Source organism: Lactuca sativa, chromosome 5 (genome assembly GCF_002870075.4).
Source record: "Lactuca sativa cultivar Salinas chromosome 5, Lsat_Salinas_v11, whole genome shotgun sequence".
Lineage (NCBI taxonomy): Eukaryota > Viridiplantae > Streptophyta > Magnoliopsida > Asterales > Asteraceae > Lactuca > Lactuca sativa.
Genome location: NC_056627.2, coordinates 180,403,862 through 180,475,950, shown reverse-complemented (window position 1 = coordinate 180,475,950; position 72,089 = coordinate 180,403,862). Strand labels below are relative to the sequence as shown.

The window sequence follows — 72,089 nt, the reverse complement described above, 5'->3', positions numbered from 1 at the left end:
CAAATGACATATGACTTACATATACCGATCGCTCATAGAATGATCGGTCGGAGATCATGATATAAAGAATCATCACTAGCTATCAGAACACCCTTACTAGGGATGTTATTCGGGTCAGAACCGAACAGAATCGACCCGAACCCGAATAAACCAAAAACCGAGTAAGTGTAATTGTATGAACCGAAAACCGAACCAAATAAGCAATACAGGTTCGATTCGATTCGGGTATTATTCGGTTCGGTTCGGTTCTGACCCGAATAACCCAAATAACATGTAGAAGATGATTAAGGAGCCAAATAACCCGAATAAACCGAATAACATTTACAATGTGATTATAAATATTGTATTTTGTATGACTTGAATGGAGTTTGATCATAGTAGAAACTAGAAAACAACGATGATGAGACGATTATTTTTTCCAGACGCAAGGGCCGACTTTTTTTCTTATCATGAATGGACTTTGAAGTTTGAACTTTGAACCGGTGATGATCGATCAATGAGTCCAGGTTATCGTAAGTCGCAAGGGCAGTAGCCGCAATTGTCGATCAAAGAGTAATGTCGCAAGGATGAGAAAAACCTCAATCGATCAAAGAGTGATGTCGTCGACTCGTCGATTTGGTGTAATATGGATGATCGAATTCGATTGTGTTGATTTTTTGGTGTATTACGTGGGTTTTTTTGGGTAACAATTGATAGAAAAGAAGATCAAATAAGTAACCATGTTAGGAAAAAAATGTGACTTTTCACATTCAGTTCGGTCCTTTTGGACCGAATAAGCCCTTATTCGGGTAACCCGAATCGAATAACCCGAAAACCGAATCAAATTGCTTATTCGGGTCTAATTCGGTTCGGTTTTCGTTTCGGTTTGGGTTTTCAGGCCAAATTCTCATCCCTAACCCTTACTACCAGTACTGGCTGCTGTGGTATGAATCATTTGCAATAACAATAACATCAATCAAAACGGAACACACTGACAAGAAAGCGCAGGATGCACTATCACTCTAACGAATACCTCTTACGAATAAGACTTAATACATGTGTCATCGAAAAAAAACCCGATGTCGTCATTTGATATGGATTGGGTTGGGTCATCACCCTATCAATTACATATGTTACGAGAAGACCCTCCACCTAACCAGTTGCATATCGAAACCCTCGTCCCTCATAACCCTAAATCTGACTCTGACCCTCGGGCCATCCTTCATTGTGAAACCCCGAAGCACTCTCTGAAGGTGTGTTATACCTTCTGTAAGCTTTTCAAAGTATTCCTAGTAAACCCTTCGAGAATATCACTCATATAGCAGATCAAGATCAAGCCTAGAGACGTAGGACGAATGCGGTTAACCTATCACTACCATGTGTATATGCAAAGTGTGGTGTATAATTAAGATTCTACGGACATTGGATGTGTGTTTCCGCCCTATTTCCTGTTCCTCGTCTGGTTGTGGACTTAGGGCAGAGTCACCCATCCAACTGTTTTACCAACCCAAATTACATACGAAGTATACGCGCGAGTTAAGGATAGATGGACCAGGTACGAGTCCTACCAGGAGCTTCGGGACAAGGTTGCCCAGAAGTGCGAGTGGATGTTCTACCATTCGAATTAATCTAGTCACTTAAATTGAACCCATATGCTCCTACCGATCTAATCGACAAACGAGAAACACTATAGCAGGCCCTATGCAGTGATCCGAGGAGAAGTTATTACTTGTGACTTAAGACAGCTAAAGATGTACAGGGTCAGCTAGGTCACGCATGTCCTCGAACTAGGAGCAGTAGTATTCGCCATAGAGACCTGGAGGCACTATCTCCACGACACGAAATGTACAATCTTCACCGATCATAAGAACCTAGAAGGCAAGAGCGGCAGGGCATGTTATCCCATGAATCGGATTTGGACACCGAAGTTGTTGGAATCAGAAACTTGCTGCTCCATTCATCCATGCTTAGACAAGAGGTATCTGGACCTCAAAAAGTAACATCGGTGGCCGAATAGGAAAGCTGACATCGCTACACATGTGGGAAAGTATCAGACTTGTGCCATGGTCAAGGTAGAACAACAGCAGCCTTTGAGTTTCCTACAACAACCAATGATAACCGAAAGGAAGTAGAAGCGGATAGCCATGAACTTCACAACCAAGTTACCCAAGTCAAAGGGTGGTCTCGATACCATTTGGGTAATTGCTGATAGGTTGACCAAATCCACGCACTTCCTACCAATGAAAGAAACCGGCAGGATAGATAAATTGACTAGAACGTACATCAAAGAGATTATACAACCGTAGGGTATGTCAATATCCATCATTTCTGACAGAGATAGTAGACTCATTTGACGATTCTGGCAACCCTTTCAGGGACTAGGTGAGACGGAGTGCGAACTACCACCTACAACCGACGAGCAAAGCAAAAAGGAACTATTCAAACCTTGGAAGACTTGCCAAGAGCTTGTGCGATTGGTTTCGGTAAAATAGTGGGATACCTACTTACCGCTCCTTGAATTTTCACACAACAAAAACTATCACCCTAACATCAAGGTCGCTCCATTCGAAGATCTTTATAGTCGCGAAGGGCAGATCACCACTATGCTGGGCTGAAGTGAGAGATACATAGCTAGCGAAGGGGAAAGTATCTAACAACACCCTCGTTGGCCCTGAAATCATAAGGGAGACAATGGAAAAGATCATACTAATACGAGAAAGACTGAGAGCGTCTCGAGATCGACACAAGAGCTACGTAGATAAGCGATGCAGACCCTTGGAATTTCCAGGTTGATGACCGAGTACTACCGAAGGTCTCACTGTGGAAAAGAATGATATATTTTGGTAAACATGGGAAAACTACATCCAAGGTACATCGGGCCATTCGCAATCCTTGTCAGGATTGGCCCAATGGCATACAAGCTTCGACTACCACAAGAACTTAATAACATACACCCGACCTTCCACGTATCAAACTTAAAGAAGTGTCTGTCTAACGAGACTCTTGTAATACCCCCCCCCTCAATGAAATTGAAATAAACAAGAGTCTCCACTTCATGGAAAAATCGATAGAAACCATGGATCGAAAGATCAAAAGGACGAAATCAAGTCGCATCCCTGTTGTGAAGGTCCGTTGGATCGTTAAACGACCCGAATTCACCTAGGAACGTGAGGATCAAGTGAAACAAAAATACCCGCGTCTTTACCCAACTCTCGAAATCCCGGTTCAAGTGCAAATTTCAGGACGAAATTTTTTCTAAGGGGGGGATGATGTGACAACCGTCAATTTTCGGTCAAGTCAAAGTCAAATAAAGTCAACAAGTCAAACTGGTCAACTCAATTAACCCTTGTGTATTAGGGTTTACATCATGTTTACTATTGTACAACACACTATCTTTATGCAAAGTATCACTTCGAGTCTTCACGTGTTCAGGAAAACTAAACCCTAATCAGTGTAACTGATGGAACAACTCAATAAAACATTAATACGTACACTTCGGGGGCGTATGCCGCTCATAACAAGGCATAAAAGGGTTTACGAACCTCGCATTGCGAAGCTAAACACTCAAAAAGGTCACAAACAAAGTCTCTTTCAATCTCTCTTTATCAATGTCAATCTCTCTCAAATCTCTCTCAAAATCTCTTCTAACTTTTTTATAATCATTTGGGGCATCCCAACACTTAACTTGGTGAAAAACTGCTCAAAACGGGAAGTTTATATGAAAAATAGCCTTAAAGGACCGAAGCCTTCCCTATTAGAACCGAACCCTGTTGAACCGAAACCTGCTGGACCGAAATGCTGAAGGACCGAAGTTGTATTGGAATGAACCCGAACCTCCCCCTTCGGACCGAACCTCCTTTCAGCCCATTTCGCTTTCGGGTCATTTCACCTTTGGCCTATTTCACCTTCGGTCCATTTCGCTTCAATTGCCTTCGGTCCAGGACTGCTGGGGACCAAACTTCGGCCCAATCCGAGGAACTTCGCAAATTTCCATTTTCACCCGGTTTTCGACCTCGACTCCGTTTTAAGCCCGTTTTTGATTATTTTTGTTGTATTAGTGTCTAAGTCCATAACTATTTTGGTATGTACTTGACCCGATGGTGCATGGTCCTTTTGGGTTGCCTTCACCAAAGCAACTTGATAGGATGAATTATGGAGAGAAAGGATTAAATATGATTTATTAATATATTATGAGAATAATATATTAAAGGAGAAATCATGTTGTTTAATTAATATTAGTCAAGAATTAACAAGAATTAAGTTTGTGACTAAAAGAGATTAATTAAACTTAAGGGACTGGAATTGTAATTATAAGATAATTGCAATTGGGCCATGGATTGCCTTATATTATAAGGTTGGACGAATTCTATGGGGAAACCCATTAGAAATCATCCAAGGCCTTTAAGGAAAGGAGTCCATGGGCTGCTTAGGGCTTAAGCATCCAAATTAGGGTTTCCTTGTTAGATAACCCTAATAGCCTCACTATATATAGAACCCTTATGCTCCAAAAACGTGGTGAAATAATGGTCTAGGGTTTCCACATGTTTTTGAGAGCCTCCTTCTCTTCTCCTCTTCATCCTCTTGCTCTTGGTGTTTGTGAACCATTAGAGGAGTGACATTTGTGACTCTAAGCTTTCTAAAGTCATTACAAGGAGGATTTGAGATTGTTATTGCTACATAACAATCAAGGTATGATCTAAACCCTAATTTATATGTCATATTGATTATCACATGCTAGATCTAGGGTTTTGTAATCTTGGATGAATTGCATGTACAATAGAGAAACCTAGATCCAAGCATTAGGGTTTGTATGAGCACATAGGATGTTCTTATAGCCAAAACCCATCAATTTTAACGTGGTATTTTCACCTAAACTTATATGTTGACATATAAGACCCTATATATTTCTTAATTAAGCACGTTTTGAGAGAAGTCATTGTTCAAGAATAAAATCTAGTGGGTAAGATATTAGGGTGGAGTGTTGACTTTCCCATAGAGCTATGACACCACCAACCCACTATTCATGCTTTATGTCACTATTCACATCAGCCCTCACCTATTCATTGTACCTTTCCACTCTTCTTCAACAAGTTTCCCACCTTCTATCATTAATCATAGACTAGGAAACTTTTCCTTCTCCACTAAGACTTCACTTCTCACCAAAAAGTAAACCCATTTCTCTCTCTCACTTCCTCTCTCCAAAACTCGAGATTCAAGGGCAGTTCTTGAGTTCTTTCTCCACTATTGGTAAGTATCTTCATCCTACACTTGATTATCTTACACTTCTTCACTCAAATCAAGAGTTCCTTACACAAATATCATCAAATTTGTTGTTAGATCTTCAAATCTTCAAACATCTTCTAAGTGTTCTTGAGTTAAACACTTCTTTTCTTCATCATCCATCTACTGAAATCACTCAAGGTGAGTTCATAACCCCACAATTTCATGTTTTCTTCAAGTTTTAGGGGGTGGGGGGAATACAAGTAAAAACACCAACAACATAACTAAACTCAAACATCAGCTTTCAACAGAAAAGTTAATGTTCATTCACAGACTGTTTTGAACATCTTAAACTTTTTTATTTTTCAAAAACTGTATTAGATGCAAATAGATCAGGTTTATACCTTTAAAATGAATACTTGCACATATTCACACGATTTTTTTACAATTTATGGTGAGTTTTACAAAACTGCATATCACTGTAGCTACGAATTCGGACCAGTCCGTGAATATGAACGTTTTTACACCAATTAGAGGCTTCTAAAAATCATAATAAAATCTATGAACAGACTAGACACATTTTCTAAACTCTCAGAGGTTACGGATTAAGTTTTCGACTTTGTATGATTTCTCTGTGATTTTTCCAAAACAGTGTAGAAATGTCAGAAACAAGTCAACAGCTTATAACTTTCATCACACTTTGTAACATGTTGAGAAAAGTGTTAATCTTTGAGGATTTCATATTTTTCATGTGTTTCTTGTTGTGGTATAATTATATAACATAAAATACTCACCGATTTGTAAGAATCCTCCATCATTATCAATAGTACAAGACAAAGCATGATAAACATAGTTATATTTTTGCTATACATTCGACTTGCATAGAAAAGGGTTCTTTTACATTACAAACACTTATGATAAGCTATAGTAAGTATAGTTTATGTTTCATATACATCACAAACACTTATGATAAACTATGGTAAGTATAGTTTATGTTTCATATACATTATAAACAATTATGTTAAACTATAATAGGTATAGTTTATGTTTCATTTACATTTCAAACTCATTCTAAAGGTTTTCAGATCATATAAACGGGGTGCGAATACAAAGTACCGGGTTTATACAAAAAAGGGTTTTCAGTTCAGTTCACGTAAACCTGTTATTGAATAAATTTTTGAGACATTCGCTTCACGTTACTTCCAAAGTAATGAAATCAAAAGTCCTGTAAATTGTAACCAGAGTCTTTTGTAAGGAGAGCGTGATAGTTGTGTATAGATCTATATTGGGTCTGAAAAACCCACTCTTGAGCTGCATGCAAAAGCTAGACCGGCAGGTATGGGGTGACAAGTGTCATTTAACTTAGCGATGCCTGAAGAACGTCGTATTATGAGGCCGTCTGAGTCATAGTATGGTTATAATAACTCACATGGGGTATTAACAAAACATAATATTTACGGGTTTTACTTCCAATTAAACGAGTTTATGTCGATTTAAACTTGCATAAATTATTTAAGTATGGTAAAATACTTGTACATTTCGGTCTTGACTTTTAAGACTACAATGCATTTTATAAGGAAAATATTGGATTTTTCTGGAACAACCATTACTTTTACAAGGAAAGAAATTCAAACACCGCGATCAAAAGCTTATGAACTCACGAACTTAATTGTTGACACTTTTTCGAAAATACTTGTATTTTCAGGAAATCAGTGAACCAAATAAACAACAGCTTTTGAGGATGGGACGCTCATACGTCAAACATTTCATTTTGTAATCATAATGTAATTGATTTTGAAATATGTGAACACATGCTACATTGTAACTTTTTCAATTATATTTATGATGGTTGTATTTACTTTGAGCACTATTATACTCATTGTTATGATACTACACATGAAGTCTGCCACCTCGGACGTTTCCACCATCCTTGGTTTGGGGGTGCGACAAAGTTTCAGGAATGAGCACTATTGATCCCACAATATGCTACAGACGAGATTATGAGGAGGACGAGGTATCATTCCATGCTGAGGGATGATATCCGAGAGTTTGTGAGCATTACAGGGTGCAAAACCTTGAATGAGATGGTGGAGAAGGCCCATGAGCGGGATATGGAGTTGGACTTCCACACGAAGCGGAATCCTGAGCAGGCATAGGCAACAGTAGGTCAGGCTAAAAAGCCTAAGACCTCAGATTCTTCCAGTAGGGGCCAGCAGGGCCGTGGAGGGTGTGCCAAGTGTGGTAAACCACACAGTGGGGCCTGCCAAACAGCAGGCTCATGATGCTACGCATGTGGCCAGTCAGGCCACATGATCAGGGATTGCCCCAAGAAGGGATTGATTTTTTCCACTGCAACTAGACCGACCATAAACGGGCCGATTTTCCGAGGTTGCAGGGAGGAGGAGGAGCAGTGGTAGCGCCTGCGCCCGTCTCAATGAGGATCATTGATGGTTGCCTTGCTAAGGCAGATGCTCCAACGGTGAAGAGTCGTTCATTTCAGTTGACTACCGAGGAGGCTTGGGCACCGCCAGACGTCGTGGTTGGTACGTGTTTTTTTTGCTTGATATTGATTTGTATTTCTTATGTGTATATATGTTCTCATGTATAGGGACTTTTTTGGTCAATGGTATGTTGGTTCACGTTCTATTCGATTCAGGTGCTACTCGATCGTTTGTATCTCTTACACTTAACAAGAAGTTTCGGTATGCGCCATGGACTTTTGATTCCCTGCTTGAGGTTGAGATCGTGGATGACTGCACTGTGAGTGCAGCGAGGGTGTGTCGGGATTGTGTCTTGAATGTTCTTGGGGAGAGGTTTCTTGTTGATCTAGTCCCGATACCGTTGCGAGGACTGAATGTGATCGTTAGGATGGACTGGTTGGGGGCCAATGGGGCCATGATCGATTACAAGCGCCAACTGGTGAGGGTTCGAACCCCAAGTGGGGGAGAACTGGTTATTCATGGAGATAGGGCCTTGCAGGAGCCAACCCTCTATTCAGCTGCGAGGGCCAGGATACTTCTTCAACAGGGTTGTTCAGGATTTATGGTATATATCTCGGATACGAGGGTTGAGAGCTCGACAGATTTGGGTAGTGTACTAGTTGTACAGGAGTATCGGGATGTCTTTCCCGAGGAGTTACCTGGAGTGCCTCCGGAGAGGCAAGTGGAGTTTCACATTGATTTGGTTTCGGGTGCCGCTCCGATGGCCATGGCACCGTACCGACTAGCTCCGTCCTAGATACAGGAGCTATCTACACAGCTTCAGGAGATGCTAGACCGAGGGCTTATCCGTCCGAGCAGTTCCCTGTGGGGAGCACCGATCCTATTCGTGACTATTATGGTACTAGGATCCTAAAAAACTTTGTTCCTATAAATAGTCTTAAGGTAAAACTTTTTCTATAAGTAACAAACCATCTTTAATAAGTAACCTTTCAAAAATAAGGATAGATACAACTTGGTGATCTTTTGACTAAGGAAAAATTTGAAGTTATCAATTCCTTATCTTCATAGTATCCTAATGCTATTATGCGAAAGGATCTTTATTTTGGAAGTTCGTTGGGAAGGATCCTTATTTTACTTCATCTCAGAAAACTTCATGAAGGATCCTTTATTGACATTAACTTTAACTTGAGAAAAGTTCTTGCATTATGATGCTATAAATCTTGTTTATTTTATGGGAAGTATCCCATCTTCAGATAACATGCTAATGTTATGACTTTATAGCAAGTCTTTGATGAAAACCTCAATTCAATATAGCATGTTAATGTCACGAACCTTAGTGAATTACTATGTAAAATCCCAAATTGTATGATAACATGAAAATGTTATAAACCTTATGTATTTTCTGGGGAAGATCTCAATTTGAGATAACATGTAAATGTTATAAACCTTAGGAATTTTCTGAGGAAGATCCCAACTTAAGATAACATGTAAATGTTATCAACCTTAGATTCAAACTTTAGGATCTTAACTTATGTTCATAAATGAGAGGGTTGCCAAACCACTAAAGCGTGAAATGATCCCCTCATTCACATCCCATAGTTGGATATCATGCATCTAAGTGAGGTGTATAAACCTTAACTCTTGAGAAAGAGGTAATTAACTCTTTAATTCTTAGAAGGGATTAAGTACCCTTATGCGTAGGAGAGATGATCAGTCTCTATTCTTGGGAAATTCACATTGTGAGTTTTTGGATGTTTGCTAACATGGAACTCATGTATACCAGTGGTCCTTTGAATGTCAGGATCCTCGAATATTCATTTGTCAAGATCCTTAGAGGTCAGGATCCTTAAGTGCCAGGATCCTTAGAGATCCTTAGAGGTCAGGATACTTTGGGATCCTTGAGTGTCAGGATCTTTGAATATTCATCCATCAAGATCCTTTTAGGTCAAGATCCTTAAGACCTTGCATGCAACGAACATTAGCTGGGGGTGGGCATTAGCCTCGCTAACGCACCTCTGATGCTTAGGTCAGTAATGGTATTTGAAGAGAACAAACAGTAATAAAAACAAAAGGTAAAAGGTAAATAACATGCGGACCTTAAGTGTGTTGGGAAATAACTAACCTTACTTACATAAAATAGGCGTTGAGATGTATCACATTCTAGGATATTGGTAAGATATTTCCATCTAGGGTGGCCAACCAATATGCCCTCTTTCTTGCTTCAACATTTATGAGATATGGCCCTTCCCATTTTTGTGCTAGTTTACCTGTAGTAGGATCCTTGGTATTTTGGAATGTTTTCCTTAGTACCAAGTCTCCTATTTGGAATCTTCTGACTCTTGTATTTTTACTGTACGCCTTGGTGATCCTTTGTTGATGAGCAGCAATATGGATCTTGGCAAGATCCCTAAGTTCATCAATAGTGTCAAGATCCTAGGCCAGTATCCTATTGTTGTCTTCTTAGTTTTGAAGTAGGTATCTTGTTGTTGGAATCACCACTTCAGTGGGAATCATTACTTCTATTCCAAACACCAATGAATATGGGGTTTTGACCCGTGGCTACCTTGGAAGTGGTCCTATTTGCCCACAATATGAAAGGAAGTTCTTTTGCCTATTTCCCTTTCTTTTCATCCAACCTTTTCTTCAAGTTGTTTACTATTGTTGTTGGATTCTTCCTGGACGTTGGCTTGAGGGTGGACAGGAGTAGACATTACCATCTTAATTCCCCAACTCGTGCAAAAGTCACTTGTCCTTTTGCTTATGAATTGGGATCCATTGTCGCATATAATTTCGACGGGGATCCCAAACCCGGTCAAGATGTTACGTTTGATGAAGGAAAATACCTCTTTGTCTCTTACATGGATGAAGGCTTCGACTTCTATCCATTCTGAGAAGTAGTCAATCATCACTAGCATGAAGACCTTTCCTCCTGGGGCTACTAGAAATTTGCCCACTATATCCATTCCTCATTTCATGAATGTCCAAGGGGAGATGATAGGATGTAGAGGTTCTGTTGGTTGATGCAGGATATTGTTATGTCTTTGACAAACATCACATTTCTGGGCATGAAGGAAGGAATCTTTCTTCATGGTTGGCCAGTAGTATCATGTCCTCAACACTTTGGAGCATAAGGATCTGCCACCAGTGTGGATTCCACAGTCTCCTTCATGTATATCCTTTAAGAACTCTACAGCTTCATGATCTTCTAGGCACTTAAGGTATGAACTTGCTATAGATTTTTTGTATAGCTTACCTTGGATTATAACAAACCTTGAGATTCATGTTCTGAATGCCCTTTCTATTTTTCTCTTCCTTAGGGATCGTGCCATTTTGGAGGTATTCCATAATGGGCTGGATCCAGGATCCTGATGTTGGAGAGGGATCCTTGATGTTGGGATCCTGATGTTGAATCGTCGAATCGGGATCTTCGATTGTGGCGACATTAGTAGTTTCCACATGGTTGTCTGGATCCTTTAGTCTCTTGGCAGGATCCTCAATTACTGAGATCAATATGTGGGTTATAGGGATCCTGGTTTTTGGTGGGATCCTTCGGGAAGATCCTAGATTGGCCAAAGCATCTGCTTCATCATTGTCTTTCCTACTAACCTAGTTTAGGCTAAATGTTTCGAATTCTGAGGCCAGGTTTTTGAGGATCTGGAGATATAGTGCTAGCTTCTCTCCTTTTACTGCATAGGATCCATTAAAATGGTTATTTAACAATAAATAACCAACGAATACCTGAAGATCCTTGATGTGAAGATCTTTTGTTAGTTATAGTCCCATTATTAGGGCCTCTTATTCTACTTCATTGTTGGTTGCATTGAACTCACAACTGATTGCTTGGGCTTGGATGTCCCCCTATCGCGATTTTAGTATGATCCCCAATCTAGTTTGTAACACCCTGAGATTCAGGTGCATATCTTTCATCCTTGCTCTTTATTGAATTTTCATGTTTGGTCCTTGAGTGGAGGATGTGTAGCAAGTGAGTACGCTGGGCGTACCAGAGGGGTACGCTGTGCGTACTCACGCGCTTAATTTGGACGCGGAGTCGCCAAGGTACGCTGGGCGTACCTAGAGTTACGCCGGGCGTACCCGGCCCAGGTGCAAAAACCCTAATCCTCATTGTGCACTATATAAAGGGTGTTATGGCTCATTCCTTAGCCTCCATATCAGTGAGTGAAACCCTAAAAGAGAGCCCCATCATTCTTAGTGTGTGAGAGTGTTGATTTGAGCTTGTTGGTGCTTTAGTGGCTTGGTGAAGAAGGAGGAAAGGAGATCTTGGAGGCTACTCTTGGAGGTATAAAGTTCAAAACTTTCCTCTTCTTTTGGTTATTGTTGTATGTGTCCTTTTTTGGGCTAAAACCCCCAAAGGTGGAGACTTTATGAGTGTAAAGTGCTCCATGGTCCGAGATCTGTCCCTTTTCAGTGTTATTAGTGATGTAGAGCCATAAAGTTCCCATCTTGGATGTTACTTTGGAGTCATGCATGTGTTTTAAGCCTTCTAGAGTTGAAGATTGGATCATTTTGGGAGTTAGTGACTTGTTCAGCCATGCAAAGGCTTAAAGTCGTCAACTTTATGGATTAAGGGGATTAGAAGGGGTCAGATCTAAAATATGGACGTAGGTCTTAACTGTTTAAGACCTCAAGAGCAAAAGGGCTGAAGCAGGGGAGTACGCCGAGCGTAATCCCTAGTACGCGCCGCGTACTGGGTGACGCTCCCTGATTCTGTGGTGTAGCCGGGTATGCCCAGCGTACACATATGGTACGCGCAGCGTAACCCGGAGAGTTGACTTTTGGTTGACTTTTAGGGTATGGTCTAATGTGGGGCCTTTGAGTTATGAGAGGGGTAAAATGGTCTTTTACCCTTCTGAGAGTGTCATAAGAGAGCATAGTCTAGCCTTGAGAGTTATATTAAATAGAGTGTTATTTTCATATGATTAGGCGGAGGCTAGGCCAACGTTTACCGAGTCAGAGATTTACCGAGATACCCGAGGTGAGTCTTCTCACTATACTTTACCTAGTGTGGTAACAGAGTTAAGAGACAGAGTATTATAGAGTTATATGCCAATGTGATTGCATGTTATTATGTGTTGTGATTTATTGTGATATGTGATATGCATGATTCGGAGTTACAGAGTAGGGACTTTCGGGTCCCTAGGGCCCACAGAGAGTTGGGGCTGGAGGGCCCCACCGAGACACATTGACCAAATGGTCAACAAAGTTACAGCCTTGAGTGGCTATTATGTGATTATTATGGTATTTTGGGGAACTCACTAAGCTTATGCTTACAGTGTTCAGTGTTATGTGTTTCAGGTACCAGTGATGACCGCGGGAAGGCGCCGACTTGATTCGTACACACATATGGGATTGAATGTATTTTGATCTTGGGAGACATTTGTGAATTAAAAACATGATGTTATGAGATTTTATGAATGAATGGTTTTATTTAAAATGTGTTTTCAAATGTGAAAAATTGTTTTAAATTTTACGGTGTTACATAGTTCCTCTTTGGTTTGATGCCCCATTTGTGAATAGCGTCCATCTTCCCATGTTGTCTTCTTCTAGAAGTTGTTTGGATTCTATTTCGACTTTGGTACTTAGATCATCAACAAAGTTAGCCACAAAATCTGACAATGTGTGGGTCTTTATAGTGGATCTTGGTTCGTATTTTATTATGTCATATGTTCTTAACTTCACGGACCACATAGCCATCCTTCCTGACATTTCTAGTTTTCTCATAACATCCTTAATGGGATAGTTAGTTCTTACAGTTATAGGGTGTGTTTCAAAATAATGTCTTAATTTAGTAGAAGTTATTACTAATGCAAGTATAAGTTTTTCAAGGTGGGAATACATGGTCTCAGGATCTAGGAGACTTTTACTTACATATTAGACGGGATGTTGGTCCCCATTGAAAGCCTTAGCTAATATTGCACTTAATTTAGGGCTGCCACTCTTCCTCTTAGTCTTTAAATATCTTTTGTCGAGGATGGTGATCTTAGATCAAGGATGGCGTTGACTTTCTCCGGGCTTGCTTCAATTCCTCTTTTGGTTACCATGTATCCCAGGAATTTACTCGATCTCATCCCAAAGTGGTACTTGGAGGGATTCAACTTCATGTTATACTAGTCTAGGATGTCGAAGGCTTATTCGAGATCCTTGAGGTGATCCTCAACTTTTTTGGACTTGACCACCATGTCATAGATATAGACTTCCATGGTGTCCCCAGTTTCTCTTTGAATATCTTGTTGACCAGTCTTTGGTACGTTGCACTTGCATTTTTAAGACCAAATGACATGGCATTGTAATAGTAGATACATGCTGTAGTTATAAACGCAGTGTCCTCTTGGTCAGAGGGTTCCATCTGGATATGTTGGAATCCTGCTGATGCATCCATGAATGTTAGTAATTCATGACCCGTTGTTGTGTTTATCATGGAGTCTATGTGTGGTAGAGGTAAAGGATCATTGGGACAAGCCTTGTTAAGATCCGTGTAATCTACACACACTCTCCATTTACCGTTCTTCTTTTGTACCATGACCACATAAGCCAACCATCTTGGGAATTTCACCTCCCTGATCATGCCAATTTTGAGAAGTTTTTCTACTTCTTCTTGTATAACTTGGTTTCTTTCCGGTGCAAATTTTCTTATCTTTTGGTGTATCGGCCTAAAAGATAGGTCGATGTTAAGTTTATGGGTTATTATGTTTTTATTAATACCTTTCATGTTCTTATGCTTCCATGAAAAATGTATTGCATCTAGCCATGAGGAACTTTATGAGATCATGTTCGACTTGTTCAGGAATTGAGGATCCTATGAGAACTTTGGCTTCAGGATCCTCAAGGTTTAGGGGCACTTCTTTTATATCTTGCTCTCTTGCTTCTAGCACGTCTCATGCCTGCTACCTCTATTTTTATGCTTTTAGTGGTATTACTGAAGATTTCATCGAAGATTTGTAGCATTCCTTGGATTTTTGTTGGTCTACTATGATCTTTACTGTCCCCTATGGGGTAGGCATCTTTACGGATTGATGATACGAGGATGGAACGACCTTCATTTCGTGGATCCATGGTCTACATAGTATGACATTATAATAGGATAATGTACCAATTACACAAAAACATTTTACCAAGTTTACCCCCTCTATGTAGATTGGTAGCTTTATCTTGCCGATGGTGTTTTTGGTTTCGCCACTGAATCCAATCAGCACTAAGGATCTTGCAACTATCTTAGACTCCAGGATGTTCATTCTCTTCAATGCGTCCAGGAGTATGATGTTAACCAAAGATCCTCCATCGACAAGGATCCTTCTGACAAAATGGTTGGCGATGTAGAGAGTACTCACTAATCCATTATGGTGAGGATCCTGGATGTCTTGTCTATCCACTTCGTCGAAGGTGATCTCATTTTTGTTTGTGATCGATGTGTTCTTTCGTGGTCCTTTTTCCTTCTTCGTTTTGGATATGTGACATCCCCATTTTCACGGCCAGAAAAGACCGATTTGTTTATGCTTTGTTTGAAAATCAGAGTAACCTTTTAAAGAAAAGTGTTGCGGAATTTGTTCCCAAAAGAAAATTATGATAAAGATTTATCAAAGCATTTTTGAAGAAATGTATTTCATTATATTAAAACCTCGGGATGTCATGTTCGATACAAATCAAAAGCATAAACAGAATAACATAGGCCTTACAACATTTATTTATATCTACTGGCCTATAATCCATAATCCCTGGTCAAGTCATCCAACTAAGCTCTTGTGCCACTACTTGTAATACAAGAAACTGAGTGGGTTAGGCTTTGGAGCCTAGTGAGCACATAAGGTTTTCAACCCACAATAAATAAGTTTATTAATTTCATCAAACCAAACAAACCCGATTACCCATTCCTGTTATCCTCACTTTACGTCCCTAAAGCGTCTAATATAAGGGACCTACCCTAAGGATTTTCATCAGGGTGACAATACTGCTTTGGGGGTTCCTCAACAATTTATGTCAAATAAGGCAACCATGAGGGGGATGGAGTACTGCTGGTGAACACTTAGTTCAAATAAACAACTACAGGTTGTGAGCCTGCTAGCGTTCCAATGGACTGTCTATAATAGTCTGTGGTCGTCATCTATACTCCGCTATATGACTGGATCATCTTAAACATCAAGGCCTCTCATCATTTTATCACACATCATCTATTTCATCTACCCATGTTATGCTCAATATTTTTATAGATATAAAATACATATACAGTTTAAATCATTTAAAACATGTATAAAAATGTTCATCCAGCATAAATATCAAGTAAACAAATACTATACACACATAACACATAATTTATATAAAAATACTTCATATCTATGTGTAAGATGAAAGTAACTATGCACTCACTTGTTAAGGTGGTGATTCTGAACTTAGACAGTTGTCACGGGCTGATATCCTGTGACCGTGATGACCCAAAGACCATGCCACTGAATAGCTTGCCAATGGGTTCAAAAGGGGGCGTCCTAGTCCAAGGGACGTTGTTATGCTAGTCGTTGTTGTATGGTCGGGTCGCTGAAGTGTGTGACAATGAAGGGGGTTGTAGCGTTCTAGAGATACAACTGGTCGGGGGCTAGTGTCGCTTCCCTGATGATCCCATGGCAGGGTAAAACTAGTTGGCGTATGTAACATGGGAGGGCTGGTATCGGGGTTTTATGGAGGACGTCGGTATGCTGCACGGGCAAGGAGTAATGTCGAACTTGTGTTCGTGACAAGTGGTATCATAGCTTGGTTTCGTACAAGCAAGAGATCATAGTCATGGAAGGAGGAAGTAGTGAAATAACCAAAATTCTCCCTATCATCGAGGAGAAAGGAAGAAAGTCCAAGAAGAGGGACCAATCAATAGATGTCTTAGAAAGCTTAGAAAACAAGATTACAAGGACAGAGATTAACGTCAGTGAGATCCTTGAATGGAAGGATACCGTCGATCAGTTCGTTGCAGAGATTAGTAACATGAGTGATGGATTGAAGGAGACCATCAGTGTCATTAAGGAAGAAGAGATTAGTGACTTGGTTAATAAATTAATTAGAAATCTAAGTAAATGATTTATTAATGTATTGTGGAAATAATATATTAATTAGAAATCATATCGTTTAATTAATATTTAATCAAAAATTAATTTGGAATTAATTTTGGGATTAAAGGAATTAATTGAAACCGCACAGACTAAATGTGACAATGTTCAATAGTTGAGCATTGGGCAATTCTAGAACCTCCCTATAATAGGGAGAACGAATTCTAGATGCTCCTAGGGTTTCCTTGGGATCTAAGAGTGTCTTGGATGCCTTAGGAGGAAGTTATGGGAATAGAATTATCTTGGATACACCTGCATTATCCAATACCTTCCTAACACCTATATAAAACCTCCATAGGGTTAGATTTCATCCATGAACTCCTCAAAAAGGCTTAGAGCCAAAATTCTTCTTCCATTCTCTCACTCACTCTCTCTCTCTCTCTCTCTCTATATATATATATATATATATATATATATATATAGTATTTCTTGGTTGCTTGAGTTTGTTTGTGAGCCATTAGAGGCGCAACACTTGTGGCGCTTGCTATCAAAGGTCTTTCAAGCAAGGAATCAAGATTTTTTACAACAACTATGTGAAAAGGTATGTTTCATAACCCTTTACTATGTGAATTTTGATTATACACTAGGGATATAGGGTTTATACTTTATGTTCATAGTTTGCATGTTCAATTTGAGAAAACTTAGATCCATTTAATTTAGGGTTGCATGCACACATATAATATGTTGTTATGCTCAAAACTAGGGGTGTCGATCGGGTAAAATTTTCGGGTTTCAGGTAGAACGGTTCGGGTAGAATGGGTACTTCCTTAAAAAAATACCCGATACCCGACCTATATTGTATTTGGGTTTTCGGGTTTCGGGTATTCAGGTTTTAGGTCGGGTCGGGTAATTATTGGGTATACACGAAAGTGTTTCTTTCTTTTTTTTTTTTTTTTTTTTTTTTTTTTTTGCATTTTGGTTGGTTTAATAAAAAATTGGGTAGCAAAGTATTCCATTTCAAGTTAAAGAAGTCAAAGGTATGTGAGTATTTTGAGGAGCATACGCATGTCATTCTAGTCTATTGAATTTCGAGGAAATTAACCCCATGTTTAAAACACATACTTTGAATCCAACTAATTTTGGGTTATATTGTAATCTCAACTACAATAATTTATCTTGTTTATTATTGGATTGAATAACTCTTATTGGGTTTATATTGGATTCAAAACCAGAATCTGCTGCACCATTTCATTGTTACTGTTGTATAATGTATGTTCATGATGCATGGCTAGTGAGAATATGCATTAGGAGAATTTTTAGCCTATAAAGAAGATGGAGGTTGAGAATTGCATCTTTGAGGATCGGAATTCGGAACAAGAAATATGGAGCATGCCTGTGTTCGTTTGTGTCAATCAAGAAGAAGTAAAGGGTTGTAATATTTTTTCAAGCGTACTTCTGCCTCCTGTTACCAATAGTCCAATACCCTATATAATATATGGGATATGGGATATACTAATATTTAAATATACTATGTATTATTTTAAAAAACAAATTTGAGTATTCGGGTATACCCGAAAATTAATATTCATACCTAAAACCCGACCTATACTATTATCGGGTTAACCTATTAACCGAATGTTCATACTCGTTACCCGCTCTACCCAACCCATTCTACCCGAATTCAGAACGGATCGGGTGCGTAGAACAGGTTTCGGTTATTTTCGACAAGCCTACTCAAAACCCGTCACCATTCACCTTAGCCTTAGGTATATATGGACTCGTCAAGGTATCAAAGACGATGGTTGTTATGGATGGTGGTGGCAGTCCAAATTATAGCATCTAAATTATCAGCGTATAAAAAAAGCAAAACATCAATAAAGATAAATTCATTTAAAATTTCAAATCCTATTGAAAACTTAATTAAAATCCATAAGTATTAAATTGAATTCATATTCCCTAATTCAGTGTCAATCAGACCATGGTTGTTAAAATCTCGATTTTGATATTACGATTTTAAAATCCTATAAGTGAGAAACAATCCCGATCTCGCGTCTATATTTTTGTTATATAGCCGAGTATCAAAAAATCATCTATTCAACTTGAAAGCAAGCGTCACAAGTTATAAGAATCCTTCTAAAACATCATCATTTTATCAACTCAACACGAGTAGACAGTGGACACCCAGAATAATCCGATTGTGATTTTATGTCCTACTTGTAGATGATCAAAATGATATTATATTTAATTAAGATGATTTATTCTTAATGTTTACGGTTTGTACCAATAAAAATTATGGGTGTTATTTAAGAAGTTAATGTTGATTACAATATCTTGTGAAGACATACGAATATGAATTTATTTTAGTAGGATTTACTATTACGATCTAAAACAATTATAATTTTAAATAAGATCTTGATTTTGACCTTTGAAACGGAGGACCTTAAAAAAATTGAATTCAATTGCAATGGAATGATGAATGGAAACGTCTAGAATTAACTTGTAAAACACGTTATTAGACGCCTCTAGGACGTGCCGGAAGCTTCGGTACTGACCCCAAGTCCCCAACGACGCCACTTTTTGTTACCTCCCTGACTATAAATTGAGACCCGTTCTCTTCTTTCATCCATCAATTCATTCGATTCATATCAAGATCAATCCATTCATTCGATAATCCTTCAAAGTTCAAAATATGCAGATCTTCGTGAAAACCCTAACGGGGAAGACGATTACTCTCGAGGTGGAGAGTTCCGATACCATTGATAATGTCAAAGCCAAGATCCAGGACAAGGAAGGAATTCCTCCGGATCAACAACGGCTCATCTTCGCCGGCAAGCAGCTCGAGGACGGCAGAACCCTAGCCGATTATAATATCCAAAAGGAGTCCACCCTTCACCTCGTCCTCCGTCTCCGCGGCGGTATGCAGATCTTTGTCAAAACCCTCACCGGCAAGACCATTACCTTGGAAGTCGAGAGTTCTGATACAATCGACAACGTTAAAGCAAAGATCCAGGATAAGGAAGGGATCCCCCCTGATCAGCAAAGGCTCATATTCGCCGGGAAACAGTTGGAAGACGGCAGAACCCTAGCGGATTACAATATTCAGAAGGAATCGACTCTTCATCTCGTCCTCCGCCTCCGTGGTGGAATGCAGATCTTCGTCAAGACGTTAACCGGGAAAACAATCACTCTAGAGGTTGAAAGTTCTGATACGATCGACAATGTCAAGGCTAAGATTCAAGACAAAGAAGGGATTCCACCGGATCAACAGCGTCTGATCTTTGCCGGGAAGCAGTTGGAAGATGGTAGAACTTTAGCTGATTATAACATTCAAAAGGAATCGACTTTGCATCTTGTTCTGAGATTGAGGGGAGGGATGCAGATTTTTGTCAAGACATTGACAGGGAAGACGATCACTCTAGAGGTTGAGAGCTCGGATACGATTGATAATGTCAAGGCAAAGATTCAGGACAAGGAGGGTATTCCGCCTGATCAACAGAGGCTTATATTTGCTGGTAAGCAGCTTGAAGATGGGCGGACTTTGGCTGATTACAATATTCAAAAGGAGTCCACTCTGCATCTTGTTCTGCGTCTTAGAGGTGGTGTTTTCTGAAAAACAATCAATCGTTCATTATGTTTTTTTATTAAGTAACGTGAATACTTGATGTTTTATGTAACATAGTTTGCTATTTCAATGATATCATGGTTTTTATTTAATGATTAAGCTTTTGCTCTGTTTTATTCAAATGTCAATAAATGAAACAAAAACAACTAAAATTTTCTCATCCTAAAAATGAATCTGTTTGCACTTCTCATAAAATGAATCTGTCAATTCTTGAAATAATAGAAAATTTTACACGATTCATAAATAAAGTAGATTCACATTTGACAATAACACCCAGTGAGGGTTTGAGGTGTGAAGCTTTGATTAATATATAAATATCTAACACAGTTTTATCTTTTTATTTGATAGTAAGAAACCAAATAGTCAGAATACCTTGATTACTTTTCTCTTTAGTCCCCGTATTCTTTTACATTTGAGGCCCTGAAATGACAAACATGCCAAGTTGATGATTTTATTTTACAATGCATCATAATCAAGTGAAGGTTGCATTCTTTTTAACACCCTCACTCAACCTAAACTTTTCACATAAATAATTATGCTGATGTGTTGATGATTTGCCACGTGTTCCACAGTGTCAACTTTGACCGTCTTTACTCCATCCACCATCAAATATCAAATACATTGACCCTTTAATCACATTTATCAAATGGATATCAATCTCAACAAGACTAGTTTGTATATGCCACAAAGGTTAGAAGGTAACGAAATTGCATATTTGTTTTCACAAAATACATCAACATGGAAGATGCAAAAGCTCTATATTCTACATCAGTAAAGGAGATAAAGCGAGCATATTGTAGCAACCTTCTTCCCACAATGAGTATTGACTACGGCAAGTCTTTGTGATCTGGGTGCTTGACTTTCTGTCATCATCACAACTACAGACTTCTTCTTAGTTACCCAAAAAAAACATAATTTAGAGCTGAAGGTAGCCTTTTTGATTTGCTTATATATTAAATAGGTAATTACATTGATTAATATAGAAAACCTAAGAGGGACGATCTGAGGGAAACATATGTCTTTTCCTTAATGACAACCAATACATTCACATTATCAATATTTCCATCTACCATAAACCTATAAAGATCTTGAAACTTTACAACAACTGCCCTTCTTGCATAAATACTTTGGCCTGAGAAAGAGGATTTCTGTTTGAATTGATAAGGCTAAACCTCTATTTAAATACTTTGTGTTGTTGTTGTTGTTGTTGTTGATATTGTTAGGGTTTGTGTATTAGGGTTTCATATAGTTCTAGTGTTGTTTGAGTCTTAATACGTTTTTCTCTTTTCTTGTTTTCTATCTATATTTATGAGTGTGAGGGAATGTAGATAGGTTTAGTATGTAAGTAGCTTGAAAACCAAATGGTTCATATTTTATTAATAAAAGGACTATCGATGTTGTAAATTGTTTGACTTTTTTACAAGGGGGTCCGTTTTTACATACGCTTCAGTTTGCTATCGGCAATCGGCAATCTTGTAATCCAAAGCCAAATTCCATTTTTGTTCTAATTCCAAGAGCTCAAGCTAAAACACTATATACGGTGAACTTGGTTAGCAAAGATTTACAATAAAAGGACATGCTTCTTGATATTGCTATAAAAGAAGTGATTATGTTGATTGAATTCTTCAAACAATTTAGAGAAACATAGTTCTCTAAGGCAATTGATGATGTTAAGGAAATTTTGGTTGAAATAAAGATTGATTCAATATTCCCTCTAAACGTCCCATTCATAGAAAAAATAATGTGATGAGAATCCAAGTAATTAAAATGTTGTACTTTTAGACAATGAGAATTTTAAAGTTAGTTAATTTTATATATTGTTGATCAAGCAGAAGCTTCTCTTAAATCAAGATTTGAACCATTGAAAGAGTATAAAAAGAATTTTGTTTTTTTGTTTCCATACAATATGATTAAATTATATGACAAAGATCTTAAGTTGTGTTGTAGTTGTAACACCCGCAGATTCGAACTAATCAATAAAAACATTATAAGCGTTGAAAATGACTTTTTTTATAGAAGATTATTTAGGATAAAAAAAATTTAACCAAAGTTATAGTATATGTGACAAGGATTTCATACATATAGAGAACACTCAACTCTGACATCATACGAGGAAGTTATGATTTTTCTAATATTTTAGTGTAGTAGTATACGGCTCAGAAACCGAAATTGAAATCGATCGATTGTTAGGAAAAACAATCTAAACAATAGTTGAAGGTCTCGTCATTTACTATATGTCGATATAAAGACAGTCGAGAATGAATATCATATGAGAGAGTTATGAATTTTTAACGGACTTTAACGGTCTAAGTCTGTTAAGAATATAACTTTAAAAATAAAGTCAAAATTAGCCTACTAAGTTTAAATGAAAGTTCTAGATCTCATCGATAGCTACGCTTGGATATAAAACGCGTCAAAAACAGAGCTTGTATGAAGAATATATAAATTTTTAAAGAAAATATAATTTCTCGCGCGAACAGACAACATGCACTGACACTCCACCAGTTTTCCGACACATGTCACCACCCAGAAGCTGTCACGTCACCCGGTCCGACCAATTTCACGGTGTGCACACTTCTTTTCATCCCTATAAATATGTTCGATCATCCACTCGTTTCTTCATCCCACCCCCCCCCCCCCCCCCACCCCCCGATTCTCTCTAAAAACTCTTTCGTATCTTCAGCCCTTTATTCCCTAAATTCATGGCTCCATTTGCAAGGCCCTACAATGCCAGATAGTCGACGAAGTCGATTAGAAGCTCCCGGATCAGATTTATGCCCACATAATTCTCGGTTTTCATCAAAATACTCTGTAATTTAAGCTATACTTATTTTATTCAAGTGTAATTTTTAATTATAGTCATAATCATTATTATGAACCTATAATTAAGATTTATCTGTGATTCCAACATGATTATACTGATTGATCTACTTACGGGGATGATTTCTAGGCTAGATTTAGTGAGTTGTTTAAAGTGGGATTTCCAAACAGTATATTTTGTATACCAAGCGGATCTTACCTTCGATATGATCCTATCTGGTTGTTCCTTACTTGATAGATCTTGATGTAGACATTTGGATTAGTGAGGAATCTAGACTATCATTAATCGCCAGAAATATAAGACTAAGACTTAGTAATGTGAACCTAGGTCACGCCAGAGGAAAAGATAAAGTACCACGGCGAAATTCTGCTCAAATTATGAGGCATCCACTTTTATCAAGTAAGTGCATAGTTACTTTCATCTTACACACAAATCTAAAGTATTTAGATAATTAAAGTGCTTTATGTGCTTATTATCCGTTATTGAAACCTTTTGTGTTAGATGAAATTATATAAGCCCATTTTACTTAACCATATATGTATTTTTTATACTTATAATATATGGGGTAGTGAAGGGTAAAGAGGGATGAAAATAATAAAGAGAGGTCGAGACTTTTATAGTACTACCAAACTAGTAATGTAGTTACCTAGTAGGATATTGATGATGACCACAGACAATTCTATATAGGTCAGGTCAAAAACATGGGAAGGCACACGACCTGTAGATGTTTAAAAGTCAATATGGATAGGGATGTAACCTGTAGATGTTTACAAGCCATATACAAGCAGGTTTACCACCTGTAGGTGTCAGTCTATCACACATGGGGATGTTTACAACCTGTAGGTGTTAATAAATCATTATGCGGGCAGGTCTACGACCTGTAGGCATTGAAGACTTTGTGCATGGACGGGTCTATAACATGTAGGTGCTATTGAACTATACATGGGCAGGTCTTTGACCTATAGACGTTAAGGAACTTCATACGGACAGGACTACGAACCGTAGGTATGAATTATCCATGTGGGTACTCTATTCACCCCATGATTACCTTATTAACACATATTGCTAAGGAATCCCCGAAACAATATTATTCACTTAGAGATCCTCTAAGATAGATCCCTTGAGATTATCAGTTAGGATCAAGAAGTGAGAATAACATGAACGGATAATCGGGTTAATTGTATGATGCAAATTATAAAAAATTGTTTATAATATTGTGGGTTAAAAACGTCTATGTATTCACTAGGTTTCCCAACCCGACCCACTCAGTTTTTTTGTAGCACAAGTAAAGGTACGAAGGTATTTACCATTTGGACCTGATGAGAGTTAAAGGAAATGTAGGCCATTAGATTTTGTAAGGTCAGTAATAATCGTGTTTATGCTTATTTTCTTGTATCAGTTAAGACATCATCAGTCTTAATAAATCAATGGAACATTTCTCTGGAAATACTTTTTATGGGACATATTCCGCTATTACAAATGAACTCTGTTATAAAATAAGCATAACTAAAAAGATATTTTTTACTATGAAAATGGAGATGTCATGATTGGTATCAGAGCATTAGTTTAAGCGAATTAGGAATTTTTATGATTTCTAGACTTAAAAACTTAGAATGTTAAATGATGATTGTGAGATGCATGTCTATTATATTTTAGGTAGTATACCTAAATTTACACGAGCACTAGAATAATTTAGGAATAAAATGCCTAAATTGTTATAATGTGCTAAAATGATTTGTATTATAGCATGCCTTAGGTTGTCAAACTTCTATGACTTAACTTAAATGAAAGGCATATTGCTGACCATAACCTGTAAATAGGAAATTTTATGTGTTCAGGTTTCTAAACGTTTCATCTTTTTTTGTATTTTGTATTCTGTGAAAGAATTTAAAACATGCATATCTCATCTGTTTAAAGTTGTATTGACATGTATTTTTTTTTCAGCGTGTAGTTTAGAGTTTGTATATGATTTTAGACTTCAAATTTATCGTTTTTGGTTTTATATTCAATGAGTTACTATCCCCCGGAGTCATGATGTCATAGCTTGAATTTTTTTAGTTTTTCGACTATTTTTTTGTATTTTGTATTATGTGTAAATTTGAAAACATACATAATCTTTTTCGTCTGAAATCATTTTAGCATGCACTTTTTTTTTCCAACATGTGGTTTAGAGTTTGTATATGATTTTAAATTATAATTTTATCGTTTTGGTTTTATTTTCAATGACTTATAATAGTCCCCCGAAGTTGAAATATCAAAGCTGAAATTTTTTAGTTTTTCAGGTATTTTTTTGTATTTTATATTTTGTGAAAAATTTTAAAATGCATATCTTATTCGTTTGAAGTCGTTTTGGCAATGTAGTTTTTGGTTTCATATTCAATGATTTACAGCCCCCCCTCCCCCCAAAAAAAAAAAATCGCAGGACCAATCATTTCTACCAAACCACTTTGGTCCAAAAACCAGTTCCGATCCAATCCAATGCTCACCCCTATAAGAGATTCAATAGTTGTCCTGGTTGCGCCTGTTTTGGAATTTGGAAAACGGCAGGACCAATCACTTAATTTGGTCTAAATATAAGATTATTAGTTACAAGCAAAGCTCTATTTTATGAAAAACTCACAAAGTAACCTTCTTTCAATATCCTCATCCACAATTATATACACAAATACAAAAAAGGTAAAGGGTTCAAGGTGAGAACCAAACCAAACACACAAATTTAGCATCGTCCACTCAAATGATCTAGGTTGCTATTCATTACAAACCTTAACACAACTATATAATGGTTTTTTTTTCCTTTTGGATCCAACTAGAGCTAATAAATCAGCCATTATTCAAAAAAAATGCAGTAGGAAGTCTCACAGTATAGCAATCATTTAAAATTTAATGTCACCCATTTCATCTATTTCCAACCAAAATCAAGTGTTAGTCAAACTCATACATACAAACTTTATGTTATATTTGCTTCAGGTATTAGTGTTCCCATTGTATAGGTGGTCCTTTGAGGACCTCATGACACATGTACTTCTATTTGTGTGTATGTCACAATCCCATAGTAATAGACAAAAGTAGGAATCATAGACATGTTTCTTGTAAAACAGCAAAAGATATTAAAATAAACTACAATAGCTTCCCATACAACATTGCCCATAAATGGCACTTAATGTCTTCATCTTCAGGCGACAAGTGGTCTTTCAACAACAGTGTATTAAGATGCATGTGATGCAACTTCTTAGCCTTCATTTCTTCCCTTTTTAGCTTCAAATCGAGTCTTTTTTCCATGATTTCAACTTTTTTTCCCATGAGTTCAACTTCTCTGTCTCTAGTAACCCTAATTGCACGAAGTTGTGCAACAAATTCATCAATAGACAGTGAAGAATGTGCTACCTTAGATTCTTGGTTGGAGTGTTCAGAATTGTCCCCTTCTTCACTTGCTGTGTCATGATCAATATCTACTCCCACTTCTTCACCTCTTGCACCCTTTTCACTATTTTGTGAGGTTTGGAGATTTTCGGTGATTGGAACTCTGTTAACATTCGGAAAAAAGTCCATATTTTCAGAGCATTCAGGGCTTAAATGATCCAGGGAGTCTTCAAGATGTTGAGAGTTCTTATATAAATTTGGATACGTTAGATCCATGGTACGAAATTAAAGAGATTAGAAATGAAAAGTTGTGAAAGTATATGAAAATATGCCGATACTAGGTTGTATTTGTAGAGAAAAATTAAGAATTAAAAAAACAAATAAGTATTATCCAATAAAATAAACCAACCAATAAGAGAATGCCATGTGGAAAGTAAAACCATATAAAAAATGGCTGGCTAAGATATGATATGGTTGATACTTACTTGGGAACAAAATTTTCCAAGTCCTTCACAGCTGCCTCCACTGCATGAACTGCAATTTTCTTCACCTGTAATTAATTAATTAGCAGCATAAAGCAATTGCACGATTACAGTTTATAACAAATAAAGTATGATATGTGGCAAAAAGACCGGTTTGACAGGTTCCATAACGGGTTGAAGTCAAACAGGAGTTGTGTTGACCAGACAACAGGTTAATCCAGTTTTAATAATCTCATAACTAATTAATATATAAAATATGACGGTAAAGTAAAACAATATTATATTTTTGAATTGAAATATTTAGGAGGTTGTACCTTGTCATTCAATCTGTTACCTTTTTCACTACTCTATTTTAGTTACCAATTTGACCTGTTACCAGAAACGTATAAACCCAAATTCCCCTCTACAAATAATAATAACCAGTGGGAAGGGTTTATTAATCCTATATTTTCGACACCATTTCTATAATGACCTCTTACATAAGTTCTATTTCTTTAAGTTCTGTGAAACATGGGGACCATGGCTGTGAACTCACTATTAGGCAGGACCATTTCTATTTTTTTGCAATTGGGCAGGGACTATTTCTGTAAATTTATGAAAGACAGGCCATTTTTGTAATTTTCTATTAAGCAGGGACCATTTTTGTAAAACTGCACAAGCTCCTAAATCTGCCTGTAAAATAGTTATATTTGATAACTGCATAGTGAATGCAACCTGATTACATATGAACCAACAAGAAGTGCAACTTTAGAACTGAAGGATGATGTCAGAATCAATATTGCATAATATAAAGAAGAGATTGTCTACCCCCAACTTATCTTCTTTAGCCCTATGATTTTGGGGAAGAAGGCGGAAATCATCTGTCAACCGAATGCATTCACCAACATTTTCAGGAGAAACAAAGTCCAGTGCCACTTTTATACATGACTGCAAAAAAAACATATTTATACAACACAAAAACAGAGACAATAATCTAAAGACACCACACTAACATCATACGAGAGTTGAGAAGAATCAATAAATTTCCATGAGACATTTAATTCAATAATCAGTTGCTAATGAACTAATATATAGACCTCCGAGCCTGACAACTCTAACTAACCGATATGGTGGGCATAAACATCATTGGTAAGCATGTAAACTTAATAAACACTACCTAAAAAGTATTTTCTATCTCCTATGCATACTTGAACAAGGGAATAAAGTTTTACAGGTAAACATATCACCATATCAACATACTATCAACGAACGATGCTTATGGGAAAAACAAGTATCCTTTATCTCATGCAACATAATGCATTTACAAGTGCAAGCAAACAGCATTTAGATGACTAGAAACACTCAAACAGAGATCAAAGATCAAGAAAAACATGCAGTATCAACGAGCAAGGGATGACCAGTTTTTCATAAAGTAGTACTCACAATATTTTTATGTAAGTCAACAGCATAGTGCACTACATGTTACTCCAAAACATCGAACCTTGATCCCTTTTAATTTCAGACGGAGCAAAAGAATGCAGTGAAAAACAATATAAAAAGTAGTAAGTTATTAACCTTTAAATTTCTAACTTGGTGGGCGCAACCAGCAGGTATAAAGACAGCATCTCCAAGCTTTTGGACAAAGCTCCATGGTTCAATTCCTAATGAGAACAAAAAAAATAAGCACAATCAGAACTTTTATATCAGTGAAAGCTGATATATAGAGCCTTGCACATGCATACTAACCAAACTCTTCCTTGAGCTTCCTTTTATGCTCCATTGTTAAGTAAAATGTTTGGTCATGAAGTGGGTGGATAACCTGGAGTACGTAAAAACAATAGAGCAATTTAAAATTTCACTATTTAGTATTGGGATGCTATACATATAAAAGAATCTCTATTAAGGGACTATGTTTTCACCTTCAAAAGTAACAAGGTTCATGGGTTTTGCAGTTTATTAATAGTTTGTAAAATTTCTGATTGCCGCATATGACAAAAGAAACAATAAGCACGAATGATGCATCTATGATAGACCCTTGTTGAATCTATCATATATCTCAAACATTCTACCACTCACACTAACAGAAATACTTGATAATATTCATAAAGATAGTTTTCTCACAATTCTAGAGGTGAGAGTCTCTCCAATAGAAGAACAATGTTCTCTTACAAATTAATTCTTAGCTATCATTCTCAGCAACTTCTAAGGCTATAAATACTACTACTAGGGCTTGAGGGAGTGGGAGGTGCTAAGCCTTGCCACCTCCCTCGCTAGTAAAGCGTTACACCATCCCTCACCATTCGCCAAAAGTGGCTCGCCAAAGAGGTAATGAGAAGAGAGAGGAAAGAGAAAATGGCTAGGTGAGTTTTGATTGGTTGTTTTATTTTATTTTTCTTTTGTTTTTTTAAGTTTTTTTTTTTTTTCAAACTAAACCCTATTAAAATAACACACCACCACTCCCTACCAAATGCTAAAAATTAATTCCTACGAGAGAAAGCTGATGTGGCAAGGTGCTAGAAGTGTTACCACTCCCCCTAGCCTAAGAATGGGACAAAAAGGGAATGCCAGCACAAACAGACCAAGAGATTGTCCCCCACTAGGATAACCTAGACACAAACAAAGAGACACTTAATTAAAAAGACAAATCTACCCTTATACACCTAGGCTATAAACCAGTAAAGTTGGGGGCTTATCAATCTACATTCAGCTTTACAAGGCGCATAATTTGCTTTCAATCAATAGTGCAAATCTTGGAAGAATATTTGTACGTGTGATCGAATCAGATACGGTTTCTTAATACTTGGTTCATTTCATGAAGAGGTAAAGGCCTCAATTTAAGTGCAAACTACAACCTAAGATAGGAAACCATAAAAGGCCTACAAATATATCTAACACTCCTCAAGTGGGAGGCATTAATCATGCCCAACTTGTGGCAAATAGAAGACTACAAAAGGGAAGTGAGGGAGCAAGCTAAGTTGAAAGCAACGAACAGATGAACAAAAATGAAAAGCTACATAACAACAACAGGTACACAGGGCTGCTAGGCCTGGAACATGAAACAGGAACAGAAATACAAAGATCATGAGGCATGAAAAACAGCTTCAAAAATCATGAACGGGAACAGAAACTGAAACTGATATGAAAAAAGTCAAGAATGGGCCCCTGGAACGGAATCTAGTCAGGAAGATCGAGAATGGGAAGAAGTCATAACAGTCAAAACCATCAACAGGTTCATCCCACCCAGGTTACTGAGTGGATAGTATTACCACGAGGAATTGATGAAACTTGGGACTCGAAACCTCCTTCTTCAGTGTAGGCCATGTAGTCACACCAGCTACAGTGGAAGAGATTTGAGCATGGAGAGGACCGAAGGAGGGCGATTTGGGAAGTGGTACTTGGTGTGCCAATAATTTATAATCCTTGCAATAATAACATTGTATTTGTATCTTCCTTTTCCAGCATTTCTAGATTGCAGATGCCAATGCCACAGCCTCGAATGGTTGAGGGTGAATTTTTTAAGTACAGTTCCCGAGCAAGATGATATGTAGATGCCATGACTATGAGTAGGTGTGACTCAACAGTAAGGGGTGAGCACTAGTAGATGTGAGATAAACGGCATCACGTCCGTCTTAGCCAAACACTCTTCCTAAACTTGCACATCAGGAGTCACAAGGAAAAGAACCAGAAGAACTTCTGATAGCTTAGATACCATGTTGTAGTACTCTGTCTCTGAGTCGCCTTGCTCATGTCGAAAGTAGGAACCAAATACAAAGCACACATGAGATAAAGATTCTTTTGTTAAGAAGGATAGGGTTCCGACAAAGTCAGCTCTGATACCATTTGATCGAATCAAATATGTTTTCTTACTACTTAGTTCATTTCATGAAGAAGTAAAGGCTTCAAGTTAAGTACAGGCTACAACCTAGAATAGGAAACTATAAAAAGCATACAAATATCTTAGGAAACCCTAACAGCATGTATTATTACTATCTACTTGTGGAGTAATGACCTCAATTTATATACAATGTTTGGCCAGCAAAAGGAAACTAAACCAATCATAAGTAAGGACACAGATATAAATCAAGAAACCCTAATCTTAAAATATATGCACGTCTTTATCACTTTGCAAAGTAAACATCAACCAAAGTAAGGATTACCTTCTGCACTGGACAACAATAGACATCCCGAAACTCTGTAAAGTGTTTTTTGAGATATTCCTGGAGTTTAGGAGTATCTTCCCTCCTAAAGATGTCCCACAAAGCACCTCCATCTCCTAGATCAGATCCATCCACACAAGTACCTGAAGTATGAAATATCATATTGGTTATTAACTTCTTCAATAGCTTCAATTTGCTCATTATTGCTAACTTCTTCATTATAAAAATTTACAGTGCATTTATCAGAAGACTTCATTTGTTTCCTGCACTTCACTTTCTTTCCCGCATTTCCATATTATCCTTTCTCTTTCCTTTAGGGGCGTATGGTTTGAGAATGCTGTGACCTGAATTAGGATGGAATGTTATCCATTAAGTTTTTGTGAACTCCAACTAAATTCAGTTTCATACTCAATTACAACCAAACGTGGAACTGGAACATAATTAAATTCCAATTCCAGATAAATCCCCGAAATCCAGCAAACCATACGCCCCTTATCTTCTTGATAGTTATCCAATGTTAAAATCAGCTTATTCACATCTTTCCTCCTTCAACGCACATTCATCTCATTGATTACTAATAGTTGTCATAAGACAACAAGGATCTGCTTTTTGGCTTGTTTCTAGTGTTAACACAGCAAACAGCTAAAGAGTCGTTTTGTCCTTCAACATCAATATCTCATGAGAATCTTTCAACTTTAGATTCAAGACAATCATTACCTAGTGTCCCTTTTTGGAAAGTAACATCTTTCATGTTATCAACATCAAGTTGAGTCTTCCCTACCAGTCCAAAAAGTTCCATCTCATCCTGAGCCCTATGCTGTTGTTTCAATTTATCAATCTCTTTAAGTTGTTCGGGGTTGGGGGTCACACTTGCAGTATGAGTCAACAAATTCACCTGCATATCAACGGAAATTATATTTGTTTAGAAGAATAAGGATACGTATGGGCGTATGGCACACCACAGCTAGCTTATTATTCAAGCTTTTTTAGGTTGTCATGTTTGGGAAACCAAAAAGTAGCTTATAAGCTAGCTTTGTAAAAAGCTACTCAGACTAGCGTTTCAACGAGCTTATCGAAATTTTTTTAGATTCTCCCAAATATACCCTTTATTAATTATAAAGAAACTCAATCTTCTACATGCCCTTTTATGTCATTTTACATATTTCAGCTAGCTTGTCAACTAGTTTTATCAAGCGTCGGTTTTTAATAGCTAGCAGCTAGCTTTTCAGCTAGTCCACCAAACATAGCCTAAATTGAAAGTTTAAATCATTTCATTCATGTTTGGCATAAGTAAATAGCAAAATCATACCACATCAGAATCATCACAATGAAGTTTAGTTACAGAGTCTCCACGCCCCAATTCTTGAGCAACACCATAAGCTATATAGGTTTTAGGGCCAACGTCTGGCTTCAAAGAATTTTCAGGCAACTTGACTGCAAGATTAAGGTATCCATCACGAGGATGTGTATATTCTTTGAAGGGCAAGGAAGTGATGAACTCAACACCATGACGTGGTAACCGTTCTTCAAATAAATTTGATATGGGCCAGGCTTTCAACTTTAGGATATAAGGCCAACCTTCTATGTCATATTTACCCTCCAAATACCCAATAAAAAACTGATGAACACTAATATCAACCTGCATGTTATAAAAAAGTTGATTAGGCATGTAATATATCTCAATCTAGCATTAAGAAAAGAAGTTCAATATGGAGAGAAATATAAGATATTCTCCCAAGCTTGTATGAAGTATGAACTCTTGCACCCACCAATTACCATAGAACACAAATAATATTATATAGAAAAACAGCACATAATTAACCAACCTCACACCAATCCAAACAGTTAACAGCAGTCACATCCAAGAGCCTATCATGGTTGAGATTTGTAATCTGGCGAAAAGCACGCCACATGACCATGGGTTCCCAGCTCAGCCCAAGTGTAGTTTCAAGAACATTACTCACTATTACTGGCTCCCCTTTTGACCAATGCCACTGAAAATGCTTCAAATCTCCAGTTTTAATGTCTATTGCACGTGGACAATACAAGTAGTTGTCATTGGAAATTTCACGAGATGCAGCTTTTCGTAACTGCTGACCACCACCATCTGAAGAACATGTGCACCATTTCTTAGGAATATCACTCATATCTTCCTCAAGTTTGTACATCTTTAAGAACTTCTGTGCTTTCTCTAGCAATTTTGGAACACTGTCAAGTGGTTTTATGTGCATCAACTCTAAAATCCCATGACCACAACCACCCATGGTTTCTGGTGGACAAGGGATTCTGCCATCATCCAGAGACTTCCATTCATGAGTTTGCTTTTCCTTTGGTGCAGGATCTTCAGCAGCCTTCTTTACTTTAAGGCGCTTCCCCCCATGTAAGTAATCAGGACCTGGATCATTAAATTCAAAAATAACTTCTTCCTTGTTTCCTTGAAGGTTGCCATCTCGCAATTCCCAGCAACATTGAAGGCAGAGGTCATAATGACAAGAAGGGCAGCTTCTATGCAAGTCAAAAATCGAAGTTTTACAGCAGTCGCTGCATGGTGTATACATCATGTGAAAATCAAATTAGGAAACCATTATGAAAAAAAACCCTCAAATACTTGAATCATGATCACTGAAATGACATACGTACCAGCGGACGCGTTCATCCACAAAGCACTTTACCTTCTTCAACCGTACCTCTGATAAAGAAGACCCTGTCCAAGAAATAAATTTAGAAAAATCTACATAAAGTATCACTTATCCTTCCCAACCATCATTTTAGTGAACAAACTCACACAGTCACACTATCATCATTCCATCTCACCATCTTTCCGCATTATTTTACTCAATTTTGATAGGAAACCAAGAACTAGCCATACAGATGCATAATTCTTCATGAAACATCTACGCACCAAGCCAACCAAAAAAAGAATTAAAAGACGTTGTCATATGATTCTTTGTTGGCTTTGCAGTTATGCAGCATGAACTATGATCAACAAGACAACAACTTTTCAAATTGAGTGCAAGGTCAAAGTTCATGTTCATGTTCATTCGTTATGAGATGAAATAACATTATTGAGTTAAAAAGATGAACAACCAAATACCTTGAATTTTAGACTCTATTGCTTTCTCCTTTATCTGCTCCTCATTGATGCGTTTCAAGAATGGATAAAGCACATGTAGGATATAAATAGAATATCGAACTTTCTGATCATCATTAGGTTTGAAATCAATCTTCTTTTTCACCTAAAAACCAACAACAGGTTCAGTATTGCATTTCTTTTTTGCGTAAGAGTAAGAACATAAATAAGATCCATAACAAAAGATTAAGATGCAGGAACCAACTTTAGGGTGCACATCACGCAAACAATGTTTACAGTTGCAATTGTCACAGCAAACAGGGCAACACTCAGCAAACATCTCCTCTGTCATGTTAGGGTACCTACAGAACAGAGTAAACAAGGAGAATAAGATGAAAATGCAGTGAAAAAGAGCAAATTCCAGATAACAAAGATAAAGTTTTGACCAATCATACCATGTTGTCATGCAAGGAACACAGTAACGCTTTGTAGTGCATTTCTGACACTGAACAACTCGTCCCTTGTCGTTCCTTTGACACTGATGACACATGTTTGATTTCCCTTGTAGTACATGAACTAGATTTCCCTGTCAATTGATCAAATATGTGCAACAGCAATCAAGCAGATTTTCATGAAATATAAAAAAGAGAAACAAGGAATGAAAAGGGACACAGAATATTACATTTTCATTGAGAACCATGTTCTTGGCATAATTATTCAGCTTGAAACCATCCTTCATGCTGGAGTTGGAAGCTTCATGTTTTCTATCTCTGGAAGGACTTTTTTCAGATTGAATCGTAGCCCCAGTGTTTCCATTGTGCTTTTTCCAACCTCTTTTTCTACCTCTCTTCTTCTTCATCTGAACACCCTGTTTCTCCTCTGCTTCAGGTTCAGAAACCCTATTTTGTTCTTCATTTCCTTTAATAGCTTCATGTTTTCTATCTGTGGAAGGACTTTTTTCAGATTTAATCGCGGCCCCAGTGTTCCCATTGTGCTTTTTCCAACCTCTTTTCCTACCACTCTTCTTCTTCATCTGAACACCCTGTTTCTCCTCTGCTTCAGGTTCAGAAACCCTATTTTGTTCTTCATTTCCGTTAATAGCTTCCTGTTTTCTAACCGTGGAAGAACTTTTTTCAGATTTAATCGCAGCCCCAGTGTTTCCATTGTGCTTTTTCCAACCTCTTTTCCTACCTCTCTTCTTCTTCATTTGAAGACCCTGTTTTGCCTCTGCTTCAGGTTCAGAAACCCTATTTTGTTCTTCAATTCCTTTATCGTCCATCAAATCAGTTCGTTCCTCTTTTATATCCTGATTCTCTTTCTTTTCAGCCAACAATCCCGCTGTGCTACTGCTACGTACAGCATTATAGCATGGAGAAATAAAATTAATTTCGTCTACTTTTTCGTGATTGAGAAGCAGAGTATGAGGAGAGCGCAAAGAAGAAGGTGCACGACAAGCAAGATATCGGTCCCGATCATCAACAGCACGGCGCCGTTTGTGATTATCACCAGCAAGTAGACCACAAACAATAGGATGACGCCGTTTCTTGTCATCAACAGCAACCTCATCCTTCACCACTGTGTCACCGATTTCACCGTCATCTATATTAGCCTCAGTAAGACTCCCGTTCTTCGTAATCGTCGTCGCCATCAATCGACACTAATTCTTGAGAATCGAGAAGAACAGGGGATTCTATGTATATCTAGAAGAGAAATTAGGGTTTTGAATGCAGAATTCTTCTCGCCTGGTGTAGTCCACCTCACATGTTTCACGTACACACAGGGAAGAGGGAGGAGACAAAATGCGCATGAGACGAAGACGATCTCTGAAATTCTGTTGCAGACAAACATTCACCTCCCACCGATCTTACTGGTGATTGGTGTACAACTGTGCATATAAGACAAAAGAGCATTAAATGAAAAGAAAGTGAAGTGAAAATGTATTTGATAGGTGCATGCATTTCAAAGCAACAATAACATGGTTAAAGCTAAACCAATGAGAATTTTTTTTTGACAAGTATATAAATATAGTAGTATAAAGATGATTTCAAAATCATACCAAGTTTCGACTATTTAATTTGGATTTTTCTCCCTTTTCTTTAACAAATGTCGTGAATGTTTTATGAAAATAAAAACTTCTTGGATTAAAATAGTAAAGTCATTTTTTATTATTTGTTAGTCTTCTTTTTTTAATCAGTTTTATTAAGGTTAAAGGGAGTGGGGGGCGCCAAGCGCGCACTCGTTAAAAGTTTGGCATGAACAAAACACCACCTCCTTCATTATGTTAAGCAATGTGTTAAGAAGAGTTTGCTAGTTCACTAGCGAGAAGAGAGAGAAGAAAAGATTTTTTGGAGTTGGCTGTCATTGGTCCTTTTGTATTTGTTTTCTTTTTTTATTTTTTATTTTCTAAAATTAGAAGGCTGTGATTGGTCATCTTTTATTTGCATTTTTGTTTTAATTTTTTTCTCAAAATCCAAATGTATATATTTTTTATGACAAAAGATTAGGTGGAAGAAAAAATATGATATGTCATGTCTTAACATCTCCCTAGCATGCGCCACCACTCCTCATAGCCTAATAATAAATTATATTTCATCTTTTTTAAAATAAAAACGCAAAAAAAATCTTAAAATAAAAAATAACAAAAATGATAAAATCTTTGTTTTCTTTAAATAAAATAATGTGTTTATGGATTTTTATAAGAACTTGGTTACGAATAAAACGATTTGATGAAAGATTAAGTTAATTTGGTTGCTAATATTCTAACAAAAATTGAAATAGATAGATCCAATGAAAGACATAATATTTTTAATAGATAGTCTAATTGGTTTAGATTAACAATGAGCATAATTTAACATTATTTTTTAATATGTATTTATATATTTTAAGACAGTTTCTCTTGTTTAAACATTTTGAAATTTCAAATTTATCATACAAGTCATTATGGTTTGTCGAACAAAAACTGTATTCATTTTGTATGAAAAGAAAAGATAAAGAGAAAATGATGTGTAACTATGTATAGAGAATGATTATGAGGAGATATATATATAAATAAAAAATTAGATATAGAGAACCTTTTGAAAAATAAAAATTAAAAAATTCTCTAATTATTTCACAGGTTCAACAACTCTCCGTCATATTTAGTTGCAATTTGTCGCATCCTTCAAGCATCATGCGCAGAATACCTCCGAATGATCATGCGGTTGGAGAAATTATTGCACATCTTTGTTCTCTATCTTCCCTTCCAACAGTTGAGCTTTACGTTCTTCATTAGCTTGGAAAATGTGTAACTTTTGTTCTTGGTATCGTTGTCTCTGTTCTACCTCTTTGTTGGTTGTAGTGTTGATGCCGACAATTCCATTGACGGGATCAAATATTTCATTTTGTGTTGACGATGTCGATGTTGCTTTTTTCCTTTCCTTTTCTCTGAGGTGGTGAGTTTTCAACATTAAACGACTGTTGTTGTTAGGGGAATCCACGAGGATACTGTGCATCAGAAGATGTTAAGCATTGGATAAAGATGTTTTTGTTCGCTTTAAAGAAAGAGGTGGGAGTCTTCACCAACTTTTTTAACCAGTGTCCATTTCGCGTGGTCTTTCAACCACACCCAAGATTTTTCATGAGGAAAAGCTTTTTGGTTACTTGTAACATCCTAGAAAACTTCCCAGGGGGTCATCCATCCCTGGATTGCTCTCGCTCGGGCACCCAAAGTGGACAATATTATGACACGTGTCAGAGGGGGATGTTACATTACTAGTCCTCCAATACTCACTTTGTGTATCTTTTAATACATCAACCTCAGATCTCCCGCTAGCCAGACTGATCGTCCTACAGTTGTAGATGTCATTGAAATCGTTATATTTCTTTTGCATGTCTTTCTATTTTGAGTTTACCTGGTGCCATGACTGATCTGAACCTCCCAGTTCTAGAACCCGATCCCAAAATGCATCCAACCTTTGTTAATTTTCGTGTTGATTATCTTTGTAAACATCGACATATGCATTAGCCAAAGACAACTCTTCACGTTCCACCCATTTCTTTGAATTATTGGCGCTTTGTATAGTTGTGTTTTTTCTCAACAACGGGTTCAACTCACCATCTTCTTCGTTTTTTTCGGGAGTCGAATCATCACTAGAACTGTCATATTCTACGTTCGAAGCATCACGGAATTGGAAAATCTTGGGATTGGGTTTTTGGAACCCTTTGAGAAAACTGATTACATGGATTATAACCCTGATTTTCCTCTAAAAGCCTAAATATGTTGTAAGATTGTTGCACCGAGTAATATTGTTGTGGATAATTTTGGTTTTGTTGGTAGTTTTGGTATTGTTGATAGTTTTGGTTGTGAAATTTTGGAGAAAAAATGGAATATCTTAACTTGAACCGCCTTATGTAGATTTACGTATTTGGCTAGAACTGGCTTGTTTAGCTTTGTCTCGAAAATCCATTGAAGGTAACTGAAGAAATTAAGTAAAGTGGAAAGTTTTTCAGAGAACTGAGTGTAATATGTTGATAAATGATACATGTTTTGGCATTGTTTATATAAATGTTTTGATATTGTTTCTAAAGGAAAAAATGTTGCAAAGATTCCCGTCCCGCAAGAAAAAGAAAGCATCTAATTGTAACATCCATAAAATTCAAGCCAATTTAAAACTTTTTTTAACAAATTAAAAACCATTGATTATTACATCAAAATTGTTTCATATCAGAGTTCCCAAAAATCATGATCATAAATCGAGGAAGTGTACGATCACGCCTTCGTCTTCTCGCGGTCATCCGTTGTACCTGAAACAATAATCGATAAATGTAAGCTCAAAGGCTTAGTGAGTTACCCCCCAAAATACTCATACAAACAACAATACACATACAATAACAAACAGCATACTATGAGTCCAATCATCCATCGGGATGGAATACCCCAGGGCCCTCAACCATCGGGTTGGAATACCAACATACTATGGGTCCAGTCAACCATCAGGTTGGAATACCCCAGGCCCTCAACCATCGGGTTGGCATGCCCACCTACTACGAGTCCAATCATCCTCAGGATGGAATACTCTCAGCCCACAACCATCGGGTTGGAATTCCCACACACAATACATATATACTGATACTATGGGTCCAATCATCCATCGGGATGGAATACCCCAGGCCCCTCAACCATTGGGTTGGAATGACAACATACTATGGGTCCAATCAACCATCGGGTTGGAATACCTACCTACTACGAGTCCAATCATCCTCAGGATGGAATACTCTTGGCCCACAACCATCGGGTTGGAATGCCCACAACTAGTCAAACATGTGCACCTATATCAGATAATCATATAACAGTCTATAGAGATAACATATTAGGGTTCTATCATCCTCGGGATGGAATACCCTCATCTACCAATTAATCATGTGCACATATAACATGTAATCTCCTACCAGCATATAGACAGTCAGACCAAACTACAAGTCACTAAGCATAACCATCATATCTACCAGGATATCGATCTAACATCTCATAACAGTAACTAATCTGAATAATAATGCAAAGGGTCGGCCTTGGTGCCTTAGACCCTTGAGTATAGTGAGGATAACTCACCTCGCAATGTCGCTCTGAACTGAAGAATCAAACTCTGAATCGTTAGCTCACCAAAAATCCCGAACTATCCAAATAACGAATATTAAGTCAATAAATGGGAATACTAATTGACCAAGAGTCCTTCAACCAATCATATTCAAAACTGGCCCAAAACACCATTATCCAGAAAGCCCAACAAGGCCTAAGTCCAATTAGTCCGAAAGTGGCCCAATCCCAAAGCCCAACTCTCAAAAGCCCAACATGGGGTCGTGCGTTGGGCGTACCCCTCTGGTACGCGGGGCGTACTCCGTCTCGCGTTGACTAAAAACGGGTCCATTGACTCAGTACACAGGGCATACATGAGTCTGTGCCAAAACTCTCATAAGTGCTTAATGGCTTAAGCACTTAAGCCCATATTTCAGATCCATCGACTAAAAGTGTCTTAGAACCATAAAGTCTTGAACTTTATCACTTTGGACGTCCAGAAAGCTCTTAATCCATGGTCTTAATCCATTAAGACATTTCTACTACATGCATGGGACATCTTAAGCCATTGGGACATCATTTTTATCACTTAGGACCCTTTCTTAGGTCCAAAAGGACAGCTTATTTCATCCAAATCATATCATGCACCAATTTGGGGACTTTGGGACAAAAAATGGTTCCTTAAAGCTAAAATGGCAAGATCTATAACATACATGCATAAAGTTTGAAGTTTTGTACCTTTTGGAGCTTCTAAGGCACCAAACAATTTCAGATCTACAAACTTGTTCTCCTTCTCCAACTCCGTGATGCAACACCTTCTTTTCCAACTACTCAAAATACACTCTATAAGCTCACACACTCAAGGAAAGGATTAGGGTTTGGGGAAAACGACTCTAAATAATGGAGGCTGAGGTAAGGGAGTGTTATGAGCTCATAAGGTTTTTTATATAGCACTCAAACCCTAAATATCAGGGTTTCCTTTTGACATGGGTACGCCCAGCGTACTAGGGCACGCCTAGTACGCTCAACATACCCTTATGTACGCACAACGTATTCCTCCTGGTCCCAAAATTACAACTTAGCCCTTAGGCTTTTCATGACTCTACCCTTCCATCCCTAGGGACTATAAATGACAAATCTTAGGATGTTACACTGATTCTCACATGCATGCAGAAATATCATGGGTTCACCAACCCGCTTATTGTCTTCACTCCTCCAAGCTGTTCAACTCGCCAGCGAACGGTATCATAAAATGTTGGTACCACCTTAACCAAAACTCGAGCCTGTTCACAACGCCATCCCCCTAATTGAAACTATTGTTTCACTAATTTGTTTGAACTTACAAAAAAAATTGGTTCATATTCACATGCATTTTGGATTCAATTATCTGGACAATCAACATTTAGTTATTAATAAATGTATTTTAAATTTTATAAATTGTATATATAGTTAATTTTTAAAAAGAAACATGTTACTTTATCAATAATATTTTCAAAAATATATATATATAAACAAATATTATCAAATAGATGTAATAATAATAATAATAATAATAATAATAATAATCATCATCATCATCATCATCATCATCATCATCATCATCATCATCATCATGGCAAACCATAATAATAGTAAATTATTCTTCATATTTGCAATGACACATTAATAAAATCTTTAAAATCCTCCATTATCATCATAAATTTTATAGGGCCCATTATAAAATGCTATAGGGCACTCTGAAATGGCCACAATATCCGTATTTTGGTCATTTCGTATGGTATAACGAAATAGGCATCCATGAAGTATATATTTTTATAAATGAAACATATAACATTTACCAATCTAATGATATTTTTATAAATTCGCCTACATTTCTATTAAAAACACAATAAACCTATAAATAAAATAACCAATAAAATTTATAAATCCCCATCTAACATTGTTATTTCTCTTCCAATTAATACTGACATAAAATGTTTCACCTAACAGCTTATCCAACAACTATATAAAAAGATAAAAAAACAATATTAGAATTCACACAAGTCAATCACTTTTCAATTTATTATCAAAAATATCTATTAGGCTAATAAGTCCGAAAAAGAGCGATTATTTGCGACCCCTTTTGATATTGCGAATATGAAGAATGTTATTGTTTCTTTCTCAATACAATCCCTATTGTCGGACCAAATTATTCGGACTTATGTTGTGGTGAATCATTTTTACATAAGATGTTTGACTATATTTAATATTACATGGTTCAAATCAAAACTATTAATAAATTCCTATAATTGAGATTTTAGGTGTTCCAAAAGCCATCAAGAAACCGAAGAGAAGAGAGAGTTGTAGGTTGATGTCATTTTGTGTCACGACACATAGGAAAGTCATGGAATTCAATAACTTTATGCAAAATTGTTGTTAATTTATTGTATGTTTGTGTTAGAACTCACATCTTCGATTATGTCTTTAGATATCAACACAACCACAATTAGAGAGAAGTACATCTTAACTAGTATAGTTTATAAACCATCAACCAACAGAAAGAAAGAAAGAAACTCACTCCTTGTTTATAAAAGTTGAAGAGAGATTTCCCGGGTCTAAAAGACAATCTCATATTCATATAATGTCATGAAACATCAATGGAGGACTCATACATCATCTTTTGTCCATCCCATAAACAAAAAATGGAAAATAGTTTCAAAAATCATCCCCCACAACACCACAAAAATTCATTCGTAAATGTTAACTTCATTGGTTTGTTAGTCTTCCTTGAGCTTATTGACATACTTGAGAAAAGCGCGTGCAGGATTATCCCTTGGTGCTGCACGTACACGGGTTGACCTCCTTAGTGCAGCCTCTTCTTCCATTTGAATCATGTGTGCCTCCTTTGATTTCTTCTGCATTTCACTCCTGCAATCAATTTTTTTAATGATGTTATAGCAGCATACTTTCATTTATTTGTACATTATAGCATCTAGACATTGTACTTTGAAAAATCAACCCGATTATAGCACTATACTTTCAAATTTTTTTCTTATTAAAGCATTTGATTGTATTTTGAACTTACGATATTTTCTTGTAACGTTTCTCCAACTGCTTTTTAAGAGCCCTTTCTCGCTCACCCTTTTCGTTTAGAGACCCCATCAAAGATTCAAGCTGTGTATAATAACAAGAAAAGTCGATAAATAAATAAATATATATAGCCAAAAGTTTGTAGGTATGAATCAATAATCTATGAGGAGTCAATAGTCAATACCTGTGTTTTAGTGGCATAGTAGCCCCATTGTTTGTGATCACAACTTTCAACAAATATCCTCGACTCCTTGCGGAAAAACCAGTACCTGTTATAATCCCTATCTTTACCTAACGGATTTGTGCGTATATATCTCTTCTCAATTTCCCTATCCAGAAATTCTTTCTGCAAATAGAATAAACAAATTAAAATTATATCCAAAACGGATTTGTTCCTTGTCATATAAAGACCTTCTGTATATAGAAACACACACACACACACAGAGGAAAGAGGCCTTACCCTCTGCTCTATATTTGCTATATCATTTGTTTCTTTTTTCTCAACATCAGTTGATTTCTTTGACCCCTTTCCATTTGATACTTTAATACTTGCTGTTGTGGAATCTGTATCCACCTTTGACTTTTTCACATCCTTCTCAGATGTCTTCTCTTGCTTCTTCCCACTGCAGACCAATAATATAACCATGAAAACTCAAAATTAACCTTCTACTCAGAAATTTGACCATCAACCACAAGATTTCTAGGGCTATTTTCGATGAGAAGGGCATTCACGTCTTTTGCACAGACGAGTGAGAAAAATGCATGCCAAATGCAGTATAACTTGTTATGTGATGCCATGTATAACAAATAGGGCCAAAAAAAGAAAAAAAATATATATGGAACCTGTTTTCAGATATGTGTTTTTTCAGAGTGGGTGAAGTTTTCTCCAGTTTCTTTGCAACATTTCCATTTTGATCATTCGAGTTGTTTCCAACAGAATCGTTATGCTCCTTTGCGTTTAAAGCAGCTTTTGCCAATTCCTTTTTCTCTCTTCTCTTTTTATTTTCTTCAATGGCTTCACCTCGTTTTTTGGACGCGAGTTCATGTCTCTCTTCAATATACTCATCCAGCTTTTCTCTCATTACGTCTGTTGCCATGACTTGAGCAACCAATTCAATAAAGATGTTGATCTTAGCTTGAATGTCTAAAAGACTGTAATGCCCCCGTTTTATAGTAGGTATGTGAGTCGATAATTCATCATTGCTAATTAGTTCCAGAAAATCACACAAGTAATCCGTCCATGTGACCAAAGAAATCTGTATCAAATGATAAAAATCGGTTATTCACACAGCATGAGTTCAAAAGAACAATATCAGTTTCATAAAAAAAAAATAATAAGAGGTCAAATGTATTATCACATCCTACTTCCATTTCTTTCAATTGTTTTCTTATCAAGGCACTGTAGTTTGAAAAATCTACCACAAACCACATTGTACTTCCATTTTTTTCTCATTAGGACATTATTCTATGAAACATCTACCCAATTATAAGTTATAACAGTAAAAACTACTTTGTATCTAATTAGGTAGATTTTTCAAAGTACAATGTTGTAACATGTATAAATGAAAGTAGAATGCTACAATAAACACATCAATGAAAGTACGTTGTTAGTTTTTGCAATCAATAAGGAAATAAAAAAAAATTTACAAAGCAAATGAATTATGAACCTTTAGCTTCCGTTTTTTCTTCTGTAAAGCTATAAAATAATCCCCATCATCCTTTATAAGTAAGCGAAGAAGAGCAGAGTGGGACTCCACAATCAGGAGTATATTGCTGTTGTCTTTATGGCAGATGGCATTTTCAAAATCATCCAATGAAAATGGTGATAAGTTCAAGAATTTACTATAAGAAGAACAGAAATCCCAAACCATCAAAAGATCACCAACACATTCCATTGGGACATTGAATTCTGGATTTGGTTGAGGGCGTGGTGTAAAGACAGGATCATCTGCAGCAGGTTTCACCAATAAATCATCGATCGGATATTTGATTGGCTCAATGTTTTCTGTAATGTTCAGATTACAAAAACATCAGAAATCAGTAAGGTTGGATGAGAAGGGCATTCACGTCTTTTGCACATTCTTGGGTACAAAGGTTGATGGCACTTTCACTTGCCAAAAAATATCTTAAACAATATGCAAGAAGACTAAAACATGATCTAAAAGGAAAAGACATTAAAAGACTATACCTGGTTTTGCATCATCATTGGGTTTCTTTCGCTTATGTTCTCCATTGTTTTCCTCCTGAACAAAACCATGGAACTAATGAATTACTTCAAAGAACAAGATTCCATTTAGCATTAAGAAGTACATAAATAAAAATGGGTAGTATTTAAGAAATCACATTCTTTCAAGAATGATCTACAAAACAAACAGCTTTCCTTCCTAGCAATGGAATGAACAATTCCATTCCTTCCCCATTTCCATCATACCAAACACCACCCAAAAGGTTGTAATTTGTAAAGCCTTTTTGGGTGTGACAAAAACTTATAAATTTTTGGGACCCACAAAATGAAAATGTTCAATGAACAAAGCAAGCAAGACCTTCAACATTTGAAACCAACAAGTAGTTACCTACTTACCTTGTCTTTTTTAGGAAGTTTCCTCTTTGGTGAAAGTTTGATTATCAATTCTTCCGGAAGATTAGTAGAGATCCCATATTTCACTGCCAACTTATCATGAAGCACCCAAGGAACACTTCTAACTGTAGACTCTCTAATAAAAGACTTCAAAACATCTCTACTAAATGGCAATTTTTTCTTAATCAAATCTTCTCCACTCACCACAGCATTTTCAGTTACTTTCTTATCTTTATCAAGCCATGCTACATGGTATTGTGTCTTTTCAACCTCCTCTTCAATTACTTTTACTATTTTGCATGGATATATTCGATTGTTCTTCCTCCCGTATATTTCAGTACCCTCCAACAAACGTTCTTGCAACTTTGCAGAAATGGTAATGACAAGCTCTTTTAAAGGAAGCATGCCTGCAAACAGCACAATTTGAGGGTAAAATAACTTGTGAAAAGTAGATAAAAAATCAGAATAACGTATACAAAAAAGGTTAGGAAGAGTAATTACTGAATTGAACATCACGTAACACAGGCTCCATGAGTTCTTTAGGGAACTGTTGAACCTTCTCATTGGCTTGTTTTTCAGAAACCAAAGCCTCTTCATATGTCAAATTGCTCTTCCCAGTGCTCTTGCATGTCCAAACTCTTTGGCGATAGAGATTTATCCGTTTTAAGTATTCACTGGTATGCACAAAGACCAAGTTTTTTTTATTAATAATGAAAAGATTATATGAGCATGCTTTTTTCAACACCAAGATTATGTAAAAACCAACATGTCTTCATGTTTATCACTCACATTCGTATACATACCCTCCATCGTTGCAAATTTATAGGCGTGAAAGAAAAAGAGTATAGTTTTCTATTACTCAAGGAAAAAGATTGTTACTAATTAACTATTTGAACTAAAGAAATATGACAAGAAAAAAAATTGGGGCTAAAAGTTGTGAATAGTTTAAGAATATGGTAGGTTAATACTGACTGATTTTGGAATATTTGGAGTAGCATTGATGGAGCTACATGGAAGCCAGGAATACCCTACAAGTTGTAATGCTTTGTAATGTAAAAAAAATAGAAATAAAAAACAAAAATGTTGTTGCAGTGCATCCCTGAATCTTTTTTTTTTATTTTTTTTTATTTTGGGAGTGGGTAGTTGATTGAAAATGCTGGATCCTACTGACATTTTTCTTGGATATGAAACTAGAATCCACAGGCTTGTTGAAGTTTGTTTTTTCTAATTGTATCACATATGTTTTAGATCTATAAAAAAATGTGATAGATCAATTGACCATAAAGATGAAAACACGTATCTTTTTCCAAAAGGTAAATAGAACTGTAGAAATCAGATGGGACAAAAATGGAAAGACGTGAAAAAAACAAGCTATTAAAGGAGGAAAAAGAAGAAATTAGGAAGGTACCGATAATCGCGAAAAATCTCTTTGGTAAATCGAACTTGGAACACCAGCTCCTCAGGCTTCAAATCATCAGGTTTTTCCAAAATAGGGAACGGTTTCCTTCTATATAACGGCATTTCACCAACTCAGCTGCATAAACAAACATTCATAACATGCATCAACAGATTACACCTGTGAAAAAAAAAACCCAAAAGCCACGCACCATTTCTAAACCCTAAAACGCTGTTTTTTTTCTCGGTGGGTTTTACGAAAGAACCCCACAAACAAGAAATTAGCAAAAATGACTTGACTTATACTCAACTGGTGAATGATGATACAAGTCACAGCATAATCACTTTATAAGAGGTAAAAACCCCAACCAAACAAATCGAAAAGGAAATTTGATTGAAATCATGAAAATGCTAACATGTTATTTGCAATTCCCGCCACAATTTGATTCAATCTCGCACATAATTCGTTAGGTAAAGCAGTAAATACTGTAGGTGGAGTGAATTCAAGAGATTTACCAGGGATTAGTAGCTTCGATTGTTGAGAGAAAAGTAAGAGAGAAGAGACAGGCGGTGGATTTTGACGTGTTGGGCGTTGGCAAGGAGAGGGGGTTCTCTCTACGCACCTGGTCTCTTGAGACTTCCCTTGTTCTCGGGAGCCAAATATTAAACGGATCTCATTTTAAAACAAGTCCCTCATCTTCCAAAATAAGATAAATAACCCCCTTCTCTTTTTTAAACAAGCCCTTTGTCTTCCAAAGAAATACAATGTGCCTTCTTTCAAAATAAGACAAATACTAGTCATCCACATCATGCCACTAATTTTTCAATTGTGACATATCAGCTTTGCAATGACTATTTATGTAGCAATCATCTTTCAAAAGTGGTCCCTAGTGCCACATCAACAATTACTTTATATATATATATATATATATATATATATATATATATATATATATATATAGAGAGAGAGAGAGAGAGAGAGAAAGAGAGAGAAGAAGAATCATTTGAGAACTTATAAATTCCCGAGAACCCGAGAACTAAGTAAGGACCATCATATCAAAATAATAAAAGGTTGGGATGTTTTATGGCAGTTTTGTAATAATTAAAGAAAATGACGCGGGGGTATACGATTGAAATAAATCACTGGGCATTTTAGGGATAAGATAATTCATATCCCCCATATACCTTTCTCTCAAACCCACGATCTTCCTCATCCCCCAACGACGTTCTTCTTTGATGCTCTCCCCAAATCAGCATTTATCTGGCTCTATTCATCATCCCAAACCCTCTGTTGTTTTCACTTCTCACCGATCCTTTTTTCCCACGCCATACATGTTGATTTTTCACTCAAAATCTAGATCTAGCACTGTCATATGAAATCCATGGGCGCCTTCGCCTATCAGCACTCTGTAATCTCTTAATTGCGAGTAGTTAAATCCATGGATCAACGTTCCGACCTAGAAATCCAATGTTGCATCTTCCATTATCGATTATGAAGTTATTTTATCTTGCAATCAACAACGATTTTTTTGATATCCCTGTAATTGTTCATACACGATTTACATCTTGTCCTCACACCTCATGGCGACCTTGCAAGTTCCTTCAATCGTTTTCGGTCTTTCGTGAATCAGGTAATCAAATGAACAATGCATCTTATCCTCTTCTGTTTTCCATAGTATAGCGTCATGATGTGTTTAACCTTTCCTCATACGAAAAATTATATAAAGACCTGTCACAGAATCGAGTGAGGAACATTGGAAAACAAGATTACTGACTCAAACTCCACCCCACCTCCATTGGAGAAAAGGAATCGGATGTTTTACTTTCATTTTCTTCCATCATATGAACATCACGTGAAGTTTGAATCATTAAAATCCATATTGCTTCCCTGTTTTTATAGAAAGTGCGATGTTACTGTTATTGTAATCATAAAATATTCAAAAATGAAGTATCAAATGAGTACTAATGGAAATCTTCGACTTTTGTTAGATTTTGATTCTAATCAAGTCTGTTATTCATCCCTCTCGTTGTTTCATTGATCCGTGCACACAACCTGTTTGATAAAGTGTCACAGTGTTATTTCATTTAAGTTGTTGTCCCTGGAAGAGATGTATGATGTAATCCATTATTTTGGCAGGTGTAACCCCAAAGATATTATGTTACAACCTAAAAGAGATCCTCCAACAGTATGTTTGGAAGAACTACTTTCTGAAAAGAGATTTTGCTTGCTTATCATATGTGACATGTTAGCCAAAAATTTGGGGAGATAGCTTTTTGTACAATCATTTCAGATGAACAAGTAAAGGGTTATGGTACAAGACTGATGAATCATCTAAAGCAACATGCTCGAGATATGGATGGGCTTACTCATTTTCTCACATATGTAGACAATAATATTGTTGGTTATTTTAATAAACAGGTTAAGCAACTTTTACCTGTTTTCTCATCATTTAGTGTTACTAATTAAAAGTTAAAACACCTTCTTATTCGTTTGTAATCCATTGTTTTTTTTAAATATACTTTGGTTTTTTTTTTGTTAGGTTGTATCGAAACCGGGACCCACAGTGAAGAGGATCTCGGGGATCAGTATACTTGACAACAATGGTTTGAATCTTGTATTGGTATTTTTAACTTCAGTTCTTACCTCTTTCATTTACTTATACATATTCTGAATGTATAATTTTACCATTTTAATATGCCAAATAGTGCCATAATTCCATTATTCATGTTACACCCTTCATCATTCACATATCAAGTTAATTTTTGCAACTCGGTTATGGTTTTTATGAGTTTATGTTTGTTATGTACAAATGGAAAATGAAAATAACATGATACCCAAGTTTGATAATCGGAAAAAAAAAAAAAAAACTATTTCATCCCCGAATAAATATTTTCACTAGATTTATTTTGTAAAATTTAGAAGTCGAGATGTTTAATAGATTGGTTGATTTATTAAGTTAAAATAATGAATCGGTTGTTTGATTCATTGATCCGTACACACAACCTGTTTGACTAGATCTAGCTGCAGCAAGAAGTGCAAGGATAAAGCATGCCAAGCTCAATATATTAAACCAAATCCAGGTAAAAGAAACCTTTTACTGCAGTTTTTTGGAATCTTATGAACCCAACCTATGAGAATTTAATAATTTATATTATGATATTTTGGTGGATATCTCTGTATGTGATTTGTTATAATATTTTAGTAATTAACTGGAAGCAAGACTATTATCACACCCCCAAACCAAGGATGGCGGAAACGTCCGGGGGTGGAGGACTTCATGTATAGTATCACAACAACGTGTATAATAGTGCTCAAAGTAAATACAACCATCATAAATATAATTGAAAAAGTTACACCAAAGTATATGTTTACATGATTCAAATCAATTACATTATGATACAAAATGAACTGTTTAACGATTTATCATCCCATTCTCGAAACGCTGTTGATTTCCTGTTACACTGAATTCCTGAGAATACAAGTAGTTTTGAAAAGTGTCAACACAAAGGTTGGTGAGTTCATAAGCTTTTGACAGTAAGAGTTTGAAAATCGGTCTTTGTAAAGAGATGTATGTTACCAAGAAAAATTCAATGTTTTCCTTATAAAAGTTATGTGGTCCTAAATACCAGGATCGAAAATGAACAAATATTTGTCATACTTAAAGATATAAATGTGGTTTTAAATTGGCGTAAAACCCTTTCTGATTTGAGAAAAATCCCGTAATGAATGATGTGTAGTCTTAAATACCAAGACTGAAAATATACCATAATATCTGTAATTATTGATATAAAAAGTGATTTTAAATTGACATAAAACCCCTTTTGATTTATGAAAATCCCCGTAAACTTTATGTGTTGTTAACTCCCTATGTGAGCCGCTATAACCATACTAATGACTGAATGAACCTGCCACGACGTTTCTCAGGCGTCGCGAAACTGAAATGACACTTGTCACCACAGACCTGTCGGTCTAGCTGTTGCATGCAGCTCAGGTGTCGGGTGTCAAACCCAATATAGATCTATATACAACTATCACGTTCTCCCTCCATGAGACTCTGATTATAACTACCAGGGATTTAGATGCCGCACTCGGCAGGGGCGGACGCAGGAATTAGTAATAGGGGTTGCACAATTTTTTTCCCGTCACACATAATATAAAACATTAAAAAAAATAAAAAAAATTCCGTTCAAACATAATATAAAACATCTATTCATCTAATACATTTTTTTTCTGGTTAAACATAATATAACAACGATATACTAGAATTTACATTTGTCCTCTTCGTGCAGACATCTTTTGAAACCGCTCCATTACTTTTTCATTCTCAACTTTCGCAAGTGCTTCGGTCTCGACATTACACAGCAATGCGTCGTTCAAAAAATCATCGCCAATTTTGTTACGCAAGTCGGTCTTCAAGAGCTTCATCTTTAAAAAACATATTTCTACACTTGCGGTCGCTACAGGTAATATCAAAGCCAACTTTAATAGCTTGTAAACCAAAGGATAAGATCGATGCTTCCCCGTATTAACCATCAAACGAGAAAGGTCGGAAATTCCTTTCAAACTAGCGAAGCGCTCATCTTTGATGCAAGAGTGATAAAATATCTCAAGTTATCCTTCAAGGTCTATCATATCTGAATCATCAAAGTCATACTTGTATAACTTACCCAACTTCAATAACTTTGATTTGTCAAATTGTGCAAATGAATCACAAAGGCTCAAAGCATCCATGTATTCTAGTAATTGGGTGCTTGTTTCACTAAATCGATCCCGATATTCTGTAAGTTGCATATCTACCACCGTGTTGAAGATTTCAACCTCAAAATGAAACCTATTAGTCTTTGTAGTCCTATGGTTTCTCGCACCAATATACAACTCTTCCATATCCAAAGTATCAATTTCGCGTGTTTCACAAAAAGAGGATACTTTTGGCAAAATGCTAGCAAACCCTATGTTTCTAAAAGATTGCAATGCCTCCATTGTCCCTCTAACCATCGAAGCCGCTTCTAAAATGTCTAGATCTTTTCTTTGAAGTTGCTTTGACAATGTACCCATGAGGTGTAAAATGTCATACATCATATGTAAGTAAAACACAAACTCATATGATTTAAAATATGCTAAGATTCCAGATGCTTGTTGATGGTTTGCCAATGACCCTCCCTCCTCTTTCACAAAATCTAAAACTACAAGAACATCCGCAAATAACTTCATCAAACTTGTGAGTGTGTTGAAATGTGAACCCCATCTTGTTTCTCCCGCTCAAACAAGTGTAGTCTCTTGATTTAACCCTCTTCTGGTTTCAAGTTCACCACTACACAAGCCTTTTTGTACCCTTTCTCTTGCTTGCTCTCGTAGTAAGTCTTTTCTTTTACACGATGCACAAACTACATTAACCACCAACGAAATTTGCTCAAAAAAGTCACTAACACCATCATGCTTCTTTGCTACAGCCATAACTACTAATTGAAGTTGGTGTGCAAAGCAATGTACATAAAAAGCTGTGTCATTCTCTTGTAATATCAAAGCTTTCAAACCATTGAATTCCCCTCGCATATTGCTAGCCCCATCATAACCTTGTCCTCTTATCTATTAAAATTTAATTCAATTAATATATATATATATATATATATATATATATATATATATATATATATTAATTAAATTGAAATAACAAAAAAACTAAAGAATAAATTACCTGACTAAAACTCAACTTATTACTTGTAAGTACTTTATTTATGGCGTTTTTGAGTGTCAAAGAAGACGTATCCTTCACGTGCACTAGACCTATGAATCTTTCTTTCACAAAGCCAAGAGTATCGACATAACGCAAAACAATAGCCATTTGTTCCTTTTTTGAAACATCACTAGATTCATCAACTAGTAAAGCAAAAACATCTTGACCAATCTCTTCACGAATACTCAAAAGTACTTCTTGTGCAAAACATTGCACAAGTTCTTTTTGAATTTTAGGGGAAATTAGTTGATTGTTTTTTGGAGCATTTTCTAAAGTATTGTTGAAAATATCTTCACTAGTCTCTCGAATGGCTTTTAACACTTCAATGTATAGCCCTCTATTTTCCGAGTTAACCGACTCGTCATGACCACGAAACTGTAAACCGGTTTTCAATAAAAGTCTAACAACAATAACAGAAACACGTAATCGAGCTTTATATTTGTGATCTTCTGCTTCGGTTTGCCTCCTAAAGACTACATTGATAGCTTGTTTTTCCCTCATTAAAAACTCACACTTTTCTTTTGCTTGGTTGTGAAAACTATCAATACCACCCACATGAGTCCAAAATACATCTTTTTTATTCCAAGTATCAAAACCTTGAGAAACAAATGCATCTCTCCCTCCTTTTTGTCCCATGAGTTCCCCACACAAATAACAATATAAACAATATGCATTATCCTTTTTCACACTATATTCCAACCAATCAAAGTCATCAAACCATGAAGGAACGAATCTTCTAAATCTATCACCTATTTTTTTTAGGAAACTTATGTGCCCTTACTTGACACGGTCCTTGAAGCAAATATGCTCTTCTTACATCATCTCTTATATTTGGTTTGTAACTTGTAATCAATGGCCTATCCGCCGGGTCCTTTGGAAGATCCTTCAAGTCAACATTATCATTAGGTTGGTTAGAGCATTGTGTTTGTGGAGTTGCATTAGAAACCGAAGGGATTGATTGATTGGTGATTGGTGTTTGTGGAGTTGCATTAGGATTAGAAACGGAAGGCATTGATTGATTGGTGATTGGTATTTGGGAACATTCTTCACCACTTTCATTAGGATTAGGTCTTTGTCTATTGGTAAAAAAACCACTTAGTTTAACCTATAAAAACATAACAATGACTTCAATAAAACAACTTGCTTTCACCTAATCAAACAATAAATTCAATAAAAACATAACAATTACACCTAATCAAACAATGACTTCAATAAAACAAGTTGGTTTCACCTAATCAAACAATAAATTAAATAAAACATATCAATTTCACCTAATCAAACAATCAATTCAATAAAACAAGTTGCTTTCACCTAATCAAACAATAAATTCAATAAAACATATCAATTTCACATAATCAAACAATCAATTCAATAAAAAACATAGCAATATAACCTAAGCAAACAATATAACTTTAACAAAACAAATCAATTTCACCCAAGTCAATCACTAACTTCAAAAACACATCAATTTCAAATATCTTAATGAATTGGTAATTGGTAAAACTTACTTGCTTCATTGTGAAATCGATCAAGACATCAAGTATTGTGAATTTGATCCATGAAACCATTGAAATCGATCAAGCCTCGGCCCTCAAGGTCGATTGATCGATTGAATTTTGGGGCCAAAAGTCGATACTCATGGTCGTGCGTGCCTACTGCTTCGACCTTCCCTTCGTGCGTCGCCTCTATTCTTCGATCGTGTGTGTGTGTGTGTTTTTTTCCTTTCAACCGATGGATGGATTATAATTTCACAATTAGGATTATTGGGCTATCTTTTTTACAAGCAATTAGCCCAATTGCTAATTTATCAAATTAAGTTTCATTTGGGTTTTAGGGCTTTAGACAATTGGACTAACTACAACTTAATAAAACATTTGGCTCGTTATTATTTTTTTTCGTTCGGTAATTCCCGAAAGAGTGACAATATTTTTTTATGTACTTGCACAATTTTTTTAGTAGGTGCACGATTTTTTTTACGTAGTGGCACAATAGGTAAAAATTAAAAAAAAATTTCTACTTCGTACGCGGAAGCTAGGTGTTGCCGGTGCCACACCGGGCACCTAGCTAGGACCGCCCATGGCACTCGGACGTACGGAAAGAGATTGTCTCACAATTTAGGTTAACAAGTTTACGTGTGGTGTGCGTGAGTGTAAAACCTTTTTATGTGGGAATAAAACCTTCCGAATTGTGTTTGTTGTGTTAATGGAAACATAAACCATACCTATTATAGTTTATCCAAAACGTTTGTAATGTATAAGAACTCTTTTATGAAAAACGCATTTGTGTTATGAATCCATAAACTATGCTTATTGTAGCTTAATATACGTGTTCTAAATGGATGAATAATCTTATCATGAATGACTAGGTTTCAGTTTATGATGATAAACTAGCAAGAAAACACATTCAATATTTAGAACTTATTGTTATACACTTTGCTCAACATAATACAAAGTGTTATGAAAGTTATAAGTTGTTAACTAATTATTAACCTTTCTGCGCTGTTTTAGAAAAGTCGTAGAAAATTCATACGAAGTCGAAAACTAAATCCGTAAATTCTGAGAGTTCCCAAAATGTGTCTAGTTTACTCATAATTTTTATAATGATTTTTAATGACCTCCAACTTGAGTGAAAAAGTCCATAATCACAGACTGGTCCGGATTGGTGTTTGAAATGATAGGCAGTTTTGTAAAAATCACCATAAATTGTAGAAAAATCGTATGGAGATGTGCAAGTAGTCATTTTAAAGCTAAGAACTGGAACTAAATGCACCTACAACATTTTTGAAAACAAATATGTTTAAGTTGCCCAAAACAGTTCGTGAATGGAGTCCAACTTTTCTGATGAAAGTTGTTAGAAAAGTTTAGTTATATTCTTGGTGTTTTAACATGTATTTCCCCCCCTCCCCCCCCCCCCCCCCCTAAAAACTTAAGAAAACATGAAAATATAAGGGTATGAACTCACCTTATGTGATTTCAGAAGATGAGTGTTGGAGATGAGAAGTGTTCAACTCAAGAACACTTGAAGATTGCTTGAAGATTCAAGAACCTAGCACAATTTATGATGGAAATTTGTGTAAGAATCAATGATTTGAGTACAAGGAAATGTATTAATCATGAGAAAGGTGATAAATCTTACCACAAATGAGAGAAAAATTGATGATCATCCCTTGAATCTCGAATTTGAGGGAGAGAATTTGAGAGAAAAGTGGGTTTGATCTTTGGTAGAAATGAGAGAAGTGGGTGAGAATGAGGAGAGAGAGAGAGAGAGAGAGAGAGAGAGAGAGAAAGAAAGTTGTTCCAACTCTAAAACGTGGGAGAGGCTGAAAATTGAGTGGGAGAGGACTATGAAGTGACTAGGGATGGTGGGGATGTGTGTGGGTTAGTCATGGAGTGGGTGTGGTGGTTGCTTGTGTCATAAATCAAAGATAAGTCAACACTCCACCTTAAATATTCACCCACTAGATTTTATTCTTAAATAAATATTTTCATAAAAAAAATGATTAAATTATGAATATTTAGGGTCTTATATGTTAAAATATGATTTCTGGAGAAAATCTAACGTTAAAATAATTAAAAACAGGCTTAAAACAGAGAAATGATCGAAAACCGGGTGAAAGATGGTGAAATCCGAAGTCAGGAGGGGGCCTCGGTCTCAGCAGCTTTAGAACCGGAGGGAGGGCTTGGTCGCTGAAGTGAATCCGAAGGGAAGGGACTGCGGTCCGAAGAGAAGCTCGCTGCGGGGGGCCTTGGTTCCGGATTCGGCGCTGCGGCTCGCTGGCTGCGATCGGCTTGCTGCGACTCGCTGACTGCGGTCTCCTTGGTTGCGGCTTCAGATGGCTACTCATGGGGACTCCGGTCCTCCCCTTTTGACCTCGGTTCTAGAAGGGTATGGCCCCTATAGAGAGGCTTCGGCCCTAAGAGGCTTATTTCCAATGAATCTTCCCTTTTCGAGTGGTTTTTCACCAAGTCGACTGTCGGAATGCCCCAAAAGCACATAAAAAGTTTGAGAGAGATTTGGAGAGAGATTTTACAATCTTGGAGAGATTTCTCATACAAAGAGAGATTTGGGAGAGATTTCACATATGGAGAGAGATTTGGGAGAGATTCCACATTCTTGGAGAGATTTCTCATACAAAGAGAGATTTGGGAGAGCTTTCACATATAGAGAGAGTTGGGAGAGATTCCACATTCTTGGAGAGATTTCTCATACAAAGAGAGATTTGGGAGATATTTCACATTCTTGGAGAGGTTTCTCATACAAAGAGAGATTTGGGAGAGATTTCACATATGGAGAGAGATTTGGGAGAGATTCCACATTCTTGGAGAGATTTCTCATACAAAGAGAGATTTAGGAGAGATTTCACATTCTTGGAGAGGTTTCTCATACAAAGAGATAGAGTGAAAACGATGGAGAGAGGTTTTCATGTGTGACAATTATGAGTGTCCGGCTTCGCAACGCAAGGTCCATAAGCCCCATTATGTCATGTTTAAGGATCTTACACACTCCCAATGAGTATGCACAATGTTTTATCGATTTGGTTTGTTACTTACCACAGTTTTAGGTTATGGAAATCTAGATGCATGAACTTTTCGATTTATGATCTCTCATTAGAATAGCGAGTTGTTTAGTAATTACATAACGTAAACCCTAGTACACAAGGGTTAGTTGAGTCGACCGGTTTGACTTGTTGATTTTAGTTGACTTTGACTTGACCGGAAATTGACGGTTGTCACAACTATAAATACGTAGTGATTCACATGTAAATCACATATGAATTACATGTGATTCGCATGTAAATTACAGGTAATTCACATATGAATCACATGTGATTCACATGTAAATCAAGAGTGAAACGCATATTAATTACATGTAAATCACATATGAATTACATGTGATTCACATGTAAATCACTTGTGATTCACATGTAAATCACAAGTGAAAATTATTTGAGTTAATGAACTTTATTATCTTCAATGGCACTAACCTCATACTTTTATTTATTTATTTTACAAGGTACGAGAAAGATTATATATTTACATGTGAATTATATGTGATTCAAATGTAAATCACATATGATTCACATATAAATCACATGTGATTTACAGATGATGTCATATGTAAATGTGATTCATATGTTAATCACATGAAAATCACACACACACACACACACACACACACACATATATATATATATATATATATATATATATATATATTTTTGTGAGTGTTTTCGCATCAATATTTTTTTTTTAATTTTCTTGTAGATTTGGAAGAAATTGTGGTGAATATTGAAGGGGTGAAAATGATAAATTGAAAAAAATAAGGAAATATTGACACGAAGACATGAAAACGCTTTGAAATTTGTAACATTTATTTTATTTTATTTTGTATCGAATAAAATACATGTACTATTATGTTTATAGATTAATTAATAAATATGAGATTTGTTGTGATTTACTTACGAATATTATAATATAAGAAATATACATATGTGCATTTGAAAAAAAATATGCATATATGCACCTAAAAATTTACTTTTAAAAAAAATACATTTTAAAAAAAAGACACATTTTTTAAAAAAAATTTGCAGTTTTTTTTAAATACAGTTTTTTCTGAAAAAAAAAATGTAACTTTTTTTAAAAAAACTAAAATTTGAAATTTTTTTTTGAAAAACTTGCAGTTTTTTTATAAAAATTGCAGTTTTTTTTTTTAAATTGTAGTTTTTTTGAAAAAAAAATGTAGTTTTTTTTTTTCAAAAATTGCAGCTTTCTTTAAATATATTTTTTTCAATTTTTTTTTCAAAAATTCATGTTTCTTATAAAAAATTAAAAAAATCTGCATTTAAAAAAAAAAACGAAAAATACTATTTTAAAAAAAATATATGAAAAATTGATTTATGATGTAAATTTTTAGACATTTATATTAGGGTAAATGTCACTGTAGCCCTTTGAAGTTTCACCTTTTGGTTTAAATGGTCCTTTTCGTTTTTTTTTTTTTTTTTTTTTTTTTTTTTCATTTAAGGAGTATAAAGTCTAGTTTTACCGATTTTTAAAGCCATTATATAGAAAGCCAAGGGGTCAGCCGATGAAACTAATCCTAGTTAGGAGGTAAAAAGCCACACGTCATTTATAAGATTGCCAACTTGCTATTTCCGTTGTCATGTCAATAAATGTCCTTTTGACCTACTTAACCCTTTTGTAAATGACATATTGACTAATTGCTATATTTTCCCCCTTTCTTCTTCTTTTACTGTTTCTCTCCAAATCGCTGCTATGGCGGTGTTTATGAAGGTCGATCTTCATTTTGCTGGCCTTTTTTCTAGGTACCCCGCAATAAGTTACTTAGATGGAGCGGAGCAACGCTTTGAAGATGTCGATTTTGCAGGAATGGACTTGAAGGAATTTCTATTGTTTATTAAAAGATTCTCACACAAGGAGTGTGTGAATCTGTACTTTTGCATGCCCGATATAGAATTTCCTGATGGATTGAGGATAATAGTCGTCGAGAAAGACTACCAGGATTTTATTGAAGTGGGGTACGACAGTGTATGTGTAATCCAAATATACATGGATCATCTTGGTGTCAATGTTCATCAATGGATAGTGGATGACCAAGCGGAAGTATGTAGTCGTGAAGACAAGCAGTCGGGTGTAGGGGAATAATGAGGAGTTACATAGCATGTGAGATTTTCAGAACGACATTGAGGACTTGCAAGGTAATGTATATGATGACCATGGACATGTTGATTCCATTCCTATGAATAAGACCGTAAATGATGTTTTTTTGAGCAAGTTATGCCCCAAGGTGCAGTCAGTCCCATCAATTCCTCCTCATGAGGACGATTATTTTCGTATAGACGACAATGAAGGAATTGTTGAGGAAGTAGCAACTTATAATGAGAATGTTAACTGGAAAAAACAAAAACCTGTCTTAGGTATGAGATTTGAAAGTCCAAAACAGTTAAAACATATGTTATGTACTTATGTTGTTGCTAATGGCTATCAGTTGTGCTACAAGAAAAATGATAGTATGAGACTTTTAGTGAAATGTTGTTCTGGACAATGTAAGTTTAGACTTTGGGCCTCATGGATGAGTGAAGAACAATCTTTCCAGATCAAGTCACTCACAAATGAGTACAATTGTGCAAGAAATTTCAAATTGGGATCAATTGTTAACTATGCTTGGATTGGCAGCCACTTTACAACTGACTTCTTAAATAGGAAAAAAAATGAGTGTTAGGATGCTTAAGGAAGAGGTGAAACAAACTTTCAGAATAGATGTGAGTATGGGACAGTGTAGGAGAGCAAAGAAACATGCCATTGAGCTGATTGAAGGCACACTTGTTGAGCATTATTCAAAGCTTTGGTCTTATGGTGAAGGGATAAGAAGATCAAACTCTATATCAATTGTAAAGATTGGTGTCAATAGTATGCCTGATGGGAAGACTTATTTTAGTAACTTTTACGTATGTTTTGAGGGACTAAAGCAAGGATGGAGAGTTAGTTGCAGAAGACTAATAAATTTGGATGGGTGTTTCTTGAAAGGCTTATGTACTTGAGAGTTAATATGTGTAGTTGGAAGGGATGCTAATAATCATATATTTCTAATTGAATGGGCAGTTGTTTGTGTGGAAAACAAAGAGAATTTGAAATGGTTTTTGGAGAATTTAAGAGATGATCTAGGAATGGAAAATGGTTTTGGTATTACTTTGATGTCAGATCAACATAAGGTATGTTTGGTACCATATCCTATCATTTTAATCTAAATGTAGTTGTTTGTTTTAATAATTTCCCTTTATGATGTAGGGTTTGTTAGAGGCTGTGAAAGACATTTTGCCTACTACAGAACATAGGCAGTGTGCAAGGCATATTGTAGCCAACTTTCAGAAAAGATTCAGTGGAGTACAGTATGAGCAGATGTTTTGGAGGGCATGCAAAGCATTTACCGAGCCTTTGTTTAATACAGCAATGAAAGAAATCCAACTCCTAAACCCTGCAGGCTTTGAATATCTTATGGAGAAGAACCCTAAATCATGGTACAGAGCTTTCTTTTAGGTAGGTAGGATGTGTGATGCAGTAGAAAATGGATTGTCTAAAAGTTTTAACAATGTCATTAGAGATGCAAGGAAAAAACCAATCATCACAATATTAGAGGAAATTAGATTGTATGTTATGGAAAGGCAGTTTAATTTGAGCAACAAGGGTAGTTCATAGCCTGATTTTAAACCATGTACAGCAATTACAACCTTAATCAACTGAAAAAAGCTCAAATGTAAATATAATGTAATAAGTTTACTTTGATTACTATAAACATATATTAACTTCCAACCAATGTTTGTAGATACTGACAGGTTCTACCAACTGGTTTAAACCAGTTCGAGACAAGAAACTTGGCTCAGGCTTACGTGGTGAATTTAGACAAGAAGACATGCTCCTGTAGAGTGTGGCAACTAAATGGCTATGGCTGTGTGCATTCAGTTGCAACCATTTCCTTTCTTAATAGGGATGTTGGAAGTTATGTGGATACAATGTACTTTGGAGCAGTTTACAAGAACACGTACAAGTATCCAATGCATGGGATGAATAGAAGCAATATGTGGCCATGTACTAACAATCATCCACCACTACCACCATTGAGGAGAAAAATGCCAGGAAGACCAAAAGTGAATAGACAAAAGGACCCAGCTGAAAAGACTACAAGGCACACGGTCTCTAAGGTTGGCAAAAAAAATTATGCAGTGTGTGTAAAGAAGTTGGACATAACAAAGCTACATGTCCTAAAGTTGACAAGCCCAAAAAAACTTAAGGTCAAAAGGAGAAAGAAAAAAAATGGAGGTGGAGGATGCAGTGGAACAAACATAAATGTAGGTGGTAATGGAGGTGAAGGATGTACTGGAACAAACACAAACGGAGGTGGTAATGGAGGTGAAGGATGCAGTGGAACACAACCAAAAGGAAAAGAGACTACACGGAAAAGGAGATATTCTGAAAGGATTATAAAAAAGAAATTGGCAAAAAGGGTTGAAGGAAAAAATGGAGAAGCCAATACAAGTGCTAATCCATTAGATTTTGATTAAGGATAATGTGTTTATTTTCTGATTAAGTAGTTGGATGTCGTTGGATTTACATATGGATGTTTGTATGGATGTTTGTTGCATGTTTTTTTACCAAATTTGTTTGTGTCTAGTTATGTTATTTGAGATACGATGTTTGCAATATTATGGTTATGTAATGGACATGCATGGTTATTCTAACAACTTCATGTATTATTATATATCTATGTGGTCCATTTTGTGGTCCACTGCACTAATTTTCAATTAAAAAACGAGCATGCAAAATAGTGATAATGAGGATGTTGTGATAATGAGCATTTTCATTAATTTCCAAGAGGAGTACACAACCACGTTGGTAAATTATTAGAAAAGCATCAGAAAAAAACATTAACAACCCATTACAACTTATACACTATTATAACAAAGAAAATAGGCCAACTAAGAAATACACAAATTTTCATCTTCCTAACATCGGACTTAAGCTTCTTATTCGACCTAAGCAAAGTTGCAATCATGAAAGCCTCTCCACTTGTGCTATCAACTTCATCAACCCAACAAATAAACCCTTTTCGTGGATCCTGAAATTAGATATTTGTGAGTAACAAACGAATTGTGCAGAAAACCCTTTTAAAATCTAGGGCTAAAGTTTAAGGAAACTTGCAATCATTTTTTACCTTTTTGGGGCAAGCATAAAAGGGTTGTCCTGGGTTGCTTCATGCGGTCGAGGTTCGTATTATAGCCTCATACCCACAACAACATTCCACTTATTTCATGGTTCGTTCCATTTTCATACCTCCAATTTCCAACAACAGAAGAAGCAAGCAAAAACAATGATAAAATGGTAACGGATCTATCTATGTGAGTGATATATATTGGAGACTACAATGTGAAAGGACGAAAATACCCACAAGGTCCTCATTAACTAAGGTGATGATTTCCATTATAATAAACATGATTACATAGCGATTTATACAAAATGCCTGCTAATACAAGACTTCATCATCCGCTACCAAAAGATTACACCAAAAAACGATTTTAGGAGTTACACAACGATCCACATTAACCCTAATAGACAACATTGCACATCAACACATAAAACACAGATAATCTAAATAAACACATCCAGAACAAACATCACCGAACTCACTATCAGATTAGCATGTGTATTTTCTCCACGAGAAAACCAATTGTCACCACCACAAGTGCCACCACCACAACAGTCAAAGCCTGCAACTTCTTCTCGCTATGGTCTAATCGGCGCTGCACAACAAGCATTTTGACCCTTGATATCACAGAATCACTTCCCATTTACTCCTTAATGCGATCCATCTCCACCCGTGTTTCCGCCATTCTCTCCCCACAATCACATAATATTGTGTGAAGGTCACTGAAGTTCATCCGGTCTCGAGAATTTAAGGAAATCGAATCTGGTGACGGTAGTGGGGTAGCCATCTCGTGAATCTCGTGAAAGGGATTGTCTCATTCTTGTCGGTATATGTTTGGCCGAAAATGGGTATAATGTTTTAGGGTTTGATTAAATAAACCATCCCATTTTATATAGCTTGGGTCCATAGTGACCCTTAGTGCTCAAGCAAGTGATTCAACTCAACTCGGTGACGTGTACGACGAGTTGACTCAGAGTCAACACATTAGCTTACGTGGACTATGATTTGGCTTGGAAACCTCTTAAAACAGGTCAATGAACCTTTTTAGCCGGTAAAACTAGACTTTACACCCCTTAAATGCAAAAAAAAAAAAAAAAAAAAACGATCCACTAATTTTCCAGCACAATATTAAGGCTAGGACCCAGCACAATATTCTACAACTTAGTTGATTGATTGATTGAGTCCTTAAAAAAACACACAAATAAGATATTAAGGCTAGGACCCAGCACAATATTCTACAACTTGGAAGAGGGATACCGTAATCCAAATTGAAGAACATTTGAAGGTAAGTGAATGACGATCCACTATTTTTCCACCATGAAAAACGAAAAAGAGATTAAGTTTTAAATGTATCGAAAACTCCTAGATCCTTTGAGATTCAATGAACTTTTCAAGGGCATGTTTAAATCTCGATATACCCCTCGATTTGTGACTGGGATGCCGAGGATCACAAAACAGGGTGTGAATAACCATGCAAACATACATGCTGCCGCCAATGTTACAGTCACCTATTCAATGTGCCGGTTAACCACACACGCTCCACCGAACTATAACAAACATCGAGTCACCCTTCGCTACCTTTGCTTAGAACCCATTTAGTGTGCCGGTTAACCACACACGCTCCACTAACGTTTTAGCAAGGGTACAAAGTGTAATTTAATGGAATTGCATCAAATTCAGTTTTTCCTAAAGTAACGAAGATTATGAATTTTTGTGAAATACATTTAGTTACTTTATAATTCATTATACTTTTAATGGAAAGAGTTTGTCCTATCCTACCCGTTCGGCTAACGACCCTCCACCAATCAAGGAAACGGTGGGTGAAAGTGGACACCCATTAAACGGCCATCTTATAGGCCATAACCTTATACCCCCTCATAGACCGACTTCGTGAATGAGGCCTATTAACGGTAAGACTAGCATTTAAGTTATACATGTATAATATTAGTCCTTTTAAATTTATATATAGTATAAGGATGTATTTTAGACTTTTAAAATACTATGTGGTCTAATTTAATAAATTACACTTTTAATTTAATTAAATGTAAACCATATCACTATGGATTTATTAACTCTCATTTAATTATACACTTAATTAATTTAATAAACCCATATGGGTGCAATTTGAACTTTTCAAAAATTAGGGTTTTAGAATTTAATATTTTAAAATCAAACTTATAATTAAAATTTAAATTCTAAAACTTGAGGGCAAGTTTTGAAACCTTTCAAAACAATTAGGTTTAACTATTTAAATTTCAAAACTAAAACTATTAAGTTCAAATTTAAACTATAAAACTTAAAGGTGTAAATTGAAAATTTTCAATGTTATTAGGTTAAATATTTGACTTATAATAATCATATATTATCCATATTTAACCAAATCCATCAATTTTGATGAAGATAATCATTCCAAACTTAAAAAATCGGATTTAGGCAAGAAAAATGAGTTTTGGCAATTATCCTCAACAAAATCTGGCAGAAAAATCGAAAATCCTGGCAACAGAACTGAAAACTCATCGAGTTGGGCTTCTGAACTCGCCGAGTTCACCCAACTCGTCGAGTTCATGCTCTAGACAACAAAAAATTTCGATTTCCTGATTTTTTACAGTTCACAATTGCATCAATTCATTATACAAACAACCTAGGCTCTAATACCACTGATGGGAATTGAGCACTACATCAATCCTATGGTGTACATGCAAACCCTAAAGCTTTGGATCTAGTTTGTCTAATGAACATGCAATAATCATCCAAAGCCATAAACCCTAGATCTCACATATGTATATCGAAATTCACATGTAAAAATAGATGTAGATGAATACCTCTTATAGAATGGCTTGAATCTCGTATCCTTGGAGCTTAGAGTCACAAATGTCACTCCTCTAATGGTTTACAAACACCATAAGCAAGAGGATGATATTGAAAGAGGAGAAGAACACCAAAACCATCCAAGATCTCTACAAGAAAGCTTAGCCACGTTTTTGGGATCCCTAGGGGTCTATTTATACTTTTGTGGGCTGCTAGAGTTTCAGGAGAAACCCTAATTCTCTGCTTAGGCCTTAAGCAACCCATGGAACCTTTTTCTAGAAGGCCCTTGGACGAAAATCATATGGGCTTCACATAGATTTCGTCCAACCTCCTTCCCTTTAGGAATCCATAGACCACAATGTAATTATCTTATAATTACAATATTAGTCCCCAAGTCTAATTTATCTCTTTTAGCCACAAAATTAATTTCTTAATTAATTATTGTCCAATATTAATTAAACTCTATTATTTCTCTATTAATATATTATTCATATAATATATTAATAAACCATAATTAACCTCTTTCTTCATAAATCATCCTATCTAGTTGCTTTGATGAAGGCAACCCAAAAGGACCATGCACATCCGGGCCAAATACTTACCAAATATAGTTACAAGCTTAGACACTAATACAACATTATTAGTGTGAGGATCAACGACATCCCTGGCCTTTTTCGTAAACAATGAAGCAGTCCTCATGCCTTCAAAGTTAGTTTTAGCTTTATCCTCAAGAAAACTCTTAAAAGACCAGGCCATGGGTTCATTGGTTGGATTGTGGAAAGGTGCGTGAATAAGTTCAGAAAGATTAACTTTTGTCCAGGACAGAAAGTCGACTTTCTTCTCATAATACTCAATTCGTCTGCTCTTTCTCTTTACAATCCACATTTTCTTATCACATCATATCCTCACATCAAAATGCTAGAGCGGTCCCCATATTTATCTGTAAATTTCTTCCCAATCTCCCTGGAAAACATCTTAGGGCGATCACTTGAAGCATTTTGGTCTAAATGTTTCATCACTAGCATCTTCCCTCTCAGCTCCTTAACCCTGATTTTTTTTTCTCTCTTCTTTCATGAGCAGAAGCAGGACCATAAGATAAAAACGTGTAAAGATTTGCATCAGGAGCAGGTCTTACAACTCTTTCACTTTTAGGTTGAGAAGTTAGATTGACTAGAACAGAACTAGAAACATAAATCTTTTCTCCTTCAGTGCTTAAAGGTTGAAAATCATCACCAAACTTTTGATGTAAGTGTTGTTTCAGGTCAAAGAATAAAGCCGTTAAACCACCAAGATTTGCTTGAAGTTCTGAAATCTTTGCATCTTTAATAGAGTTCTCCTTTTCAAGATCACTGATTCTGTAACAACCCGTCATTTCAGGTCATTGAAAATCGAGTCTTGTAACCTCTTTGAAAAAGTAATTAGAATATCATTGAAAAATGAAGTATTCAAAAGCTCTGTTTGGAGTACACTATGTAGTAAATATCATCTTAAGGTTTCCAAGCATATAAAGAACACTAAAATCCGATTTATAACGAAGAAGTTATGACCATTCTAAGTTTTCCGACAAAAACCGACAATACGAAGTTACGTAAAAACGCAAAGTTTCAATAAAATACTTTTTGACCTTAGGTGTCTAAATGAAAGTCATAGATATCATTAAACTACAAACTTACATAAAAAGAACGCCCAAATCGGACATCGTATGAAAAAGTTATGAATTTTTAACGAATTTTCTTATCCTGACCTTTTAAAAATAAATAATAAAAATAATTTCGGAATTTGCCGACGGAATCTAAATGAAAGTTGTAGATCTTAGTCTCACCTACGCGTGGATATAAAGAACGTCGAAAACAGAGTTCGTATGAAGGAGATATGAATTTTTGAAGTTTGATAAATAATTAATATATATTTTTTTAATGGAAAACTTCGGTATTATCCGAAGTCTGAGTCACGCGAGTACGCCCTGCGTACATGAGTACGCCCAGCGTACTCAAGGCCTTGGCTCCGGTTCGTCCACGTCGCCCCCTATGCGAGCTACGCCCCGTCCCATCCGAACTCCGGGGCAGTCGAGGACTCGCTCATGCATGACGCACGGGTACGTCCCGCGTACGCCCGTACGCCCCGCGTACCGAGGCCTCTCAGCCCCTATAAAAGGGATGCGAAGGTTTCCGGAAAACTTGTTCATTTTCTCTCATTTTTCTTGCGTTTTGCCTCGTTTTCCGTGCCCGTGCAAACCCGAAGCCCTGGTCGCTTAGCTCAAGTTCCGAAGGTCGTTTGTACTCCTGAGATTCCCGAGAAAATCCGCTCTTTTAAGCCAAAGTTCTGCTCGGTTTTCGTCACACCTTCTTCAATCTATCAAGAGAGTTCTTACCCCCTTTCATACACTTTCAAATACTTTATAATGTACTTTTAATACATTTCGGGGGAGAATACAAGTAAACACACGGTTATTATCGTGTGTTACATAAAGTTTCACTTTGCTCGTTTTTATCAAATGAATCATATGTGATTCATAACTAATATATGAAAACTCTTGTTATACCTTGCATGCACTAGATTTATACAAAGTACATAGTATCCGAAGTAACCATCATTGTTAAACCATTTTATGCATTCAAAGAACTTATGACTTATGCTTTGTCGAACATTGTGAAAAAGAATAAACCTTGCATACAAAACTACCACTTTAATACAGACTTAGTTGAGAATCCATGAGACGTGTATATCTTCAAATACAACCTTCTTGTTAGGAGGTAATACTACAAGTCCTGTCTATAACCAGAGTCTCCCGTTAGGAGAACGTGTCAAATGTGTATAGATCTATACGGGAAGTCATGATCCCGCGCCCTGACTGTTAGCTACAGTCCGTCCTTTGGGGTGACAGTTTGTCATAACGCTACGACGCCTGAAGAACGTCGCTATAGGCATATTATGTTTAGTATGGTTATAAAACTCATCAGATACACAACTATTATAGTACCTCTGATTGATGAACAAGTAGCTATTAAAACTATTCTTTATCTAACAAATTGAAATCTTCTGATAGGTTTATTATATAAATCTATGTTTAAAATCTTCTAAAGCATGTGGATTGCTTCCAATTTTTAGTCTTGGTCATTAAACAAACTATTACTTTAGGAAAATATGGGATTTTCCTGTATACAAACCAAACAACTATTAGGAAAATAAGGGATTTTCTTGGTTCAACTATCTACATTTTTTCAACACAAATACTCTCATGCATTTCATACTTTTATAAGAAAATAAGGGATTTTCTTGGAAAATATACACTCATTTTTGGAACGGCATTCAATGTTTTTAAACCACTTACGAACTCACCAACTTAATTGTTGACACTTTCTCTTTGAAATAACTTGTATTCTCATGGAACCGCTAATCAGGTTGGAAATCAACTTTTGGGAATTAACGAGCTGGCGTTAATTATTTCTCTTTAAAAGATGTTTATGTATTTATCTTTTGAGCATGTAATGAATACCGTTATGTAAACACTTTTAAAACCCTTATTTATGTGTGGTGGTGTGTACTTTCCTTTCTATGAACTGTTATGATACTGAATATCACGTCCTCCGCCCCCGAACGTTTCCGCCGTTCTGGTTTGGGGGTGTGACAGATTCTAATGTCTTGCTTTCCAATAATCCAATCCTTTTTAGCCGAGCTCTATTCCAAATCAAAAACTCTGTTCTGAAGCAGAGCAACATCCACAAATTCAGACTCGAGCAACTTGCTTTTGCCTTTTGAATTATCCAGCTCAGGGGCTTCAAAGGAACTTCTTGTTCAACAAGAGGGCTTTCAAAATCCTGATCCATAGGAGTGGATTCAGGAAGCGGGCTTAAAATCTCTTGCATCACCGGAGAGGAGTCGGTGAATGTGCTTTCAATACTATAGGCCACAAACTAGGTTCAACTGGAGTAGATACATCTTGAACAGGGTCTGTGATAAGTACTCCAGGTCTTGTGTCTTTTCTTTTTCTTTTCCTTGGGAGTATAATGTAAGCTGAATCTTCTTAGTCACTCTCAGATGGAGGTTCAGTTGTAACAGGAACTGTTTGGGGAGGCTTTCTCACAGTTCGCTGATGTTCAAAAATAAGAGCATCCACCTGTTCAGAGGTAGGTGTATAAGATTGCATAGTTGATTCACAATCTCCTTCAATCACAACAGAAGGTGTGACAGCCACATCCTCTTCAGGGATTGAAATACTTTGTAGAAAATATTCAAGCTCATTCTGAGTCATATCCTTTTCTTGAACCTCTTCTTCTTCATCATCAAATATTTCAACCTCTTCAAATGCAAATTGAAATTTTGGTTTAGGTGCCACATGTTCCTCGGCAACTTCAACATTAACGGAACTAGCAACAACATAATCTTCAACTTCAACAAACTTTCCAAACTTAACCAACTCCTTCAATCCTTGATAGGCGACTTTGGCAAGTTTTCTTGATTGTTTCATGAGCCCAAAAGTGTTGGGACCTAAGGCTTTCATGTCCAAAGTATCAGACGACCTCTCAATTTGGGGATATTTTTCATTCAGGACCATTTGATGAAATCTAGGATACATCAAAATAGGTCCTTCTTCTTCCCTTGAAGGCTGCTTTTCATTTCTTCAAAAACAAACTTTGAACGTTGTAATCCCAGTTCATAGCAACAATGAAGTGGTGTTGATTATGATGGCATGTGCAGAATTAGGAAAGATCTAGTGATTCATCATACAAATTCAAGAACACAAGGAGTAAATAAATCTTTGTAAGCTCTTATTAGATCTAGAAAGAATATACAAATGGGTTTGTACAAAGTTTATCTCTCTAGTCTAACACTCCAAATGGATTCACTTACATAATGGGAGTCACTCACTTCTTATTTATAGGAAAGACTCAACCCATTTACACATACAAAGAGGAAAGCCTAAAACACCACATCCAAGAGTGACTTTGCACCCTAACATTCTCCCCCTCAAAGTTAGGATTGGATGTCCGGCTTCAATCTCCAACAAGCTAGCATGATCAAGACCAAACTCCCCCTCGAAGTAACAACGGTCTTCAAATCCGCAAATGAATATTCGACAAACCCGAGAAGCTTCGAATACCCATCATTCTCCCCCTTTTTATAATCAAAAAATAATTATAAAACTCATTAAGGGTGAGAAGCGCCCGAGGAATAGTCTTCACGATACTCCCCCTTGATGTGTACTAAAAATGAATCACCAAAAATCTTGCACGGAAAAACAATCACGAAAAAGCCACAAAAAATTTCCAATTTATGAAATTTTTTGACTTTTGGGTGAAAGTTGCAAGATTTTTCAAAATCCGGGTAGAAATTGTCACTTTCTGAAACTTGCAGGGACCCGTTGCGCCAAAAACAATCAAATATGCGAAACACACCCCCATTTGAGAAACTAGGTAGAATGTGTAAATTCGCACAAACTGTAGGGACTGAACATGAAACTTCTGCATTCTTCACAAAAGTAGCAAAATCAACACTTAATGTTGAATCTGGGTGGATATTGTAAAGTCGTTAAAATAGCAAGGACCCAAATCGAAAATCTGAACATCTTCTTCAGTTCTTGTTACTAGTTACGAACACGAACAACACAAGTCAAAATACACCTTTTGACTACATATTGAAATTGCGTTTTCCCAAAGCGAAACCCAACCGATCCATCCATTTTGAAATTAAAATCATCTAATCGATTATTACACTTGAACCTTAATCGATTTTGACTTTTTCAACTCACCTTTTGACTTTTCGAATTTGTCAGTTCACAAACACAAATCGAAAACTTTTAAGAGTAAGTTCAGATCAAACATACTATTCGAACTGTTCTTCATCAACTTGTTCCTGTTCGTTCTCAAACCAAACCCGATAGTATGAAATCCATAACACCTTCGTATCACAATCACCAAAAAATGTAATCCATTTTAACGAAAACCATCTCCTTTTCGTCAATAAACAAAGCCATCGATTCCAAACAAATCTTCATGCATCGATTCTAAATGCATCAAGCAACATACCTTCAAAATCATAATCCAAAACTCAATCTTTGCTTTTTGATACAGGAACCCCAAAATCAAACAGATCCCAAACTATCGAAATCAAAATCATTAGACATCGCTACCAGTTTCTTCCAATCGATCATATAACAAAAGCTAACCAATTCGTTTTTCAATTCATTATCATCCTGAAAATCAAAATTCAATCAGGCTTCGGTCGGAACTAGCAAATCAAGAAATCATCGACTATCCAAACCATCGATTTTAATTTCGCCTTCAATCCTTCAAAATCAAACAGTCTATCCATTCGATTTCTAGATTTCTCAAACATTCGATTATTACTCCTTTGAAATCGACTCCAACTCAAATTGATTTCTTTCCAGATACGAACCGGAAACCATATCAGATTCGATTTCGACTCCAAGCATCTATTAGTCGAAAACTTCAATGTTTATTTTTCATGAATCTGTTAATCAAATGGGATCGATTCACCAACAACGACTCAAAGAAATCGATTCTCAGATAAAGAATCGATGAAGACAATATGCAATTGTACAACCAGACAAGGCTGATGTACAAGTTGACTGACTAGCATCATATACGTCGATTGAAAACAGATTCCAGTATACATCGGCTTTTTGATTTAAGATATCGGATCGAACTGGACTCAATCTTGGATCGAACGAACAGTAAAAGTAATGGATCAAGATCAATTGGGCTAAAAAAAACGTGAACAGTAACGGATTATGTGATTTGGGCTCAAGATTAAATCAAAACAAAATTAAATTTTGATTTGGGCTTGATCTAAAAAAAATATTGTTGGATCACCAATGGTGTTGAAAAGGATTTGATCCAACGAGACAAATCGATCAAAAATGAAAAACGAAAAATACGAATCGAAATCATGGACGTTTTGGAATCCATTTGAGAATTTGAGATACCTTTTTGACGAATTGAGATCCATTTGCAATGAACGAATCGAATTTGGAAGATGTTGGTTCTTTTGTCGGAATGAGAAAATCTCCAAATCGAATATTGTACCACCCACCATGCGAG

The 72,089-nt window shown here is 36.3% G+C and overlaps 4 protein-coding genes across 4 annotated transcripts; 1 reads left to right on the top strand and 3 right to left on the bottom strand.

Moving 5' to 3' along the window:
• Nucleotides 1–19,221: 19,221 nt before the first annotated feature.
• On the top strand, nucleotides 19,222–20,398 carry LOC111897638 (polyubiquitin). The gene has a single exon (XM_023893598.3). It carries the CDS (start codon nucleotides 19,374–19,376, stop codon nucleotides 20,292–20,294), a length of 921 nt encoding a protein of 306 aa, XP_023749366.1. The 5' UTR covers nucleotides 19,222–19,373; the 3' UTR covers nucleotides 20,295–20,398.
• A 5,664-nt stretch (nucleotides 20,399–26,062) lies between these two features.
• Nucleotides 26,063–36,090, bottom strand: LOC111897637 (lysine-specific demethylase JMJ26). The gene is made up of 14 exons (XM_023893596.3): nucleotides 34,858–36,090; nucleotides 34,631–34,761; nucleotides 34,441–34,537; nucleotides 34,200–34,341; nucleotides 33,746–33,809; nucleotides 32,932–33,646; nucleotides 32,415–32,744; nucleotides 31,823–32,000; nucleotides 31,106–31,248; nucleotides 28,695–28,767; nucleotides 28,524–28,609; nucleotides 27,777–27,896; nucleotides 26,973–27,037; nucleotides 26,063–26,650 (listed from the first exon to the last, which is right to left on the bottom strand). Exons 1-14 carry the CDS (start codon nucleotides 35,821–35,823, stop codon nucleotides 26,245–26,247), a joined length of 3,516 nt encoding a protein of 1,171 aa, XP_023749364.1. The 5' UTR covers nucleotides 35,824–36,090; the 3' UTR covers nucleotides 26,063–26,244.
• A 6,180-nt stretch (nucleotides 36,091–42,270) lies between these two features.
• Nucleotides 42,271–47,420, bottom strand: LOC111897604 (uncharacterized). Its single transcript, XM_023893561.3, has 11 exons — nucleotides 47,285–47,420; nucleotides 46,782–46,907; nucleotides 45,875–46,047; nucleotides 45,377–45,780; nucleotides 44,984–45,038; nucleotides 44,463–44,800; nucleotides 43,639–44,051; nucleotides 43,256–43,418; nucleotides 42,980–43,141; nucleotides 42,791–42,879; nucleotides 42,271–42,633 (listed from the first exon to the last, which is right to left on the bottom strand). The coding sequence occupies exons 2-11, from the start codon at nucleotides 46,892–46,894 to the stop codon at nucleotides 42,483–42,485; spliced, it is 2,061 nt and encodes a 686-aa protein (XP_023749329.1). The 5' UTR covers nucleotides 46,895–46,907; nucleotides 47,285–47,420; the 3' UTR covers nucleotides 42,271–42,482.
• Nucleotides 47,421–51,035: 3,615 nt separating this feature from the next.
• Nucleotides 51,036–54,071, bottom strand: LOC111897621 (uncharacterized). The gene is made up of 7 exons (XM_052771799.1): nucleotides 54,012–54,071; nucleotides 53,285–53,608; nucleotides 52,465–53,181; nucleotides 52,260–52,355; nucleotides 52,057–52,153; nucleotides 51,437–51,952; nucleotides 51,036–51,349 (listed from the first exon to the last, which is right to left on the bottom strand). The coding sequence occupies exons 1-7, from the start codon at nucleotides 54,069–54,071 to the stop codon at nucleotides 51,036–51,038; spliced, it is 2,124 nt and encodes a 707-aa protein (XP_052627759.1).
• Between the last annotated feature and the right edge of the window lie 18,018 nt (nucleotides 54,072–72,089).

Excerpts from the sequence above, each read along its gene's own strand:
- LOC111897638 (XM_023893598.3), top strand. The coding sequence starts at position 19,374 with ATGCAGATCTTCGTGAAAACCCTAACGGGGAAGACGATTACTCTCGAG.
- LOC111897637 (XM_023893596.3), bottom strand. The coding sequence starts at position 35,823 with ATGGCGACGACGATTACGAAGAACGGGAGTCTTACTGAGGCTAATATA. Across the intron at positions 31,249-31,822 it reads TTTCCAAAAAGGGACACTAG|GTACTTGTGTGGATGGATCT; the intron begins GTAATGATTGTC and ends TTCATACTTCAG. Across the intron at positions 27,038-27,776 it reads CTAAAGAAGATAAGTTGGGG|GTGAAGAAAATTGCAGTTCA; the intron begins GTAGACAATCTC and ends AATTAATTACAG.
- LOC111897604 (XM_023893561.3), bottom strand. The coding sequence starts at position 46,894 with ATGCCGTTATATAGAAGGAAACCGTTCCCTATTTTGGAAAAACCTGAT. Across the intron at positions 45,039-45,376 it reads AACTTCCTAAAAAAGACAAG|GAGGAAAACAATGGAGAACA; the intron begins GTAAGTAGGTAA and ends GGTTTTGTTCAG. Across the intron at positions 44,052-44,462 it reads AGAAAAAACGGAAGCTAAAG|ATTTCTTTGGTCACATGGAC; the intron begins GTTCATAATTCA and ends CATTTGATACAG.
- LOC111897621 (XM_052771799.1), bottom strand. The coding sequence starts at position 54,071 with ATGGTTTCATGGATCAAATTCACAATACTTGATGTCTTGATCGATTTC. Across the intron at positions 53,609-54,011 it reads TCGATTTCACAATGAAGCAA|GTTAAACTAAGTGGTTTTTT; the intron begins GTAAGTTTTACC and ends ATGTTTTTATAG. Across the intron at positions 53,182-53,284 it reads TGCTTCAAGGACCGTGTCAA|GATAATGCATATTGTTTATA; the intron begins GTAAGGGCACAT and ends AGTGTGAAAAAG.